The 72089-nt window shown below is 40.2% G+C and overlaps 1 protein-coding gene across 1 annotated transcript; it reads left to right on the forward strand.

Annotated features, from left to right (window-relative positions):
• Window positions 1-3600: 3600 nt before the first annotated feature.
• LOC136882432 (uncharacterized) lies at window positions 3601-58611 on the forward strand. Its single transcript, XM_068226660.1, has 2 exons — window positions 3601-3986; window positions 58558-58611. Exons 1-2 carry the CDS (start codon window positions 3627-3629, stop codon window positions 58609-58611), a joined length of 414 nt encoding a protein of 137 aa, XP_068082761.1. The 5' UTR covers window positions 3601-3626.
• The last annotated feature ends 13478 nt before the right edge of the window (window positions 58612-72089 follow it).

Genomic DNA, 72089 nt, shown 5'->3' on the forward strand with positions numbered 1-72089 from the left:
ATGTATTTACTAAAAGAATATTTTGATGGATCATAAAGTTAATTCCTGTTCTTCAAGTGAATGAGAGCTCATTGTTTTGAATATCATATTCACTTAGTTCTAATAGATAAGAATAGAATTCACTATCTTTAAATCAAAAAAGATTTTGAGTGTTGACAAGAATTATTGCTTGAAATTTCCTATCATTCATGGGTCATTTAATTACATTTCCTAAAGGATGATTATTTATCAGTGTTGTTACATAGCAAGTACAGTTTTCCATATAATGAAATAATTTATAAATAACCAATACAATGTAACTATCTTAAGTACTTATGTCGCTGCTGAAATTGTTCATCAGATAATAGAAGCGCCTCAGTGTATGTAACTTACATACTTTCCGATGAAGTCCCAGTGTCCCAAAATAACCAACATACAGACACACAGTACATTCTAATCCAGTTTATGCTGCTAGATAGTAAATGTAAATGAAATTGGGCAAATTCCATTGCTCTTGGATGCATAGTATCCAAACTGACATTGCATTACTTACTGTTCTTTCATGTGGTCAGTTTGATACTCCATGATGTACAGTATAGGCATGTAAACCCGACGAGTGCTACGCCCGCCTATAGACGGGCTGACGATGCCGGTCCAGCAGTGCTTCTCTGGTCTATAGACGCTGTACGAGAACTTTAATCTTTGAGTTTGCCAATTCACTCTTGAATGCTGATTCGATCTCTGGCATGTTCTGCCATCTGTTGGGCATTATGTAGAACGAATTGATCACGGCTTATAGCTTCGGGAAGTAACTTACAGAGCTTTTTGTACACATTTGCGGAATTCATCTATGATGTAAACAAACATGGCGGAACAACAAGTTACAATTGGTCTTACAGCGATGTTATTTCGGATCAAAGAATCTTTCAGTTATTAACCACAGTGGAAAGTGATGATGAAGATGATGATTTCAATGAATTGTTAAGCGATTTTGAAAGTGAGAGTGATACAGAGTGTGCTGAAAATATTTTAAGTTAGAGAGAAACAGAGCCTCCTTCTAAACGAAAGAAGAAAAACACGGTGAGTTCAAAAGCTAATTCATCACTGTTTTCGTGGGGCTGACGATGCCGGTCCAGCAGTGCTTCTCTGGTCTATAGACGCTGTACGAGAACTTTAATCTTTGAGTTTGCCAATTCACTCTTGAATGCTGATTCGATCTCTGGCATGTTCTGCCATCTGTTGGGCATTATGTAGAACGAATTGATCACGGCTTATAGCTTCGGGAAGTAACTTACAGAGCTTTTTGTACACGTTTGCGGAATTCATCTATGATGTAAACAAACATGGCGGAACAACAAGTTACAATTGGTCTTACAGCGATGTTATTTCGGATCAAAGAATCTTTCAGTTATTAACCACAGTGGAAAGTGATGATGAAGATGATGATTTCAATGAATTGTTAAGCGATTTTGAAAGTGAGAGTGATACAGAGTGTGCTGAAAATATTTTAAGTTAGAGAGAAACAGAGCCTCCTTCTAAACGAAAGAAGAAAAACACGGTGAGTTCAAAAGCTAATTCATCACTGTTTTCGTGGCAGACAGATAATTTTTCTCCACCAGATTTTCAAGTAACTGTGACAGACTCTGGGTGCCAAGTAGTGTTTGATGAGAACCCCAAAAATCATTGATTTTTCTAAAACATTTATGCCAGTGGAGTTGGTGCAGCTGGTTGAAAAAATTGGTATCACAAACAACCGGTGGAAAATATGAGCTCTCACCACATTCCAGGTTTAGAAAGTATTTTAAAATATCAACTTATGTACTTGTACGGTGTTACATGTATTAGTTGCCTACAGATTTTAGAAAACCATTTTATTTTGGGCTCTTACTATGTATAAATGTGATGTAATCATAGGCACAAAAAGTGTTTTTGTTTTCTCTCAAAATGATATTGAACATAAGGGTAGATTTTTCCATTTGCATTTAGATTTATAAAGAACCAACATATATAAACATTTTAAGCTAATCACCCCACTGATCCATAAAAAATTGAGACTTCTACAATTTTTTTTTTTTTTACATAGGAAGGAAAAAACTCAGCACTGAGGTACCAAACAGTCAACTGGTAACTCAGCACTTAAAAGGTTAAACATCTCTGGTAACACATTTGGTCTTACCCAACAAAAATTCATTAAAACTCAGCCATAGATGCCCAGGAGAGATTCGGTTTATTCTGCCATCTAGGAGGCTTCGAGTAAAATGGAACATGGAAATTGACAAGCAAGCAGCCAGATGGCATCAAATTAAAATTCTTGTTCACGGTAGCTGAGGCCATACGATTATTATTATTATTATTATTATTATTATTATTATTATTATTATTATTATTATTATTATTATTATTATTATTATTACAGAGATCTCCGTGGTAGTTAGAGGTGAAAGAAGGTGCGGGCTGGAATAGGTCTCAACTACAAAATTAAAGTTAACAAAGGTTATATTTTCTTTTCAAAATCAACAAATAACAGAGTATAACAGGTACCAAGTAGCAGATCAACAATTAACAAATTACAGCTCATTACAAAATTTGGGCTTCGAGCCCCAAGTTTACTTTCTGAGCTCTCAGCTCACGATCACAATTGCTAAAGGGCAGAAAACCCCTAAGTACAAGGAGTACTTGCTCCTAATTACAATGTTAAGGAAAAGAGCAGACCCGCTCTCAATTTGATAAGCCTCTCAAAAGCTGCAACAACGAGGACGAGTTCGACAGCCGTAGTGGAAGGACGTGTTCCTCTCGCTCGCTCTCTCTCTCCTCGCCAGGCGCTCTGTACTTTCCCAGTACTAGTCAGGCAGCTGTACTTGTTAGTACATCTCCGAAAGAGCATTATCTACTGTCTGTACTTTTAAGTACACAGTACGAGCACTGTCAGGAAGCACTTTTTAGTGCTATTCTCTTTCAGGATTTTATTTCAGGAAGCGACAGGGATGATGGAACTTCGAGAAGACCTACCAGAGAACTTCAAGGACGCAGTAGGGGAGATTGTTCTCTGGGTCGACCACAGGACCGTCCCGCTGAACCACGCCGCCCCTGCGCTGCTGGTGCAGTGCCGACCTGGGGAGGACACCTACAGGGAGGCCTACCTCATCATTGAGCTCCTCACGAGGCTCGAGGGGGCCACAGGGAAGGAGCTCTCCCCCGACGCCGTCGAGAACATCGAGAACTGGGCGATAATTATTCGCCCCACGGACCCAGGCCAGATCAGCCGCTACGAGAGGAGCTTCTCTGCTTACTTTCAGGTCACCCGAATACCAGGCAAGAGGAACTACACTACCAGCAACGGTAGCCAGGAGACTGCCACACAGACGGAGCCGAGGAACGAGGACGACGGCGGCGCTCCCTAGCGCCGCGACGACGCGACCCCAGTTGGAAAGCTGTACCTTACGAAGTACACGCAGACCAACAAGGCCGCCAACCAGGATCGTCGCCAACCTACCAAGGCGAAGTGGTCGCAGACGCAGGCCTACTAGGAGGGGCCTGTAACCCGGGCGCAAACCAGGAGAGCGCCCGCGATGGTGGATGGCAGCACGGCAGTGGAGAAGGACGCCCCTTGGTGTTCTGATGCTACTGCCCAGGCACAGCCTGCCTGCATGTCTGTCGAGCTGCAGACCTCGATGTGCGCCCCACAGGACAGGGAACGCAGTCGAGTGCTAGCACCGACTGACGCCGCCGCCGCCAGCCTGGAGAAGGAAGAAGACGGCGACGCAGCGGAACCACCAGCTACCCCGGGGTCACCAGGCCGGGAGGAGGGCCACCAGGACGCGGCCTCTTCCCCTGCCGAGAAGACACGCCCGGGAAGAAGAAGAAGAAGACGACGCCGGACCAGGAAGCAGAAGGCGACGCCGGCCCATCAGGAGATGGCCGCCCAGCCGCAACCCAAGACTGCTCCCAGGACAGCAGTCAGCCGAGGAGCCAACCAGGAGAGGACCTCAGCAGGTAGCGGCAGTCAGGTGAGAACAGAACGTCCCCCTCAACAGCTCTTGCAGTGTTTCCGCTGTCTGAGGTGGGGCCACCGTCAGGTCAGCTGTGGGCTCGAGGTGAGGTGCAACCGCTGTGGTGGTGATCACCACTACAAAGCCTGCGCAGCACTTAGGGAGGCGCCGGTGTGCGCCAACTGCTCGGGGGGCCACCCGGCCTCCCATCGCAGTTGCCCTGTCTACCGGGCCATGGCGCGGGCAGAGAGGAAGGAGGCCCGGTGCCATGTCCCACAACCATCCAGCCGGTCCCCGCCTCGGCGGGCTTGGCCTCATTCTCCGAGATTGGAGACTGGGTACGAGGGACCTCAAGGGGGTCGGGCGGTGCGGCAGGCACTAGTGGCTATTGCCGCATGGCTCGGCAACCGGCACGGCCCGCGCTAGTCACAGCAGTGCCCAGAAGGACTGATCCCCTGAATAACTGGAATGGCGAGGAATAGGCTTATGACTGTGCATGATACCTATTCCCAACTAACACAATTACCTGGACCTCTCCAGAACCACATCCTTGCATGTGCTATCTACAAAATGTCAGGTTTTACATGTAGGCACCTTTCTATTTCCGCCTATGTGGTTTTGTCCTGACCCTCACTACCTGATTACACCACTATTTATACCCACCACCACATCTGGCCTGGTAGCATGCTGAGCATGGGGACAGGCAGATACTCCTGTAGTATCACACTTCCACTCCTCCCTGCTATCTTTTTCTTCTTAGAACTAATAGCATGTCGGAGGCCATGTAGATTGAGTCGATGGTCACGCGGGGGGAGCGGGCTTCGGGGGCCACCCCGAAAAAAAAAAAAAGAAAAAAAAAAAAGCTGCAACAACTTTCACTTCAGACTGCCCTCAAGGCACACCAGGAAACAGGGGTATCAGATACCCAACCTACAGGGCCTTTACATGAGGAAAATAAATATCAGGTTAAGTTACTGGCCCATAATGCAAAATAGAATGGAGGCGATAACTTGCACTCCTACACAACGTTTTTGTCTAAAAACCTATGTGGTGCTAGGCTGATAATACAGGGGCTAATCCCAATCTATGGAGGCGACTAGTCGGCAAAATAAGTTTAAGACTTTAAGAAGGAAGAGAAAAACAGTTACGAAAACATAGTCACCTCAAATTCACAATGAAGGGGAGTTCGAGAGGGTGAAGCACTCTCTATCCCTACTTTATAGTAAAAGAAATTTGAAGTTTTTACATACACAGAAAGGAAATTTACATTTTAAAGGAATAGGTTATATATTAAAGGCTTCGAACCCTCCCTGAGAGTTAAACTGCTGAGCTAGCGAGAAATAAAGATGTTAACAGGCCATTACCTTGTTGAAGAACTTCTGCTTGAAGAAAGAGGCACTTCCCGCCCCCTGCTACATACAACACACGCATTCGTACAACACACACAGCAGTAAGCCAGTTACCATCAAACCTCAATAAACAACCAAGGGACCAGTTCACACACGGGGTACATCAGATTTAATTTCACATACTAGATCAGTAATTCTCCGTTAGAAGAACAATCAACACATTACTGCACAAAATAATGGCTGAAATTACAGCACAAGGAATCCCATAAGGGCTAATTTACGCCAATCTACACGACGTTTTGTTACTAGTGGACTTCGTTTTTCAACCATTATGTGTGATTTTTGGCGTTTCTCATCATGTTTATTTTTTTAAAAACAGCAACATAGTTTATAATAAGAGCTCACCCAGATATAAAAAACTGGTTTTATCATAAACAGTTTAGTGCAATCGAACGTAGATATATTGGACAATGATTTTTAAGAACATCTAATTACTATAAACTATTTTTAACATTTAAGCCACCCATTCCGTTTTACATTTTAAACAATTTGAATGATTAATTTTTGTTTTAATAGACATAAATAATCTTATTGATTATTTTTAAAGTGTTAAATTCATACATTTTACCAATGTATTTTAGACATTCTTTTGTGATATACACCAGGATCAGGGCCCTGACCTACCAATGTTTTAGGTTTTCTATTGCTGATGATGCTCACTAAGATTGAGCGAAACATGTCCAATTTGTGATTTAATGGTTTCATCCTAAACATAAGGATTTTGTGTATTGGAAAGGTGGTTCTTCAAATATATTATAAATATAATAATTTATTACCCTGCTACATATTCACACACTAAGAGAGATGTTACTGAAGTGGCACCGAGGCAAGAAAATCAGCAGTTTTTATACCCTCGTGGAGAATTCGAGGCCTTTCAGGAATAAGTAGACACACCCACACGATTTTATTGGGTAGCTAATAGCAGCATATCCATATCGACGAAGACATACATGATTGGCTGAAAATTAATTAAAGAATTTCGGGATTGGCTGAGTTCAAAACTGGCGGACAGAAGGATTAATATTGCCAACCCAAACAATAAAAGAAAGAAATTTAACAAAGAACAACTTATGAATACAAAGTTTCTTCAAGAACAGTCCCTTCACTTCGCACCAGAGTGCACAATCGTACTCTTTTCTCTGTAGAGACATCTAGAAGAGAATGTCCACACTTCTTGATACGGAATAAACAAACACAAATCAAAATAGACGCAGTTCAGAACACTTCAAAATTACCAAATTTACAATAGTGACATCTTCCGAGAAACCGTTGAGTTAATACAGTTTGTTAAAGTTTAGGCTTTCTCCTATAGAGGAGTTTTTCAACTGGCGCAATATTTAAATTTGCGGGGTCGGGGTGTACCAACCGTTACAGACCTCCCCCCCCCCCCCCAAAAGTCCTTCCAAAGGGTGACACCGAAGAAAACAAAAATTTTTGTTTTAAAACAAAGTCCACGTTTTTTTGTTTTTTGCAGATTGGATGAAGAAAAATTTAGCTGAGAAAATACCAATTTTTCAGTAATCAGAGATCTCTTAACAGGTTTGATATTGGCGGGTGCGACTAGATTAAGTCCAGTTTAAACTTTAGTAGTAGATTTTGATGAAAGGTCTCTATGTTTGTAGTAGTTGAATTCAAAAAACACTTTAGTTCTTGAAATAATTTTTTTTTGGTCCACCAAAGGTTGATTTGAAGCAAAAAATTATTAATCGTAGAAATAAAGTCTCCATGTAGCTGAAGAAGAACCTCAGCTGTTGATTAAGTTTGACGGCCAGACCAGCCGCTGCTAGTGTCCAGAGGAGGCTGCTCGGACCCCTCAAGTACTCTGAGATACACCTCTCCCGCTACTATGAGAGGGGTAGTGGTGGTGAAGCACGCCGCACACGCGACGATTGTTTACAGTCCGCGGGTAGTTTGCAGGAGGTGCTCTGCACATCAGCCTTGGCCGGAAGGAGGACTCCGTACACTGGTTGACCTCACTGGAGTGGAGTGGGCCCGTACCCCACCTCAGTCAACAAATTAATCTAAAATGCCACCTAATCGATACTTTATTTCTTTTGCCTTTGGCAAACTTAAAAATACATTAACAAACACAGTACTTAGTGGTCATCTTCAGCTGTATATAAAAATCTTAGATGATAACATTTAAAAGCAAGCACATTGGATCTTAAAACTATATCCCATGGGAATCCAAAAACTATTGTTCTAGATGCTTTAAATGAAATGGAAGATGGGGGGGGGGGGGGGTAAGGAGATTTATGTGAATGATACTTAAATTACAGTATCGTTTACAATTGTGTTTAAAAACTTAAATATGAAAAACATATTTAAAATATTTAAAAGCGTCTATGATTAAAATTCTTTTTGATAACATTAGGTGGCGTGAATAAAAAGTTCGTGTTTGTAATAATCTTCAGGCATTTGGGAGAAAATAATAACTTAATTAAAATTCGCGTCTGTGGTGATGTTAAACACTTTGTTTTTAATAAACATACTTTAAAATATTCTAAAGTGTCTATGGTAAGGCACTTATTCAAAAACACCTGTGCTTGAATGAGAGTTTGTCATATGCACCAGTCTTCAGGTATTTATTGTTTATGCTTAATAACTTCCTTGAGTGATATTCTTGTGGTTAAAAGGCCGTGTTGACTGTTTAACTTCCGAGAATTTCTCCTCGGAATGTGATAAAAGAAATTGTGTTAGTCCTTTAACTTGCTAAAACCCTGTGGTGGCTTCTGTTATATAAAATGGCGATCTGATTCGGGCAGCTTGCCTCACGATCTTATCTGGTAAATGTTTAATCCGCGTTGCCTTGGAGAACTGCCTTCGTGCACGACCTAGTGTGACCTGTAGAGGAGTTTTTCAACTGGCGCAATATTTAAATTTGCGGGGTCGGGGTGTACCAACCGGTACAATTATTATTATTAATAATAATAATAATAATAATAATGTTATTTGCTTTACGTCCCACTAACTACTTTTTAAGGTGCCGGAATTTAGTCCCGCAGGAGTTCTTTTACGTGCCAGTAAATCTACCGACACGGGGCTGTCGTATTTGAGCACATTATTATTATTATTATTATTTTGTTTGTACATGCATGCACAAAAGTGGTGTCCTGACATAAACAGTCAACACTGGCCTACTTCAGTACTGAAAAGGAGGGGAGGGAGTGAAGGGGCAGTGTTGAAGGTCACTCCAGTACCGAAAAGGAGGAGAACGGAGTGAACGGGTAATGCTGAAGGCACAGTGTGTGTATTGCTATACATCCACAACTGTGCCCATTTCAATCTAACAGTCTTGTAGCGGGCTGTCCACCTGCAGCAGTGCATTAAGCAAGGAGGTGAGAGGTGCCATGCTTTGTTTATATTGGGGCACCGTTTCTGTGCATACACGTACTTCATTAAACATGTAACAGCTAATGTGATACATACGTACACACATACATAGATTCCAGTTAGAAGTACAGTGCTAAAGTGTCGTCATCTAATTTAACTGAAATTATAAATACAAATAATGTTAATAATAACAATGTTACTTGCTTTACGTCCCACTAACTACTTTTACGGTTTTGGAAGACGTGGAGATGCCAAAATTTTGTCCTGCAGGAGTTCTTTTACATGCCAGTAAATCTACCAACACGAGGCTGACGTATTTGAGCACCTTCATATACCACCAGACTGAGCCAGGGTCGAACCTGCCAAGTTGGAGTCAGAAGGCCAGCACCTCAACCGTCTGGAGCCACTCAGCCCGGCATACAAATAATGTTAATGGGGCCTATGGATAGAGGAAAAATCATACTGTTCCGACCCATTACCTAGCAACTTAGTCAACGTATGGGGTAGCTAACACCAAGTCTTTCATTGTACCTATAATTTGATAGGCACAAAAAGAACAGCACATAGTTGTGTTGTCCATTGTTCTAATCATTCACAGAACGCTGTGTCATTTTGAAAGTGCCACTTCTATAAGTTTACCATGGAACTGCTTACTTTTGTCTTTAGTCTGTGTCAAATCGTCCTGTTCTCCACATGGCCAGGAGCTAGGGATTCCCTCGGTCCATCCAGCTTGTCCTTTATTCCCATCTGGTAATTGTGGATTTCTCTGCTGGTCCTTCACTTTTGAAGTTGTCAGAAAGCATTTCCTGGATTATAGCCTTGTTTGTGCCGATTGGTACTCACAAAAGGGTGTGAAGAAAATGTTGGGGATTTACGTCTTTCACTGTTCTCTTCTAATATCACAACAGCACTCTCTACTAGATATACCCCCTGTGGGTGGGGACAGTAGAATAACACCAGCAGTATACCCTGCCTGTCGTAAGAGGCAATTAAAAAGGGCCCCAGGGGCTCTCAACTTGGGAGCTTGGGTTTGCGCCCATGGAGCCCTTACCTGAGTCCTGACATTTTTTCCACTTGTGCCAAGGTCCTTCATCTATCCTTTCCGACTTCCCTTTGTCAATTATTGCTCTCTTCTGACCCCGATGGTATTAGGTTTCCAAGGCCTAGGGAGTCTTTCATTTTCACGCCCTTCTGGGCCCTTTTTTTCCTTTGACCGATGCCTTCATTTTTCAAAGTGTTGGGTCCCTTCCGGTTTTTCTCTCGGGTTAGTGTTACATAGAGGATGGTTGCCTAGTTATACTTCATCTGAAAACAATAATCACCACCACCAACACTACTCTCTACTAGATAGTTAATTTTATCAACAAGGGTAGCTATTGCAACGAAGTAAGTTCTTTCACTTGCTAATTGGTAAAGATGTTGAGGTATTGCGATTAATTGCTGAACATTCTTGACAGGATCAATTCAACCAAAACTCAGAATATTGTAATGTTTAATGGAGATTCCTCCTAACATTCCCCAGAGCTTCTATATGGTATATTATTAGTAGGGACCTGAAAAAACTGCATTTGCAATAAATGCAAATTTTTGAATCTTGTACTGAATCCAAGCCTACGGTAATTCTAATGTGGAATAAAATAATTTGTATGCATAAATAGAAGTGCAATAAATGCGAATTGTCACCCAAAATGCAAAATTAGTATGAATATGCAATTTTGGTGTGAATTCTGCAAAAATGTGCTGTTTTACTGGCAAAAACAACATATTTCGGCAAAATTGTCAGAAATACTCGAAATATGATGCATATATCTTTCGACCATTCCAATCGATGAAGAAAAGTAGCCGATCGATTGCTGCTTGCTGACTTTAATCGATATTTACAATGGGACTAGCAAGAGGCAAGACCGATTGGAGTCGGTCTTGGAAATAATAAGGTAGACGCAGCGTTGTTTTCCTGTTGTTCAAAATTTGAAACTAGTGAAGAGTAGAAAGTCGAGCGATTGTTTAGGTTATGGGGTGAATGACAAAAACTGCGCATGAAAGGGCTCAGCAATATGCAAAGGATGGTTTATATGCCACAGGTTCAGCGACAGTGTTTTGCAAGTATTGTAATTGCCGAGTTGGGTGGGAAAAAAAGGATAGCATTATGAAACATGTTAAATCTGAGAAACACGTGGGTAAGTGACGCGATAACGAAAGTTCAATCAATGCTGCTAGTACGTCTCAAAGAAAGCAATCTTCTGTGCTTACACAGTTAGATAGTTTTAAAAGGCAAAAAATTTCCAGAGATAACTTCTTGAAACGCACAGCTGAAGTATTTGCCAAAGCAAATATACCACTGGAAAAGCTGGAAAGCAAAGAGCTAAGAGCCTGGATTACCGAGTTTTCAAATGAAGAGTTGCCATGTGTGAGAAATCTACGTGAAGTATATTTACCGGATAAGTGTCGATTTCATTGATCGGGTACGGTTTAGGTATTATGACATCGAAACCACGCGCAAAATTGAAGGATACCGAATTTGAGTGCAATTTCCATATCGAACTATCTTACCCGTACCCAACTGATCAAGTAATTTTAAATTATTTTGTTATAATTTGAGGTCTTTCTTCCTCTCTAGAAGTTGCATCTGACCACCAGAAAAGAACAGCAGAGTCTCTAGTGGGGAAGAACATCAACATACTCTGTGATGGAACTACAGATGGAATGGGCCGTTATGTTTTTATCATCATATTCCAAGTCCCAGCCGGATCAAAAAGAGAGCTGCACGTTGTTTCTGTGAACTATCTTGATGCAGGAAATGCTACAAACTGCTCTCGTGCTGTTTTTAGAAGCTCTGCGCAGTTATAGTGTACCATAGGATGCAGTGTTAGTGACAGTGCCCCGCATATGACCCGGTGCTATGAAACATTAAGTGTGGTCATAGGGGATCACTTAATGCAAGTACAGTGCTGGGCACATAAGATGAGCTTGGTTGGCAATAGTTGGGTCGCAGTGATGACAGATTTAAATCATGTGGTTGCGATGGTAAAGTATGCATTTTTGAACACAAGAAAGTGAAAATATTATTTACAATTCTTAACATCGAAGTATGGTGTATCAAAGGAAGCAAAGCTTTTTCCTGCACCTGTCATAACCCGATGGAATAGCTGGTTTCAGGCTGTCTTGTATTTGAGTGCTTACTTTACTGATGTTGTTACATTTTTCAAGATGTCTGACATGAAAGACATCAACAACTGTGGTATTAAATACCTGATTGATCTGAGTGACCGAGAAATGAATAGGCTTCACTCCCACATGGTTTTTGTCACAGATCATGCAGCTGGATTTGTTGACCTCCTTACTGAATTTGAAGGGTCTCTGTATCCTACCTCTCATCTCCTTTACCCCAAACTGCATAACCTTGATGCCAGTTTTACCTTCATTTGTGAAGGGAACTTTTTTTGGCAACTAATGATGCTTTGATCAAGCTCACTTCCCTACAGCAGGCTGCATGTAGAGACACATTTGTCAAAGCTGCTCATTCTTCACAGTGCAAGATAGCCACATAAGCATTTTGTGTCAATTTCTCAAGCTTTATATCCAAAAAATATAATTTTGAATAACACTGTTAAATTAGATGAGCTTGAGAAATTGTTTGGAGTAACAGATCTCTCACGAAATGATATCTGGTCTGGTTACTGTTCTCTGAAACATCCAATTCAAACCCAGAAGAAAGACAGTGAAAAATGTGATGTCATGCTTGCATTAACTGCAGTTCAGACAGAGTTCAGCATATTCACTAAATACTGTCTTGAGTTGTTGTGGACCCCAATGAACAATGTAGATAGTGAGCGCAAGTTGTCTCATTACAACACAGTGGTTACAGACAGACGGTGCAATTTGAAAAAAAAAGCAATGCCGAAGTACTGACAATGCTTTCATTTGAACAATGAATTTGTATTGTGTGTGAACCAAGGACATTAATTGCACTTCATAAACTTGGAATCATTAAAATTAATAATACCATGCGATTATTTTAACTTTGTAAATAGATGCTAATTTTGAAACAAATAGATGCTAATTTTTCAGGTCCCTAATTATTAGTTATTTAGAGGCACTTACAACAAATCCTTCACTACTCTTCTGAGTGAAATGGATATCAAACAATGGGGGAACCTCCACTCTCACATCACTCAGTGGTAGACCTTCAATATGAACCACTTGCAATGACATAAAATGCAGTTATAACCAGTAAGACCTGATGAAACTCTTAGATATCTTGTTTTAAATTATCACAACGCTACTGTTTTTTATCCCAAGTCGTCAATGGGGAAGCTGAACAAGAAACTAAGCGTACTAGCATCCTCTCCCCTGCTACAGCCATATAAAATATTCACTGTATTGACCAGCTCTCATTTATCCTCTTCAGACAGCGCCATTGCACAGACTGCCATAAAAATTTCTCTCGGATGCTGATGTACTAATAAGGACCATGCTGAAAGAAATGTAACAACTACCAACAGATACCCCAGTCAGCATGTTGTATTTTCCTAAGAAATATAAAGGTTGTGGGCTCTTCAGAGCTACCAGGGAAGCACACCTCCAACACATTAATCTATGCTATGACCTTGTCAGCTCTAATAATATTCATGTAGTCCACACACACAGCTTCAATCCTGAAATAGATGAATGTTTGCATAAAGTAGATCTTTGCAGCAAACAGTCAGATTCAGAACTTGTATGTGCCTGTCAACGGAGACAAGACCTACGCCTGAAAAAATATGAAAAGTGGTGTTCCATACCTCATAAGGCCAAAGGAATTATTCTGTTCAAGGAACATATGGCAACCAACAGATTGGTGACAAATCCTGAGGGATTACCAAGCAATAAATGGAGAGATTTACTCAAAATCATAGCTAACATTTATCCAGTCCGGACATTACCAGGCAGGTCCCCAGATGGTAAACACTGTTGCCATTGCCACAGTGAAATGGAAACTCTTGCGGACGTCTTGGGTGCCTGCAAATATGGTGAAGTCCTTAGAAATGTCCTCTGTTACCATATTCAGACATTGGTTGCTGATGCCTTAGGGGATCATCAATATAAAGTACACGAGGAAGTACATGGACTTGCGCTCGACGCATCCTGCAAGTGGATAGATTTAATAGCCATTCCAGCTGACTCGACTCATGGTTTCATAATTGACCCTACAGTTACAACTGAGGCCTCCGAAACTCAACCAGCAGATGTTGATAAAGAGAAATACAATGCCTACAAGCCCACAATTCCATACTACAAACACTCGTTGATTTAAAAAATACAGCTCATTGAAATGATAATTTTTATGTAATTGGTTGCAAATTCCATAGTTCATTTATTGGCAGTTTTGTTTATGATGGAGAAGGATTTGTAATTGGATTAACATGTAATTTTGTTCTGTTGTTATACCAATATAAATGGTCCATTATTGGACATCATAAATTTTCCAGCTAACTCATTCCTTGTTGCCAGCGTTTTGCTCCCATGTGCTAAGTTGGGCTCATCAGTTGGTACTTAGCACACCCACCAAGACGCATGGCTAGTGCATACCATGGAGGCCACTGTGTAGGCTACTTGGACCCACCGGGAGTGCCAATGCACTATGGGAGGCTTTGTCTCATTACCAAAAATTGATGCCTGCCTGGCCATCAGATGATATAGATGTTGATTCCCATAGGGAACCTGAAATATTTGTCCCAAATGAGTAAATTTATAATAATTTATAATTTAATAATTTATAAATTTATAATACCATGGACCATTTATATTGGTATTATAAATTTACTCATTCGGGACAAATATTTCAAGTTCCCTATGGGAATCAACATCTATATCTGTTGTTATCTAGGTACTTGCTCCAGATGCAGCTAGTTATTTTAGCTGCTAATTGTCCATGCTGACAAATGATCAAATTTTGGTGACTTATGTACTTGAAAAATCACTTGGTATCAAGAAAGACATCTGACCTTAAACCCCCAGCCAGAATCTGAGCTAGGACAGCTCAAGAAATTATGAGCAGTGTGAAAACAGTTAGGCCTATGTAACCTTTAAAGGTGGTAAGGAATGGGAATGTCCTGCTATATTATGACAAAGAAATAAGGTGAATAAGAATGAAGTTCAGGTTAGGAAAGAGAGCTATGAATGGTTGTGGAAGTAAGGAAAGATTGAGGGAACTTACTAGTACATAGAATTTATAAATTTTAGGGAAAAATGGAAGGGTGTGTGTAGGTACTTTAAGGCAGAAACAGGTTCCTAGAAGGACATTCTATGAATCTTTAATGAACAGGAGAGTGTATATGTGAGAACTAGGCAGAAGTATCCAGTCAACAATATGTAAATATAGTTCGATACAAGGAAAACGTCTAGGTAGAGAAGTTTACCAATACTGGTGAACAACTGAAATTTACAGATGATAATAAAGATGCTTACAAAATCATACAAAAATTGAAAGCTAGAAAAGCTTGACATGTGTTGCAGAGTAGCTACCGCTACATGCAGTTACAAAATTACTAACTGGATTGATAGAAGCAATTTCGATATTCAAAAAATGTTAATCCAGTGGGGGTTCAGTTGAATATAGCAGATATTTTAGATTTTGTTCAAATAGACTGTATCGCTATTGACCTATCGCAAGCTTTTGAAAGGGTAGATCATGGGAGACTGCTGATGAAATTGAGGGCTATTGGACTAACAGAAGAGTGGTTGAAGTCAAGCATTATCTGATTCTGTAATGATTAAGTGTGAGGTCCTGCAGGACAGTATTATATGTTTTCTTATATATATAAATGATATGAGTAAAGAACTGAAATCACAGATAAGGCTTTTTGCTGATGATGTTATACTGTACAGAGTAATAAATAAGTTAGAGAAGTGCGAGTAATTACAAAAGACCTCAACAATGTTGTGAAATGGACAGCAGACAATGGCATAATTGTGTACGGGATGAAAAGTCAGGTTGTAAGTTTCACCAAGAGGAAAAGTTGATGGGGTGAAAATACCTCACGGGGATCACTGTAATACTCAGATGTTCATATAAGGAAAGTTCTTCATTGGGGTTACCACATAAACGGAACTGTAAATGAAGGTTACAGGTCTCTTCAGAAGGTTAAGAGAGCATTTGGGGGTTGTAATAAGGATGTAAAGGATCGGGCATTATACTGTTACGTGCTCAAGCGACCATCGGCCTTGTTGCAGCCCCTTCGGTATTACCTGAAAGGGGATGACTAAGCCAGCTCAGGGAACTTCCCAATACTGTTGAGCTGCTCACTTATTCCCTTCATCTAGTTTCTCCATGTGACTTCTGGAAGATACGACAAGGATGTTCGATCTCCAGCTGAACCCTGAATGTTCTAGTGGCCCAACATCAGGTATAAATACAAGGCCCGTGCGAGCGAGCTGCTGTTGTGGTGTCGGAGATACTGGTGACTAGATGGGATGGAGACGACAGAACGGAAGACATGTACTACTTTAGTACTGTGTGCTTGTGTATTTCTGTGGAATGAGGATTGCCGTGAGGCAGCGAGGAAACCCGCTATCATAATGGACCTGTGTTAATGTTCGCTGTTGTGAGTATCGTCCTGCTGTTGAATACTGTTGAGCTGTTCAGTTGTTCGCTGCATGTGACTGTGTGAATTACTCGACTGTCTGTGGAGTCGAACCAACGAACAGTCGTCGTGTGTCGAGTGGCTCGTAGCCCTGTGTTCAGATCCAGCGGTCGTCACACAGCTGCTCTATGAGGTGACTGGACTTGGGGAAGCGAAAGCAAGGATAAAGCGTCCACAGGTATAGCAACAGGCTGAACCTCCTCCTGTGCTGTAAGGAAGAGGGACTAGTGAATATACTTGTAATTAGTAAGTGTGGCCATTCATAACGGGTTAGAGTTGTGTGTATTTAAATATGTGAGTGTGCATTATTAGGTCATACTAAAATAAATTAGAGTAATGGAACTGATGCAGTTTTATTTTTAACAATACTGTAAGTAGGGCCCAGATTTTTAGGTTTAACATATTTTCTTGGCAAATGAATTTTAAAATTTCAAGATACATATCCATTTCACACTTCCCAAAGCAGAGTATATGTACAGTATTTTGTAGTACGTAAAAATACCTAAATGAGGGGTTGACACTTAAAATAACCTAAGTTACCAAAAAATGATTTCCATCACTCCTACAAGCAGCAGGATGGATCATTAAATGGAGCACATCCCATGCCTCCCATTGCACATGTGATATCTGGTGACACCTTGATGCAGGTGATATAAGGTTACGAGGAGCATAATAGGTTGGCTTCCAGTCATCTGCAAAGAATGCAGCTGGCAGAAAGTGTGGTGAATGGTTGTTGCATTACTTTATTAACTTTATTGTTGTATAGCAAAACAATGCCTAAATCTCAGTTATTGAAACAAATGGATTACCACAGATCAAAAGTTTATTACAGACTAGCGAATGTACCCGTGCTTCGCTACGGTATTCTACATTGTATTCGAATATCGAAGTAAATAGTGTGCATGCAGTAAATAAGATTGTTTTAAAATTGCATGTCTCTTAGCGTTATCCGAGAAAGAGCATGGGGAGGTCCCCGTACGTTGTTTCCAATGTAAAGTGTTTGTTATGGATTTGTGATATAAAGGCAGGCTCACTTGCCTACTGCCATTCACAATCGAGTTGGGAAGTTTACATTATAATTGCAGGCCCCATTGCCTACTATGCGGACAGAATCGATTTGGGGAGTTTTCGTTAAAATGGCAGCCCCCCTTTCCTACTTCCAGACAGATTACAGTTGAGGAGTTTCTATTATAATGGCAGGCAATTACCCTACTATCACTCGAAATTGAGTTGTGCAGTTATCATTATAATGCCAGGCCCATTTTCCTACTTCCAGCCAGCTTACTGCCAGTCACACCAAGTTGGTGAGTTTCCATCAAAATAGCAGGCCACTATGCCAAATGCCAGTCACATTTTAGATGAGGACATTTCTTTATAATCGGGTAGGGGAGTTTTAAACAAAACTGCATGCCCACTTGCCTTCTGCAAGTCAAATCGAGAAGGGAACTATTCATTACAATTGTAGACCTTCCTTACTAATGACAGTTACACAGGAGTTGGAGAAGGAACCCTTTCATACTGCCAGTCAAAGTCGGTGTGGGGAGTACTGATTACAATAGCAGACCCACCCTTTCTCGATCGCTAAAAATCGACATCAGTGAATATATATAGATCGACATACGAAAGTATATGCGTGTTTACAATATTGAAGACCTTCATTTACAGATTAACTGCTACTAAACGTACGTCATATCGACAAAGGATTATACCATAAGACACGCCGGATTTAGTGGCCTAAATGGCTGGTCCTATGATATGTCATCTATTCTTGGGTCAGATTGAGTTAGAAACGTGGAACAGGGTAACGTTCTTGTAAGATTATCTCACATTACATTACTTTTCGGATAATTATGTGAGAGCTACATACATAGCATTTGGCTCATATATGGCTACTGGGTGGGCCAATTTTCGTGAAGAGTTTGATGATTCTGTATTTCATATAAGTAATCGAAGGTATGAATTATGCATGTGAAAGTTCCAAATTGACTTAACATCCATTAATAGAGAAAAATCAAACGTAAAAGGGATACAGATACGGCAAAAAGTCATAAGACCAAGGTTGTAGATTATTCCAAATTGAACGGAGATTGTGCAATCTGTTATGTGATAGGAATTTCCGATGGTCTGCACCATCATTAAAATTGCTTGCATATTTCGATATTCTTCGGGGATAAAAAGTGAAAAATTTAATGATCTTGGATGTTTTCCGTTCGTTACAGGCTAAAACAAATAATTTTGTCAAATTTCAATTATCTTCTTTTTCTTCTGGCAGATTATGCCGCAATCTGGATTTTGGGCGAGGCGGGTAAAAATTAGGACTTTCAGGAAACTAAACCAAAAATTATGCAGATGGTCATTATTACCCCTTAAACGGAAAGCTGTACGAAAATTTCGCCAAAATAGTCAGTGTAGAGGCACACAGTCGTTACGATTTGATTTATATAGATAAGGAATCTGCTCCATGTAAAACACCTTTTTGTCTATGTCCGCTGGACTTAACCTGCAAAAGTGACCATTCATGATATCTCCCTTATTAATCCTCCTGACGAAAAAATGCACATGAAAAAAAAAAAGGTCTAGAGGTGGAATTCCATCACGTTTGGTCGATTTCCAGTCAGGTTGGTCTTGTTCTGTATATATTGTGGAAGAATAAAATCACCATTTCGGTTCCCTATAAACCGCCAGTCCATTCCGGAACATGAAATGTCATTTACGTTTAAAACCTACCTTTGGACAGGTGGATGCTAAATATGAATTTTGGTTCGAATGTCTTCAGTAGTTTTCAAGTTGTAAGGAATACGCTTTACACGCACCCGCTCGTGAGTTAAGTCCGATGGGACTTGTACAAAAAAACGGTCCATTAATGATATCTCCCTTATTAATCCTCGTATCGAAATGATGCACATGAGAAAAAAGGTTTAGAAATTAATTTCTACCAAGGCAGGTAGATTTAAATTAACGTTGGTTGTGTATATTTTGTGGAAGTGCAAAATCACTGTTTCGGTTTCGTATAAACCCCCAGTCAGTTCAGGGATTTAGATACAATATTTGCCCTAAAACCTATCAAGGACAGGTGTATTCTAAATATGAGTATTGGTGGAAATACATCCAGTAGTTTGTAGCACTCGCGTACATACGGCGTAATTAAGGAAGACAATAATACAGTTAAGAAAGTTGAAAGTAATAGAAAATGGATTATAACTGAGGACAGCCGGATAACGACAAATATGTAAATACCAAGTTAATGTATTGGAAAATCAAATGCCCCTCAATAAATTATGCTAGTGTGAGTTATGGATATAATAAAACGGTAACAGAGGAGAAATTTAGGTCCATTGATTCCTAGGTAAACAAATAATAAGAAGATGACTAATGGTGTTATTACTTAATCTATTCGAAGGCGGTTATAACATCCAACGATATTCCGCCAATATCCCGCAGATAGGCCGATTGATGCCTCTCTTGCCTTCTACCCAAGGAACAACCACGAATTTAAAAGCATAATGAGGAAAATGGCAATACGTTACTTACCTGCTGGCATGCAGTCAGAGACGTTGCCATGGTAACCTGTAGGTTCGTTGTCGGTCTGTCGGTCATTCAATGCAGAGCATGGTACCAGCAGGAAATTGTAAATTTCTCCGTCATGAAAAGAGTAAGGTAAATTATGAACATAACAAAAGTTGTTTATAATGAAGAGACGTTTCACGTACGGTAAACGAAGTTTAGAGAAAATCAATAGTATAAGAGAAAATGGAGGAAAACCATTCTGGTTTTCCTATAAACCCCCGTCTATTCAAAGATTTTAAAATGATATGCATATTGAAACCTTCCCCGGGATGAGTATACTCTAAATATGAAGTTTAGTTGAGATCTATCCAGCCGTTTCGACGTGATGGTGGTAAAACCATTCTGGTTTTCCTATAAACCCCCCGTGTATTCAAGGATTTTAAAATGATATGCATATCAAAACCTTCCCCGGGATGAGTATACTCTAAATATGAAATTTGGTTGAGATCTATCCAGCCGTTTCTACGAGATGGTGGAAAAACCATTCTGGTTTTCCTATAAACCCCCCGTGTATTCAAAGATTTTAAAATGATATGCATATCGAAACCTTCCCCGGGAGGAGTATACTCTAAATATGAAGTTTGGTTGAGATCTATCCAGCCGTTTCGACGTGATGGTGGAAAAACCATTCTGGTTTTCCTATAAACCCACCGTGTATTCAAAGATTTTAAAATGATATGCATATCGAAACCTTCCCCGGGATGAGTATACTCTAAATATGAAATTTGGTTGAGATCTATCCAGCCGTTTCGACGAGATGGTGGAAAAACCATTCTGGTTTTCCTATAAACCCCCGTGTATTCAAAGATTTTAAAATGATATGCATATCGAAACCTTCCCCGGGAGGAGTATACTCTAAATATGGAGTTTGGTTGAGATCTATCCAGCCGTTTCGACGTGATGGTGGAAAAACCATTCTGGTTTTCCTATAAACCCCCCGTATATTCAAAGATTTTAAAATGATATGCATATCGAAACCGTCCCCGGGATGAGTATACTCCTAATATGAAATTTGGTTGAGATCTATCCAGCCGTTTCAACGTGATGGTGGAAAAACCATTCTGGTTTTCCTATAAACCCCCGTGTATTCAAAGATTTTAAAATGATATGCATATCGAAACCTTCCCCGGGATGAGTATACTCTAAATATGAAATTTGGTTAGATCTATCCAGCCGTTTCGACGTGATGGTGGAAAAACCATTCTGGTTTTCCTATAAACCCCCGTGTACTCAAAGATTTTAAAATGATATGCATATCGAAACCTTCCCCGGGATGAGTTTACTCTAAATATGAAATTTGGTTGAGTTCTATCCAGCCGTTTCGACGTGATGGTGGAAAAACCATTCTGGTTTTCCTATAAACCCCCCGTGTATTCAAAGATTTTAGGAAGCTAATGGAAATGGGAAGCGTTTGCTGGACTTCTGTGCTAGTATGTGTTTAGCTGTTACAAATACATTCTTTAAGCATAAGGCTAATCACCTCTACACGTGGGAGGCTAGGGGTACCAGATCCATAATAGACTATATCTTAACAGACTTCGAATTCAGGAAATCTGTTAGGAATGTACGAGTTTTCCGGGGATTTTTCGGTGATACAGTCCACTATCTGATCTGTAGTGAACTAAGTATCTCTAGGCCTAAGGTAGAGAAAGTGAAATCTGTCTGCAAACGAATAAGGGTAGAAAATCTCCAGGACGAGGAAATTAGACGGAAGTACATGGATATGATTAGTGAGAAGTTTCGAACAGTAGACATTAAGCAGGTTCAGGATATAGAAAGTGAATGGGTGGCATATAGGGATGCTGTAGTAGAAACAGCCAGGGAATGCCTTGGAACAACTGTGTGTAAAGACGGGAAAAGGCGAACATCTTGGTGGAATGATGAAGTGACAGCAGCTTGTAAACGTAAAAGGAAGGCTTATAAGAAATGGCTCCAAACAAGGGCCGAGGCAGATCGGGAGTTGTATGTAGATGAAAGAAACAGAGCGAAACAAATAATTGTTGAATCCAAAAAGAAGTCATGGGAAGATTTTGGTAACGACCTGGAAAGGCTAGGTCAAGCAGCAGGGAAACCTTTCTGGACAGTAATAAAGAATCTTAGGAAGGGAGGGAAAAAGGAAATGAACAGTGTTTTGAGTAATTCAGGTGAACTCATAATAGATCCCAGGGAATCACTGGAGAGGTGGAGGGAATATTTTGAACATCTTCTCAATGTAAAAGGAAATCATCCTGGTGGTGTTGTGAACAGCGAAGCTCAAGGGGAGGAGGAAAATGATGTTGGTGAAATTATGCTTGAGGAAGTGGAAAGGATGGTAAATAAACTCCATTGTCATAAAGCAGCAGGAATAGATGAAATTAGACCTGAAATGGTGAAGTATAGTGGGAAGGCAGGGATGAAATGGCTTCATAGAGTAGTAAGATTAGCATGGAATGTTGGTAGGGTACCTTCAGATTGGACAAAAGCAGTAATTGCCCCTATCTATAAGCAAGGGAACAGGAAGGATTGCAACAACTATCGAGGTATCTCACTGATTAGTAGGCCTATACCAGGCAAAGTATTCACTGGCATCTTGGAAGGGCGGGTGCGATCAGTCGTTGAAAGGAAGTTGGATGAAAACCAGTGTGGTTTCAGACCACAGAGAGGCTGTCAGGATCAGATTTTCAGTATGTGCCAGGTAATTGAAAAATGCTACGAGAGGAATAGGCAGTTGTGTTTATGTTTCATAGATCTAGAGAAAGCATATGACAGGGTACCGAGGGAAAAGATGTTCGCCATACTGGGGGACTATGGAATTAAAGGCAGATTATTAAAAGCAATCAAAGGCATTTATGTTGACAATTGGGCTTCAGTGAGAATTGATGGCAGAATGAGTTCTTGGTTCAGGGTACTTACAGGGGTTAGACAAGGCTGTAATCTTTCACCTTTGCTGTTTGTAGTTTACATGGATCATCTGCTGAAAGGTATAAAATGGCAGGGAGGGATTCAATTAGGTGGAAATGTAGTAAGCAGTCTGGCCTATGCTGACGACTTGGTCTTAATGTCAGATTGTGCCGAAAGCCTACAGTCTAATATCGTGGAACTTGAAAATAGGTGCAATGAGTATGGTATGAAAATTAGCCTCTCGAAGACTAAATTGATGTCAGTAGGTAAGAAATTCAACAGAATTGAATGTCAGATTGGTGATACAATGCTAGAACAGGTCAATAATTTCAAGTATTTAGGTTGTGTGTTCTCCCAGGATGGTAATATAGTAAGTGAGATTGAATCAAGGTGCCGTAAAGCTAATGCAGTGAGCTCGCAGCTGCGATCGACTGTATTCTGTAAGAAGGAAGTCAGCTCCCAGACGAAACTATCTTTACATCGGTCTGTTTTCAGACCAACTTTGCTTTACGGGAGCGAAAGCTGGGTGGACTCAGGATATCTTATTCATAAGTTAGAAGTAACAGACATGAAAGTAGCAAGAATGATTGCTGGTACAAACAGGTGGGAACAATGGCAGGAGGGCACTCGGAATGAAGAAATAAAGGCTAATTTAGGAATGAACTCGATGGATGAAGCTGTACGCATAAACCGGCTTCGGTGGTGGGGTCATGTGAGGCGAATGGAGGAGGATATGTTACCTAGGAGAATAATGGACTCTGCTATGGAGGGTAAGAGAAGTAGAGGTAGACCAAGACGACGATGGTTAGACTCGGTTGCCAGCGATTTAAAGATAAGAGGTATAGAACTAAATGAGGCCACAACACTAGTTGCAAATCGAGGATTGTGGCGACGTTTAGTAAATTCACAGAGGCTTGCAGACTGAACGCTGAAAGGCATAACAGTCTATAATGATAATGTATGTATGTGTATGTATGCATATCGAAACCTTCCCCGGGATGAGTATACTCTAAATATGAAATTTGGTTGAGATCTATCCAGCCGTTTCGACGTGATGGTGCAAAAACCATTCTGGTTTTCCTATAAACCCCCCGTGTATTCAAAGATTTTAAAATGATATGCATATCGAAACCTTCCCCGGGAGGAGTATACTCTAAATATGAAGTTTGGTTGAGATCTATCCAGCCGTTTCGGCGTGATGGTGGAAAAACCATTCTGGTTTTCCTATAAACCCCCCGTGTATTCAAAGATTTTAAAATGATATGCATATCGAAACCTTCCCCGGGAGGAGTATACTCTAAATATGAAGTTTGGTTGAGATCTATCCAGCCGTTTCGACGTGATGGTGGAAAAACCATTCTGGTTTTCCTATAAACCCCCCGTGTATTCAAAGATTTTTAAATGATGTGCATATCGAAACCTTCCCCGGGATGAGTATACTCTAAATATGAAGTTTGGTTGAGATCTATCCAGCCGTTTCGACGTGATGGTGGAAGAGACAAACAGACAGACAAACAGACACGAACAATTTTATTTATATAGATGATCGAGTAGTCTTCTGTCAGGCATGCTCCAAGCAAGTACGCTTCCCGTAATTAACATAAAAACTGCACTGCAATACCCTAGCATGCTTACTTTACTGTACTAAGATTTGTATTTTTTCAGGTTAAATTTGAGCAGAAATTCCATATTGAGCTGCATAAATCTGCAGCTGTGGGCATTGCTAGTGTAGCTAGATGAAATATTTGTACATCCAGCAGCAACAGTAAGCAAGCTCTTATTTCTTCCACACCTGGCAATCCTGAAGATTACTTTAACTTTCGCCGATATTGGTGTCTGCAAACATCCCATGGAACATGGACACATGAAGGTCTTATGATGATATAATAGGAAAGGGCTAGGAGTGGGAAGGAAGTGGCCTGGTGTGAAGGTGGGAAACCATGGAAACCATCTTCAGGGTTGCTGACAGTGGGGTTTGAACCAACTATCTCCCAAATGTAAGCTCACAGCTGCGTGCCACTGGTCTCATGGTACGTACTAAACAATCCAACCTTGAAAACATTCTTAGAAGACATCAGTAGCTGCATCCACGAAGCAAAACCTTTAAAAACCTTTTTAGGCACACAAAAAAACTAAAATGAAAGTTTGTCTGTTAGGTCATCAGCCCAGAGGCTGGTTGGATCCTCAAATCGCACCACCAAAGGTTGTGTGGTTATAAGGAAACCAAAAACCAATGGCAGCACCAAAATGAGGCGTACTAGGCAAGATGAGGAGTGAGGTAGTTTGCCATTGCTTTCCTCACTGGGTCAGAAAGTACTATTGCAGCACGACTGACCCTATGAGCAGCACCTTTCATAACACCCAGATGCACTAGTCGTGCTCCGAATGTCATTACTCAGCACTACCCATAACCCAGCAGCTTCCATATTGTCACAGCCATGGATGTTGACTGGGACTTGGGTGGAAGCTACACTTTACTCTGGCCTGTGCCAAGAGATGGATGCAAAAGTACTGTATCCATCAAGAAATGACAGCAGGCAAAATGAAAGTTTATACCACCTAAAATCTCTGGGCCTCAGTTATAAGTCTCTTGTAAGACCCCTCACTGGGATTACTTGAAACAAGAACAGGAAAAGATCCAAAGAAACATGGTACATTTTTAAATGGATGATTTCCAAGAAATCCGAATGTCATTACTCAGCACTACCCATAACCCAGCAGCTTCCATATTGTCACAGCCATGGATGTTGACTGTTACAAAATTGTTGCAAACTTTGGGTTGGACCGAGCTTGATAGCTGCAGTCGCTTATGTGCGGCAGAGTATCCAGTATTCGGGAGATAATGGGTTCGAACCCCACTGCCGGCAGCCCTGAAGAAGGTTTTCCGTGGTTTTCCATTTTCACACCAGGCAAATTCTGGGGCTGTACCTAAATTAAGGCCACGGCCGCTTCCTTCCCAGTCCTAGTCCAATTCCTGTCCCATCATCGCCATAAGACCTATGTGTGTCAGTGCGACGTAAAGCAACTAGCAAAAAAAAAACTTTGGGTTGGAAGAACTTGGGAATAAGGGGACGAGCTGTTTGACTAAGCGGTATTGATGATATAGATATTGATTTCCATAGGGAATCCGAAATATCTGTCCGAACGCGTAAATTTATAATACCAATATAAATGGTCTGTTATTGGATATTATAAATTTTCCAGCTAACTCATTCCTGGTTGCCAGCATTTCGCCCCCGTGTGCTAGGTTGGGCTCATCAGTTGGTACCTAGCACACCTACCAAGACGCATGGCTAGTGCATACCGTGGAGGCCACTGCGTAGGCTACTTGAAGCCACCGGCAGTGCCAATGCACTATGAGAGACTTTGTCTCACTACCAAAAATTGACGCCTGCTTGGCCATCAGATGATATACATGTTGATTCCCATAGGGAATCTGAAATATTTGTCCCAAATGAGTAAATTTATAAGACCAATATAAATGGTCCGTTATTGGACATTGTAAATTCCTAGGAATGAGTTACCTGGAAAATTTATAATGTTCAATAACGGACCATTTATATTGGTATTATTAAGCGGTATTGTTCCGAGTTTCCAGTGGAGAGATGGCGTAGAATGACATTAGTTGACGAATGAGCTTGAGTGAGGTTTTAAGATCATGATATTAAGATGAAATCGGAATTGACAAATTGAGGTAAATATTAATTTATAGGAAGAGAGTTATGGTTTGGAATAATTTATCAAGAGAAATATTTGAAAATTTTTTAAGTTCTTTGAAATAATTTAAGAAAAGACCAGGTAAACAATTGGATAAGGAATCTGTCACCTGGACAACAGCCCTAAATGCAGATCAGTGATTGATTGATTAATCAAAGCAACTCAGTTAATCTTATGATCCTTCTAATCTAAATGTACCTTGGGACAGACTTCATGTTACTAATTTTCTCTACTGTACTTTTTTTCTGTTTACAGAATTCTGTAACCTTAAGATACGAATCCAGTACTTTGTATGAAGTAAACATCACTTCTCTTCGGACATGCTGTTAAGGAGAACTGCTTGGAAGGAAACTTAATGACCAAGAGTATGTATTTGAAGTAAGTCTCTAATGTCTTCAAAACACAATTATGATTATGGCATAGCTCCAAAATATTCTTGTGGCCATTGTGGGTGTGATATTTTACACAGATTTTTGCTTTACTGTTCTCGTTGAAGATGCTAGGATTATTTTATATCATTGAAAATATTGTGTGTTCGTATTTGTACATGTTAGGTACACAGAGCCTACGGATATGTCATCTGTAATCTAAGAAAGTAAACTACACAAACCTATTAAAATTAAAATAATAGGGTGTTAATTTTTGTGGGATTCTGTTTGTAATTAGTTGTAGTTTTATTTTTGAAATATAGTGGTAATGGTAGAGTGAGTTCAGATCCACTCGAATATCATCAATCATTTTAGTGGATTTGAAACCACTGTCTCCTGGGCTTGTAACCACACTGTTTTCCCCTTAACAACATTCACCACCCCCATACAGTACATTATTGTCAATTGATCAGTTTGTGCCAGATAGATGAGATTGAAACTCATTCAAAAGTAAAAATATTTGGACTCATTGAAGTGTATTTTTTTAGTTCTTAATATCTATCGTGTAGTGACAATTAGAATTAACAATGGACTACATGTATTAGAACTTCATTACTGAATTTGATGGTAGTCAAATTAACTTGTTGGAGACATTAAACACTAGAAAGAAACAAAATTCCAAAAGAACACAATACAAAATAACAATATTTTAAAAGCCATCACTAAACAGAATTAGGTTTGGAAAGGAACAAAGAAATGTAAAATCAAGAGCAATTGCTAAATAATAGAGCAATTCCATATGTGACTGACTGACATTTACAATACACTTCAGCAAGAAAATGTCTATATAAATGTTGTGGTGGGTGTAAATTGAGGATAAAAGAACACTGGGCAATTGCAATGAAATATAAAACATGGCTTAAAAATAAAAATTACGGTATATTAAATACTTGGTTCCAAAATTTCTGTAACTGACTGACATAAATGTCAACTCTATTTGCATGAACATGTTTCTTTGCATGAAAGTTTATTTTGAATACTGTTTTCTAAAATATTATTTGGAGAGGAAGGTTTAAGTTTCTCCTTCATAAAAAGAACATATCTGAAACTTAATTTATAACGAGATTACAGATGAAAATATGTGTGACTGACATCTCTGAAATTATACATTATTTCATACTGAATTATTTTACTGATTATAATCATCATCATAGGTTGTTCTGCCATCTGGCAGGTCCAGTCATGGCTTTGACCTCCATATCTCTCGATCTTCTGCTCTTTTCTTCATTTTATTATCATGTACAAATACGAACACACAATATTTTCAATGATATAAAATAATCCTAGCATCTTCAACGAGAACAGCAAAACAAAATAATATAATAATTCACATTATTTTACTATCATGCAATTTTACAGGTATCAAAACAAAATCAAAACACTGCCAATAATGTAAATTCATTTTTCTTACTTTAAATAACAAAAACAAAAATATCACAAATGAATAACATAGAATAATATCAACACATATTGTAGCAGACTAGTGGTAAGCTACACTGACAGTCAGACAAGCACAATGCTGTGTTTTATTTGTAGTTTGTAATTTACGTCATAACCTTCTTCACTATATGTGCATGTTGAAGGAACACATAACGCAGCATCCGGGCATATGCCTCTCACACTGCTGCGAGGAATGCTGCCTAGTGCAATCTTTCAACGTATCACTTTATTGTCCGACAGTTTTTGTTTTAATTGTGAAACTTGTGAATCTTTCCCACTGATTGTTCACGCGAAAGATGTACTGCACCCACTCCCTACCCATTGGTTCTCCGGCGATAAATCTACAGGGTCATTAACTGCATTATAAAATCAAGTGGGCATAATAAATATATAAGAATAACTTAGCGGCATAAAGGGTAGGAGAAAACAGGTGTCATATAACTAAAAACGAATGAGAACAATATTTAAAATTTTAATATCAAAGGGTTTATTATCCTTCTGATGATTGTAGGATCTGATACAAAATAACCACATTGAATATACATAAATAATTCCAAATTTCAATCAATCATTCAATCAATCAATCAATCAATACTGATCTGCAGTTAGGGCAGTCGCCCAGGTGGCAGATTCCCTATCTGTTGTTTTCCTAGCCTTTTCTTAAATGATCGCAAAGAAATTGGAAAATTATTGAACATTTCCCTTGGTAAGTTATTCCAATCCCTAACTCCCCTTCCTATAAATGAATATTTGCCCCAATTTGTCCTCTTGAATTCCAACTTTATCTTCATAGTGTGATCTTTCCTACTTTTAAAGACACCACTCAAACTTATTCGTCTACTAATGTCCTCCCACGCCATCTCTCCTCTGACAGCTCGGAACATACCATTTAATCGAGCAGCTCGTCTCTTTTCTCCCAAATCTTCCCAGCCCAAACTTTGCAACATTTTTGTAATGCTACTCTTTTGTCAGAAATCACCCACAACAAATCGAGCTGCTTTTCTTTGGATTTTTTCCAGTTCTTGAATCAAGTAATCCTGGTGAGAGTCCCATACACTGGAACCATACTCTAGTTGGGGTCTTATCAGAGACTTATATGCCCTCTCCTTTACATCCTTACTACAACCCCTAAATACCCTCATAACCATGTGCAGAGATCTGTACCCTTTATTAACAATCATATTTATGTGATTAGCGCAATGAAGATCTTTTCTTATATTAACACCTACAGCCTCCTTTGTGAACCATGTGACCTTGCCGCAGTGGGGAGGCTTGCCTGTCCCAATGATGCAGATAGCCAAGCCGCAGGTGCAACCATATCGGATGGGTATCTGTTGAGAGACCAGACTAACAAATGGTTCATCGAAAGTGGGGTAGCAGCCTTTCAGTAGTTGCAAGGGCGGCAGTGTAGATGAGTGACTGATACGGCCTTGTAATATTACTCAACATAGCTTAGCTGTGTTGATACTGCTACACGGCTGAAAGCAATGGGAAACTACAGCCGTAACTAACTCCCGAGGACATGCAGCTCTCTCTGTATGAATGATGTACTGATGATGGCTTCCTCCCGGGTAAAATATTCCGGAGGTAAACTAGTCCCCATTCGGATCTCCGGGTGGGGACTACACGAGAGGGGGCGATCATCAAGAAGATGGATACTGACATTCTGCTAGTCGGAGCGTGGAATGTTAGAAGTTTGAATCGTTGTGGTAGGTTAGAGAATCTGAAAAGGGAGATGGATAGGCTAAAGTTAGATGTAGTTGGTATAAGTGAAGTACGTTGGCAGGAAGAACAAGATTTTTAGTCAGGCGACTACCAAATTATCAGCACAAAATCAAACAGGGGAAATGCAGGAGTTGGTTTAATAATGAATAAGAAAATAGGGCAGCAGGTAAGCTACTACGACCAGCATAGTAAAAGAATTATTGTCGTCAAGATAGACACCAAACCAATGCCCACCACAATAGTGCAGGTCTATATGCCTACTAGTTCAGTGGATGATGAAGAAATCGAAAGAATATATGAGGAGATAGAAGATTTAATACAATATGTAAAAGGTGACAAGAATCTAATTGTGATGGGAGACTGGAATGCAGTGGTAGGCCAAGGAAGAGAAGGTAGTACAGTAGGAGAATTTGGATTGGGACAAAGGAATGAAAGAGGAAGTCGGCTGGTTGAATTCTGCACTGATCATAATTTAGTCCTTGCCAATACTTGGTTCACACACCACAAATGACGGCTGTATACGAGGACGAGACCTGGAGACACTGGAAGGTATCAAATGGACTTCATTATGATTAGGCAGAGATTCAGAAACCAGGTGCTGGATTGCAAAACTTTCTCAGGAGCAGACGTGGAATCTGACCACAACTTGTTGGTCATGAAATGCCATCTGAAGTTGAAGAAATTGAAGAAAGGGAAGAATGCAAAAAGATGGTATCTAGACAAGTGGAAAGAAAAGAGTGTGAGGGATTGTTTCAAGGAACATGTTGCACAGGGACTAAATGAAAAGGCTGAAGGAAACACTATAGAGGAAGAGTGGAAAGTCGTGAAAAATGAAGTCAGTAGGGCTGCTGAAGAAATATTAGGAAGGAAGAAAAGATCAACTAAGAATCAGTGGATAACTCAGGAGATACTAGACCTGATTGATGAATCAAGTGGATAGAAAGTGCAAGGTAGCTAAGGAAGAATGGCTGAAGGAGAAGTGCAAGGATGTCGAAGGTTGTATGGTTGTAGGAAAGGTAGATGCTGCATACAGGAAAATCAAGGAAACCTTTGGAGAAAGGAACTCTAGGTGTATGAATATTAAGAGCTCAGATGGAAAGCCACTTCTAGGGAAAGAAGACCAAGCAGAAAGATGGCAGGAGCATATCCAACAGTTGTATCGTTAAAGATGTAGATAATTTGGCTCTGGAACATGAAGAGCCTGTTGATGCTGATGAAATGGGAGACCCAATTTTGAGGTCAGAGTTTGACAGAGCTGTGAGTGACCTCAATAGGAACAAGGCACCTGGAATTGATGACATTCCCTCTGAGTTACTGACTGCCTTAGGAGAAACCAGCATGGCAAGGTTATTTCATTTAGTGTGCAAGATGTATGAGACAGGAGAAGTCCCATCCGATTTTCGGAAGAATGTTGTTATACCTATTCCCAAGAAAGCCGATGCTGACAGGTGTGAAAACTACCGCACCATTAGTTTAGTATCTCATGCCTGAAAAATTTTAACAGGTATTATTTACAGAAGAATGGAAAAACAAGTTGAAGCTGAGTTGGGAGAAGATCAATTTGACTTCAGAAGAAATGTAGGAACACGTGAAGCAATCTTCACTGTACGTCTGATCTTAGAGGATCGAATCAAGAAGGACAAGCCCACGTACATGGCATTCGTAGATCTAGAAAAGGCATTCGATAATGTTGATTGGACCAAGCTATTTGTGATTCTGAAGATGATAGGGATCAGATACCGAGAACGGAGAATTATCTACAATCTGTATAAAAATCAGTCTGCAGTGATAAGAATCGAGGGCTTTGAAAAAGAAGCAGCAATCCAGAAAGGAGTGAGGCAAGGCTGCAGTTTGTCCCCTCTCCTTTTCAATGTTTACATAGAACAGGCAGTAAAGGAAATCAAAGAGAAATTTGGAAATGGAATCACAGTCCAAGGAGAGGAAATCAAAACCTTGAGATTTGCCGATGATATTTTTATTTTATCTGAGACTGCAGAAGATCTTGAGAAGTTGCTGAATGGTATGAATGAAGTCTTGGGTAAGGAGTACAAGATGAAAATAAATAAGTCGAAAACAAAAGTAATGGAGTTCAGTCGAACGAAGGCAGGTGATGTAGGAAATATTAGATTAGGAAATGAAGTCTTAAAGGAAGTAGATGAATATTGTTACTTGGGTAGTAAAATACCTAACGATGGCAGAAGTAAGGAGGACATAAAATGCAGACTAGCACAAGCAAGGAAGAGCGTTATTAAGAAAAGAACACTTCAAACATTGATATAGGAATTACAAAGATGTTTTTGAAGACTTTTGTGTGTAGCGTGGCATTGTATGCAAGTGAAACATGGATGATAACTAGCTCAGAAAGAAAGAGAATAGAAGCTTTTGAAATGTGGTGTTACAGAAGAATGCTGAAGGTGAGATGGATAGATCGAATCACGGATGAAGAAATACTGCATCGAATTGGTGAGAGGAGATCGATTTGGCTAAATTTGACAAGAAGAAGAGATAGAATGATAGGACACATCTTAAGACACCCAGGACTTGTTCAGTTGGTTTTCGAAGGAAGTGTAGGTGGTAAGAACGGTAGGTGTAGACCAAGGTATGAATATGACAAGCAGATCAGAGCAGATGTAGGATGCAATAGTTACGTAGAAATGAAAAGGTTAGCACAGGATAGGGTGGCATGGAGAGCTGCATCAAACCAGTCTATGGACTGATGACTCAAACAACAACAACAACACCTACAGTAGGTACTTACAATGATTCCCAAAAGGAACTTTCACCCCATCACGCAGTAACTAAAACTGAGAGGACTTTTCCTATTTGTGAAACTCACAACCCATAACTTATGCACAAGTTTGAGTGAATCCTAACCTAAATCTAACCTGATAAACAAAATAATAAACCCATTTAAAATAACACGTACTAAACACACAGGATATTTCAACATGAAATGCTCTGGTTTGGAATCAAACCGAGCATGCACACACAATCATCCCCAGGATTTGAACCTGCATTACCAAATCAACATAAAATGCACTCAGCACATTGAAACAAACATAATACAATAGATACAAATGAACACGGAGGTTTGAACAAGTGATCACAGGATTCCGCAAATGGGCACTGAAAACCCTAAGTATCATATTCAGCCAAAAATGGCTGCATTACACTGGCTCATTGAGTCTATCTCTGATCAAAGTACTTTAAAGAAAAGATAACCTTCTTATTGAAATCACATAAACACATAAATTGCATGTCTTAGAAACAGGCCTCACAAAAAATTATCGCTCACTGTCCATTCTGCAGGGGACCCCTTGTGGGCGTGTCCCTGTCACACAAATATATAGCTCCTAAATTCAGGCAGCTGACACACATCTTCAAATCTCTCCATTAGCAACTTGGGCTCATATACTTCATTCTCAAATATATCTTTAATCAGACTTCATGGCTTTCATATTATCATTGCTTATAAACTCATACTTAGCCCGTTAAAACACTAAATCACTGAGGCATTCCATCTCGTATTCCATTTCATAGTGGGTGTTCAATCATTCCAATCAGAATCCCAGCTTCTCCTCTTTGCTGTATCCATATGTTACATTTCTCCCTATGCATTGACACAAAAATTCACTACCAAATAATTGGCTGTTAAAAATACTTCCGTCAAAGATTCTACTAAATTCTTAGGATAACATTACTACCTTCTCAACTCACAGCAATCTATTTAATTCATCCTGCTTCATGAATTTACCGAGCTCAGAACATTTTAAACAAGCCTCGGACCTATGGGAGTATAAGAGTCCCACTTCCATTTGACAGGTGAAGGTCTCCTTGGAAACAACTTGGCGAAAAATGGAATTTGATGCGGAGCTATCAATATTAATGGGGCTTATGGAAGAAAGAAAGTAGAACTGGCTGAGTCAGCAAAGAGGATGCATCTGGATGTGCTAGGAGTAAGTGATATTCGTGTAAGGGGAGATAACGAGGAAGAGATAGGAGATTATAAGGTGTACTTGACGGGTGTTAGAAAGGGAAGGGCAGAGTCTGGGGTGCTTTTTATCAGGAATACCACTGCATGCAACATAGTTTCTGTTAGGCACGTAAATGAGCGAATGATGTGGGTAGATTTGTCAGTTGGAGGAATTAGGACAGGAGTTGTGTCCGTGTATTCACCATGTGAGGGTGCAGATGAGGATGAAGTTGACAAGTTTTATAAAGCATTGAGTGACATCGTGGTCAGAGTCAACAGCAAGGATAGAACAGTGCTAATGGGCGATTTCAATGCGAGAGTTGGGAATAGAACTGAAGGATATGAAAGGGTGATTGGTAAATGTGGGGAAGATATGGAAGCTAATGGGAATGGGAAGCATTTGCTGGACTTCTGTGCTAGTATGGGTTTAGCAGTTATGAATACATTCTTCAAGCATAAGGCTATTCACCGCTACACATGGGAGCCTAGGGGCACCAGATCCATAATAGATCTTAACCGACTTCGAATTCAGGAAATCTGTTAGGAATGTACAAGTTTTCCGGGAATTTTTTGATGATACAGACCACTATCTGATCTGTAGTGAACTAAGTATCTCTAGACCTAGGGTAGAGAAAGTGAAATCTGTCTGCAAACGAATAAGGGTAGAAAATCCCCAGGACGAGGAAATTAGAGAAATACATGGATATGATTAGTGAGAAGTTTCGAACAGTAGACAGTAAGCAGGTTCAGGATATAGAAAGTGAATGGGTGGCATACAGGGATGTTGTAGTAGAAACAGCAAGGGAATGCCTAGGAACAACTATGTGTAAAGATGGGAAAAGGCGAACATCATGGTGGAATGATGAAGTGAAAGCAGCCTGTAAATGCAAAAAGAAGGCTTATCAGAAATGGCTCCAAACAAGGGCCGAGGCAGACAGGACTTTGTACGTAGATGAAAGAAACGGAGCGAAACAAATAGTTGTTGAATCCAAAAAGAAGTAGTGGGAAGATTTTGGTAATAACCTGGAAAGGCTTGGTCATGCAGCAGGGAAACCTTTCTGGACAGTAAGAAAGAATCTTAGGAAGGGAGGGAAAAAGGAAATGAACAGTGTTTTGAATAATTCAGGTGAACTCATAATAGATCCCAGGGAATCACTGGAGAGGTGGAGGGAATATTTTGAACATCTTCTCAATGTAAAAGGAAATCATCCTGGAGGTGTTGTGAACAGCCAAGCTCATGGGGAGGAGGAAAATGATGTTAGTGAAATTACACTTGACGAAGTGGAAAGGATGGTAAATAAACTCCATTGTCATAAAGCAGCAGGAATAGATGAAATTAGACCTGAAATGGTGAAGTATAGTGGAAAGGCAGGGATGAAATGGCTTCATAGAGTAGTAAGATTAGCATGGAGTGTTGGTAAGGTACCTTCAGATTGGACAAAAGCTGTAATTGCGCCCATCTATAAGCAAGAGAACAGGAAGGATTGCAACAACTATCGAGGTATCTCATTGGTTAGTTTACCAAGCAAAGTATTCACTGGCATCTTGGAAGGGAGGGTGCAATCAGTCATTGAGAGGAAGTTGGATGAAAACCAGCGTGGTTTCAGACCACAGAGAGGCTGTCAGGATCAGATTTTCAGTATGCGCCAGGTAATTGAAAAATGCTACGAGAGGTATAGGCAGTTGTGTTTATGTTTCGTAGATTTAGAGAAAGCATATGACAGGGTACTGAGGGAAAAGTTGTTCGCTATACTGGGGGACTATGGAATTAAAGGTAGGTTGTTAAAATCAATCAAAAGCATTTATGTTGACAATTGGGCTTCAGTGAGAATTGATGGTAGAATGAGTTCTTGGTTCAGGGTACTTGCAGATGTTAGACAAGGCTGTAATCTTTCACCTTTGGTGTTCGTAGTTTACATGGATCATCTGCTGTAAGGTATAAAATGGCAGGGAGGAATTCAGTTAGGTGGAAATGTAATAAGCAGTCTGGCCTATGCTGACGACTTGGTCTTAATGGCAGATTGTGTCGAAAGCCTGCAGTCCAATATCTTGGAACTTGAAAATAGATGCAATGAGTATGGTATGAAAATTAGCCTCTCAGAAACTAAATTGATGTCAGTAGGTAAGAAATTCAACAGAATTGAATGTCAGATTGGTGATACAAAGCTAGAACAGGTCGATAACTTCAAGTATTTTGGTTGTGTGGTCTCCCAGGATGGTAACATAGTAAGTAAGATTGAATCAAGATGTCGTAAAGCTAATGCAGTGAGCTCGCAGTTGCAATTAACAGTGTTCTGTAAGAAGGAAGTCAGCTCCCAGACGAAACTATCTTTACATCGGTCTGTTTTCAGACCAACTTTGCTTTACGAAAGTGAAAGCTGGGTGGACTCAGGATATCTTATTCAAAAGTTAGAAATAACAGACATGAAAGTAGCAATAATGATTGCTGGGACAAACAGGTGGGAACAATGGCAGGAGGGTACCCAGAATGAGGAGGTAAAGGCTAAGTTAGGAATGAACTTGATGGATGAAGCTGTACGCATAAACCGGCTTCGGTGGTGGGGTCATATGAGGCGAATGGAGGAGGATAGATTACCTAGGAGAATAATGGACTGTTATGGAGGGTCAGAGAAGTAGAGGTAGACCAAGACAACGATGGTTAGACTCAGTTTCTAACGATTTGAAGATGAGAGGTATAGAACTAAATGAGGCCACAACACTAGTTGCAAATCGAGGATTGTGGCAACGTTTTGTAAATTCACAGAAGCTTGCAGACTGAACGCTGAAGGGCATAACAGTCTATAATGATTATGTATGTATAAACAAATTAAAAATCTCCATCTCTCACCTAGCTACATGGGAGGATAAGGTTCGAACTCACGACGGCTCACTCCGGCATTCCTTCCATCCAATGACTAAACTACATTAAAATACTACTCACATGCATTATGATACAACTGGTTGAGTACCAATCAACTTAAAAGAACCATTCCAATGGACACTACTAGCACTAACCAATCTATACAAAGTCAAACTATGTAAAAACAAATCCGAGAATATTCCCAAATGAAAAATGAAGAATAAAAATAAAAATAAATTCTACCATATTTACAAAATCTAATTCACTCAGACTTGTTACTAATTGAACACTGTGCCCTTAATTAGCACATTTACATACAAAAGGAAAGTAACCCTATCAATTATTATTTACAACTTAATGAAATTTAAATGGATATTCCGTTGTGATACGAGTCACGCTAGTGAAATGGATGTAATCAGCCTCATCTCCAGGACATCTCAGATAACTACGGGACATCCATAGGTTGATGTACTCCTTCATAGCTTCCATGTAGACTGCTTTGATGACCAGGTCTGAACTGGAATGCCTAGGCTAAAATGGAACTCCATAGTCCTTGGTACTGGAATCTTAGTCACTATGGCACAAAACTCACACAGTTAGACCCGTTACGTACGTCTGCTTCAAATGCGCACTTTATGGCCCAATTTTTGATCCAAGGTCGCAGGATCAGAAATACTAATACAGGGTTATTAACACGTTCAGTACCTGCTTCTGAGCGGGACACTTGAATGCCTGTTCCAGCCATTTCCATGCCCGGCCCTCTTGACGTGCATCACTTAATACAATTTACGATTACTCCTAAACTATAAATGTTAGAAAAATGATACTTTGTGCTTACCTCTAGTAAACATTTAAGGTGTGAATCTGGTATCACAGGTTTCAAAATACGTCTAATTTTATACAGCCTATCTGTATTTTCGGCATAATGATTACTGTCACCGAATTGAAGAAATGAAAGAATACGAAGGAAGCGTATTCAGAACATTGTATTAGAATATATCGGAGTATGAAAAACAGCGTCCTCGGTCCAGTACATTTTTATATCAGGATTTTGGACTAATTGGTTTCCACGATTGCATGATTGAATTCTTTGTGAAAGGCCGGGGCACCGCACTTGACTCACGTATAGATTGGTCTGCTCACACACATACTGATAAAATTCGTCATTCATGAAAATACTCACATAACTCAAAATATCCTGCTTATTTTCTATTTGAATTTTTATACCTGAATTCTCTGTAAATGGTGGAACGGGTGGACAATAACTAGGATGATATGTACCAGGCACTTCACTTTTCTTTATAGGCCTAACGGAATTTCCTCGTCACTCTCACTTTCACTATCTGAGTCTATTTCAGGAATAAGTTCATCACCAGAATAATCATTGTGAACAATATCTAATAATGAATCCTCCGTAAGAAACTTTGTTTTATAAGCCATAATGCTACACTCGGTAAGAACAACACGCACTGCACTGGAATCTCAGGTACCGTCTTGACGCGCGAGGAAGTGCTGAGATATTCCCGCTAAAACAGCTAAGATAAACATGAGCCCACTCAACGCGAGAGATGTAGAATACACCCGCAGTATCCCCTGCCTGTTGTGAGAGAAGACTAAAAGGGGTGACCTGGGTGCGGACATGGATTGCGGTTTGGTTTAATGTGTTGGACTCCCTGTGGATGGGAGGGGCTGAATACATTCACAGGTAATCCCTGCCTGTCGTAGAAGGTGTCTTAAAGGGTCATGTGCACTTGGTCCCTTCTTTATTTTCTATTGTTTTTTTAGGGTTAGTTGTAGAACGTTTCAAAATTCTTGATGTGCGTGCTGCTCAGAGATAGGCCTCATATGTGTGCGATTACACCCAAAAGCCCGCTTGTGACGGCGGATGGAAGCGTCATGAACCCTTGCAGTAGTATCCACCTGACAACACAGGTCCCCGCACAGCCGAATACCAGAAGGACATATTATTATTCATTTAAAAAAATTATTTTTCTCTATATTTAGTGGTCTGTACATGCTGTGGGCTACATGGTATTGTGGGTGACTGGAGGAAGGGAGTCCTAATGCTCATTGCCTCAGTCATCCCGTACTGAGCATCATCCAGCATCGGACCCCAGGCAATACCGGCTACGACCAGGTGGGTATTGCCTTGGCTGCTTGGTTTAGATACAGAGACCCCTGATGGGAGTGGGTGGCATTCTGGGAGGATGATTTCGGGCATGGCTTTGAAACGTCTTTGACCTGTCCAAGGTGGTCCCCCACTGAAGTCTTTAACTTCTGATTCCTTGAGGGGTTCAACCCCCTGGAAACAAGTGCAGTGTGAAGGAATGGGATCCGGCTTCCCTAGGTTTCTGGTTGCTATCAGAATGATGGGAGTGTCTTCAAGCTGCTAAAGTCTATTTTGTTTAGCAGGCACATTGAAGGTGTCTACAGCGAACTGGAAGACCTGAAGAAAATGCGCAGCAGTAGTTTGTTGTTAAAGAAGCGCACTGCCACGCAAGCTGATCAGTTGCTCAAGTACGATCACTTTGGTGATATTCCGTCAAAGTCAAAGAGCGCAAGACCTTGAATCTGGTTTGTGGAGTTATCTTCCACCGTGATCTCATCTTGAACACTGACAATGAATTGATGGAACACATGAAGCACCATGGCGTGACACACATCCGGCGCATTACGAACAAAGTCAACGGCGAGGACGTTGCCATGGGTGCGTTCATTGTCTCCTTCACATTGTCAGTGTTAGCAGATAAAGTCAAGGTAACAACCTATTGCTGCGATGTAAGGCTGTACATCTCACCTCCCATGTGCTGCTATCAATGCCAGAGGTATGGGCACATGGTATCTCATTGCTCAAATCAGTCTGTCTGTGGTACATGTGGCAGAGGAGCTCTGGACACGGAGGAGTGCTCAACTCCTTACAGGTGCACTAACTGCCCTGGTCTTCACTCGCCCCAAGAGCGGAACTGTCTGGTATATCTCGGTGAGAAGAAGATCCAGGAGATCAACACCCTGGATGGTCTTTCCTACCAGGAAGAGTGTCGTAAGTTCAATGCTATGAATGCACCCGCCAAGACGTTAGACTATACGAAGATAGCACAGAGTCTTCCAGGTTCATTGTTTATATCGGCTAAACCTGTTGCGATCGCTGCGCCCAAGCACAGCCACAAAGACTAACAGCTCGAAGGGGGGACTACCCCACCTTCGACCACAAAGAAGTCCCTGCCGGCTGGGACTCCTACGCTGGCGCAGCAGCGGGGGATGGCCAAGTCTCTCCCCCCCACCATCAGAGGACGGCAAAAGCCGTGCCCAAGCCAGCAGAGGTGGCGTCATCAACCAGGGCCCGTCTAAACATGAAAAGAAGGCGGAGAAGAGGAACGCCCTTACCAGGCGCTCCCGCACTTCTCCTGCAAAGGGAAAATCATGCCCTCCAACTGGAGGGTATGAGTCTGCGCCAGCAGGTACACCTGCTCCAAAACCTGTGCGCTCCCCTCGTAGGGGGGCGTCCCGCTCCTGGAAAGCATCGAAGTTCTGGGCATCAGTCCCACCATCTCTCGATGACAGGATGGACGTATGGCTTTTCGGGCATTTGCTCTATTAACCACCATTTCGTCTTAGGTCTGGCACTAGACTCTTCAGAGTGGGATGTGTCAGACCCTACCCACCGATGCTGGGGTGTATGCAGGTGAAATTATCAGAAGCCTTTTATTAGGCACAGTCTGATAACTGCATACGGGAGATAAGACTCCACAATGGAATTAATGCCCGCCTAGCAATTCCAAATGCTCTATTGGTGGAAAAAAAAAAAAAAATCTAATTCCCTCCATGGGAACTTAGAATTTCCATTTCCGACAGGATGGACATTGATATATTGATAGTGTTTAGGTTTAAGAGCATCTTTTCGCTCATAATCTAACACTCTCTCTTTTAGTCCACACTATGGCACTGTTACAGTGGAGCTGTAAATGTTATGACAAGCATCTTGCTGAGGTACGCCAGTTCATTAGTGAGTTCACAGCAAGTATAGTCTGTATTCAGGAGACAAACTTCAGACAAGGTCATCATACAGTCTTGAGAAGTTTCAGACTATACTCGACAGAACAATATTATGCTCACAGGGCATCCGGTGGCGTGGGTATTTTTGTTCATTCTGATACTTATAGCAAAGAGGTTCCTCTAAGAATCCCACCGGAAGCAGTTGTGGTGTGGGTACTGCTGCCTGTCATAGCAACAGTGTGTAATGTTCCCCATATGGGGCTCTGAATCGTCTTGCCCCAGGGGAAGGGAGTTGGAAACATTAGCAACAGAGCTGGATTTATGTATTTTGAACACAGGTGAACCGACTCATTTCAGTGTACATTACGGCACATACTCTCGCATAGACATAAGTCTATGCAGCCAAACATTGGTTCCGCTGTTTTGGTGGAATATACATGATGATCTCTGTTGCAATGATCATTTTCCAATTATTCTTACTTTGTTGAAACAAAAATCCGTCAGGTCTCCTCCTCAATGGATTCTTAAACATGCTGATTAGCCAAAGTTCACATCACTAGCTTGTCTTTAACAACGAGACCAGGCGGACCGTAGATGGCCAAATAATTTACATAACACAAGTTATTCTTGCTGCTGCTGAGGAGTCTATTCCCTCCTTTTCAGGGACTCCTCGCTCCTTGGTGGAACGAAGAAATTGAAGCAGCTATCAAAGGATGCTGTCGCGTGCATAAATGTTATCGTAGGCAGCCTACTGTGGCCAACTTGGTAACATTTAAAAAACTCCACACCAAGACGCGAGTTCTCATTTGCCAAAGTAAGAAAGCTTTGTGGGAGAGAGAGATGACACATACTCCATCATTTCAAGTGTGGACTAAACTTTGACATATTTCGGGTATCCAAGGATCATCTTCTGTACCAGGAATTTCCATTGCAGGCAGTATCATCACTGAACCACTCTCGATTGCTAACCATCTAGCCAGTCATTTCGCGGATGGGTCTGGCTGTGGGAATTATCATCGTGATTTCCTTGCTCTGAAGTGGGAGGCAGAACGTCATCACCTTAGTTTTGCCACTCAAGCTTCAGAGGACTATAACATGCCCTTTACAGAGTGGAAAATTTGCTGTGCCTTGGCACTTTGCAAGGGCATGTCTCCTGGGCTAGATAATGTCCATAACCAGATATCTCCTTCGTGTGTTCAACCAAATCTGGATAGAGGGTGAGTTTCCATCTGAGTGGTGAGAGGGCATAGTAATTCCTGTCCTCAAGCCTGACAAAAATCCTAAGTATGCAGGAAGTTACAAACCTATTTGTCTTACTTACTGTTTGTGTAAGCTATTTGAGAGGATGGTAAATCACTGACTTGCGTGGTGTCTGAAGAAACAAGGACTTTTGTCCAAGTACCAATGTGGTTTTCGAGCCACTCACTCGACCATTAACCACTTGGTATGCCTGCACATTTCTATCCTGGATGCATTTCTCTGCAAACAGCATTTGGTGACTGTTTTCTTTGACTTAGAAAAGGTTTATGACACCACATGGCGATATGGTATCCTTTCAGTCCTGCATCAATGAATATTCTGAGGTAACTTGCCAGTATTTATTACGACCTTTTTGTCCCTCCATCTATTCTGTGTCCAAGGAGGGACGGCACATTTGCAATACCATCTTCAAGAAAATGGAGTCCCACAGGGATCGGTTCTTAGTGTCACTCTGTTCACGATTGTCATAAACGGTATTGTCACTGCTGCTGGTTCAGCAGTAATACCGTCGCTATATGTGGACGACTTTGCTCTGCATTATAGCTTGCATTATATGGCAGTCGCACAGCGACAATTACAGCAAGCTATTAGGAGAGTGGATCAGTCGACTCTAGAGCATGGTTTTCGGTTTTCAACCGCAAAGACCTCTGTTGTCCACTTTTTCCAGCAGTGCACTCTTCACTCGTATCCTGAGCTTTCTTTACGAAATGTCACTCTTCCCATAGTTGACACTTACTGATTTCTTGGCCTCCTTTTCAATGGCAAATTATCATGGGAGCCACATGTGTGGCAGTTAAAAGTGCAATGCACCAAGAGTTAAATATCTTGAAATTTCTTAACAGCACTAATTGGAGGGCTGACTGCACGGTGCTCCTACAATTTTATAGGGCACATATTTTATCCGGGTTAGACTATGGAAGTGCAGCATATGGATCAGCAAGGCAAAGCGTCCTTGTGAAACTGAATAGCATCCACCACAGCGGGGTTAGGCTGGCGACGGGAGCTTTTCATAGAAGTCCCATTGCTAGCCTGCTCGCTGAATCTGGTGTGTTGCCTTTACACCTGAGGCGCCAGCAAATGCTTCTGTCCTATGCTGCAAATTTGCGACAGATGCCACTTCACCCACGCTATCCTTGCGTATTCCACAATGAAAACCGTCGGCTGTATGCTGCTTATTCTTGAGCAACGCGGCCAGCTGGAATACGCTTGGATAGCAGTCACAGATTGTTTGATTTACCTTCAGTTCCCTGCCTTGTCAGACAACTAAGTGGGGTACCTCCGTGGATAATGCGATGACCTGAAATAATCCTGGCTCTGCACACTGGCCTGAAGAAAAACGTGGACCCTTCGATTTATCAGAGGCTCTTCCTGTCGTTGTTGGCTGGTATCCAAGTTCAGTCATCGTTTACATGGATGGTTCGAGGACAGAAAAGAAGGTGGGCTGTGCGTTCATTGTCAACAATGATAGGTTTCTTTTTGCTCTCCCAGAAATCTGTAGTGTGTACACAGCAGAGCTCTATGCTATCTGTGAAGCACTGCGGTACACACTGTCCGATGAGCGTTGACACTTTCTTCTGTGTACTGACTCCTTGAGCTCGCTACAGTCTATTGATACCTGTTTCCCTTGGCACCCTCTGGTGCAGCGGATCCGGGACCTGCATACTGGGTGTTTGGATGCCGGCACGAGAATCATGTTTATGTGGCTCCCAAGCCACATGGGTGTAGAAGGAAATGAGTTAGCAGATAAGGCTGTCAATTAGGCAGTTACATTGCCCCCGTTGCTTTACAAGGTTCCAGCAAGTGGTATTCACTCTCAGCTGAGACATTTGGTTATGTTCCATTGGGAGATGGAGTGGCAGGCCAGTCCACTTCCAAATAAGCTGAGAGCAATAAAAGGTACCTACAAGTAGGTTATGGAGGACTTCCTTTCGGGCTTCTCGGAGGGAAGCAGTGCTATTATATCGTCTTCGGATTGGCCACAGTATAATAATGCACTCCTGTTTACTGAAAGGAGAACCCCCTCCGGTGTGTACTTGCGGTGATCATCGTAGTCTTCCCGAGTACCATCTCCCTCATCCTGTGAGATGACGAGCAGTCAGCAGACCTCGTCATCCATTTTGTGAGGGATAGTGGCCTTTATTTGTTTGTGTAATATTGTCCTTTGTCTTGGTGTATTTCTGTTAACTGCGCTTTTATCCCATTGATTCTATTTTAGTTTGTGTTTGTGTATTTTAATGTGTTATTTTAACTTCTGACTTGAATAATAGATATATCTGTACTTCCAGGCAGTGCCTTATTCCATTGTCACCTGTATTTTCTATAATTTTATTAGATAATTAGGCATTGGGAATTAGATCCAATGATCATTTATTTTAAACTCTAGTCAGTGGATACATTTAAAAATATTAATTATCATATCATGTCGTCCATCTCGTACCATTAGGGGCCGATGACTTAGCTGTTATGCCCCTTTTAACTACAAACAACATCATCATCATCTTCTTTGTTTTAAGTGATGATGGTAATGATAATAATCTCAGTTCAAGTTCGGGCCCTGAATTAAGACCAAATAACCCGAGCACGCACTCTCATATATCACCGATATCACTTCTTCTCATACACCAATTGTTTAAGACATTACCATTATTCTTTAAAATAAAAGTTCACATGTCTTAGAGATGCAATATTGTGATAATCAGGTGACCAGTGATCATATAATATGGTTAAGACTCACCCGGACGAAATCTGATCGCAGAATCCCCAGTAATGAATAAATAACTGTCTTCATTTTTCAGCTCTTTCATTCCAGCTCCATGGCTAAGTGATTAGCGTGCTGGCCTTTGGTCACAGGGGTCCCGGGTTCGATTCCTGGCAGGACCGAGAATTTTAACCATCATTGGTTAATTTCTTGGCACAGGGGCTGGGTGTATGTGTTGTCTTCATCATCATTTCATCCTAATCACGGGCATCAAATAGAAAGACCTGCACCTGGTGAGCCGAACATGTCCTTGGTCACTCCCGGCACTAAAAGCCATACGCCATTATTTTTTCAGCTCACTCACGGGATTGCCCCTGTCATGTGGGTGTCAAGACATTTAACACATGGCCTCTGTAAGTTTCCACTGTTATACAATCATATATTCCTTCTTTTAACAGGAGATTATCACCATAAAGGACTCGCACTCTAAATAAATTCACAGATGACGAACACTTCTTTTGAATCCTTGTACAGTGCAGTATTATTAAAATCGTTAATTCCTTTGATATAGAAAACAGAGTTGGCCAAGCTGTTTTAAAGATAGTTCCAAGATTACGATGCTAAAAAGTTTCCCTCTCCCACTTACAAACAACTTGTGGGCGGGGTAACCGCTCCCTTCTTTTCATCTAGGGATTCCCTAGTTCTGCTTGGGGAAAATACTCCCTAGCCTCGCCCTTGGCTTTCCACGCTTCGAGTTCCCACGGACTTGCTCCCAGACAAAGAAATGCACGTTCACATGATCCCTAGTCCTTGGTTCATGTCCCTGTCGGGTACAGTACATACAGTAGAACCCCTATTTAATGTATTTACAGGGACCTGATTTTTTTAACCTTAAATGAGGGTTTACCTTAAATTGAGGTTTCAGTGGAAAGCACACCTTTTCCAGAAATCTTTGCCTGTATTAATATAAATTGTACGGTCACACATTATTTTCACAGTGACAGCAATAAAACAAGGAGATATCTACCCTACACCCTGTACTGTAGTTACTGTTTTCGCTTTATTTTTACAGATTTTTGTCAGTGAATGCAAGATCACTTCGGTTTAAGATTGTTCTTATAACGTTATACCAAAACACGTTAAAATCAGTATGACACAGCAGTTGGTTTGTTTAAACATTTTCGCGGATGTTTTCCAAGCAGTAGCTTACTCGTTAGCAAGTATTTTCTAATTCCAATAGTCTGAACACGTATATTCAGTTTCATTCTTAAAAATTGTAATAACATCACTCCAGAGGCTTGTGGCAAACATTTCCATTTTTTTTTTTTCAAACGGCGTCACCTAACCTAGGTTTACCATGCACATATTATGAAAACATCATTTCAAGCTCCCTGTAGAATAATAATATTTTCACTATAAATTTACATAAATTGCAAAAGACGCGAAAGTACATAACCTCTGAAATTAGTTATGCACACCGCTGTATCTTGAGGAGAAGTATCACATTCTTTATGTCAGTACCGTACCTAGTATTAAAATTAAGCAATCGTTTATTTCAACCTTTATTTCTAAGGAGTTAACAACTGTTGGCATTGCACTTATTGCAAAAACATATCCCGATGTTTGTTTACACAAGTCGGAGACTCACTCACGTGCAGTGAGGAATCGATACGGAAGATAATCAATCACATTCAGTATAAACAAATACAGTAGAGACAATATGCGACACTCAGCAAGATGGAAAATTCTAAATTCCCATGGAGGGAATCAGATATTTTTCAACAATAGAGCATGTCAAAAACCATCAGATGTAAGGCTTTTCAGGCGTTTGCTCTATTAACTAGCGTTTCATCTTAGGTCTGACACTAGACTCATCAGAGTGGGATGTGTCAGGCTCTACCCACTGACGCTGGGGTGTATGCAGGTGAACTTATCAGAAACCCTTTAAGAGGCACAGTCTGATAACTGCATGAAAAGCCTTACATCTGATATGTTTTTGACATTTTTGACATGCTCTATTGGTGAAAAATATCTGATTCCCTCCATGGGAGTTTAGAATTTTCCATTCGGAATTGCAAGGTGGGCAATAATTCCATTGTGGAGATTTATCCCATATGCAGTTATCAGACTGTGCCTCTTAAAGGGCTTCTGATAAGTTCACCTGCATACACCCCAGTGTGAGTGGGTAGGGTCTGACACATCCCACTCTGATGAGTCTAGTGTCAGACCTAAGACGAAACGCTGGTTAATTGAGCAAACGCCTGAAAAGCCTTACATCTGATATGTTTTTGACATTTGTGACACTCAGCGAGATATTGAGGGACAGCTATTAGAGCTCTCTCTAGCGGGTAGACCTGAAAACTACTGATTCTGTCATAAGAGTACGTGTATTTGTGTGTGAAGTTTTTGGTGTTATATGTTTTCAGTGAGTTGACATAATTAAATAGTAGCGTGTGCCATTCCTTGATATCTCCTCTCAGCATGAGGGGAAAGGTATGTGCTGTGTTTGGCTGCAGTAACTATGAAGTAGAGAAGAATGCGCCGTCCTTCTTTCACTTCTCTCGTGACGAGAAAATGAATGGGTGAAGACCATAACGGTATAAGTAACATTTTGGTCATTCAGAGAAAAAGACATTTAAACATCTTCAACACTCATATAAAGCATGGTATTTGTAGTTACACCACCCATCACTAGAGCGCAGAATATTGCCACTATCACTTGTATCTCCTGATTGGTGAAAGGATACATCCTCCTGGAGTTACATCCTGCACTTAACTCATTTTTTAAAGAAATGTCACTTATACCGTTATGGTTTTCACCCATTCAAATGTAAGTAATATTGTGTTTGCATATGTATTCTTCCAGTGACAAAGAGATTTTTTATAGTACTTCATAATCTTCTGACCTGCTTGACCCATACTTTAACTGGCTTAAAATATAATACGCATATTTTATTGTATAGTGTAGCAGTTAACCTTCAATACCGATGTGTTGTTGTAGGTGTGATTTGTGGGTTTTGAAATGTCACAGAAGTGATTTGGATAAGGTGTACAAGAAAGAAGGGATGTTACGCTTATATAAGAATTATAAGATCTGTTCAGATCATTTCCAGGCCAGTGACTTTAAAAATCCTCGACTATACAGCCAAGGGTATGTTACATTTTTACTCTAATTGTACGTAAATATTCCTCAAAGCATCACTATCGACAACATTTTCATACTTTTCTTTCCTTTATTCCTCTTCTCAGATTAAAGCCGGGATTTTATAGATTTTCTTTCTGTTAGCAGGCTTCACGATAAGAGGAAAATTGTCCAGCTTTTAAATGTTAATTCATTGCATCTTGTGTGTAAGGAATGTTCGATATTTTTATTGACAAGTGTCTTAATGTGATGATACAATGATTTTTAAATCAGAAAAAAGACAAATCTAACCGTAAAAGTTCAGGCAGGAATGCTAAAGCAAAGAAAGTATTGCATAAATGAAAGATCAACCCATTTCACAGCAGTCCATTTCACATCTTGTTTATATGTCTAATTTCAGTCTTTAAGTAATAACCTTTTAAATAATTCTTCATTCATTTATCCAGTATTGTTTAGCAATTTCAAAGTTAATATCTCAATAATACTTTCTTTCTAGACGTAATTTATTTATCCATTTTCGTGTATGTATTTCCATTGATATTTGAATTTAGCGTGCCTTTTCAGGTCAAGTCACTAGGAGCGCCACCGTTGAATTGTCTTCCATTTTAACAAGGCTAAATCCGTAAGTGTCACGTATTGTCTCTACTGTATTTGATATAAATGCTGGTGTTGAGTCATATACTGTTCTTGCTAGAATGTATGAATATTGATAATAGGTTCAAACTAACATGCCCAAATTTGCCCGTAATAACGGATGAATCAGTAAAAGGGTTCTCATTGTAACCAAAGGATATTGCACAGATTAATATAGCAATTTTCGAAGGGTATAATAATATTGTCGTTAAAACAGGTTTCTCTTCTGCTACAGCGGCTGTGGTCAGATGTGCATCTGAGTCAAACATCTCACTTTAGCCCTAAGTGCCTGAGCTCTAATTTCCTCTTTTGCCTTGAATCATCCTTAGCAAGTTTATGATGTCTTTTTCATAGGTTCTTAATGTCCCATAACCAAAAGAAATAGAAATAAATATTTGAAAATATTAACATCTCCGTAATGCTAAATGTGGGTTTTCCCCTATTGTGAATTACATTAAATTGAATATGTAATAGCATTGCTTTTATGGAATAATTTTTGGGACTGGAAATTTCTTCCGTTAAATATGGGTTTATGTTGAATCGAGGTCACTCAAATTCGGGGTTATACTGTATTCTATAACATACTGTATTCACCCAATACTCCTACATAATAAACTTTACCGAGCTCGATAGCTGCAGTCGCTTAAGTGCGGCCAGTATCCAGTATTCGGGAGATGGTGGGTTCGAACCCCACTGTCGGCAGCCCTGAAGATGGTTTTTCATGGTTCCCCATTTTCACACCAGGCAAATGCTGGGGCTGTACCTTAATTAAGGCCACGGCCACTTCCTTCCCACTCCTAGCCCCTTCCTATCACGTCGTCGCCATAAGACCTATCTTTGTCAGTGCGACGTAAAGCATTTTGTTGTAATAAACTCTACGTATGGCCGGAATAGCTAAAATATGTTGAAATAGTTTTTTCAAGATAGCTCTCTACCTCCTTCAAACTGTGATACCTTCTTCGTCTTATTGCTCAAAACGTTAACAAAATCTTCATTACTCTGCACCTTCTTTCCAGATTTCACAGCCACCCACGCCATTCAGTTTACTTTGAATCCAATTGCCTCTTTTCCATGGTATGATTCGAAAAAGTTCCATTGAATTTTAAATCCTTGCATCAATCTTTTGGCACAGGCCAGAGCAAAGTGTAGCTTCCAACGAAGTCCCACTCTCATCCATGACTGTGATAATATGAAAGCTGTTGGGGTATGGGTGGTGCTGAGTAATGACATTCGGAGGACGATCAGTGCGTCCGAGTGTTATGAAAGGTGTTGCTCATAGGACCAGTTGTGCTGCAGTAGCACTGTCTGACCCCGTGAGGAAAGCAATTGCAAACTACCTCACTCCTCATCTCGCCTAGTACGCCTCATTTTATTTATTGATGTCTTTATTTGTGGCGAAGTTAAGGCTCTTGGCCCTCTCTTACACTTAACCACATTTGCGGCTTAATACTGAATCCAAACTTAATATTCAGTGCATTGGCACTGCCGGTGGCTCCAGTTAGCCTACGCAGTGGCCTCCACGGTATGCACTAGCCAGCGTATTGGTAGGTGTGCTAGGTACCAACTGATGAGCCCACCCTAGCACACGAGGGCGAAACGCTGGCAACCAAGAATGAGCTAGCTGGAAAATTTATAATGTCCAATAACGGACCATTTATATTGGTATTATAAATTTGCTCATTCAGGACAAATATTTCAGATTCCCTATGGGAATCAACATCTATATCATCTGATGGCCAAGCAGGCATCAATTTTTAGTGATGAGACAGAGTCTCTTAGTGCATTGGCACTGCCGGTGGCTCCAGTTAGCCTACGCAGTGGCCTCCACGGTATGCACTAGCCAGCGTATTGATAGGTGTGCTAGGTACCAACTGATGAGCCCACCCTAGCACACGAGGGCGAAATGCTGGCAACCAAGAATGAGCTAGCTGGAAAATTTATAATGTCCAATAACGGACCATTTATATTGGTATTATAAATTTGCTCATTCAGGACAAATATTTCAGATTCCCTATGGGAATCAACATCTATATCATCTGATGGCCAAGCAGACATCAATTTTTAGTGATGAGACAAAGTCTCTTAGTGCATTGGCACTGCCGGTGGCTCCAGTTAGCCTACGCAGTGGCCTCCACGGTATGCACTAGCCAGCGTATTGGTAGGTGTGCTAGGTACCAACTGATGAACCCACCCTAGCACACGAGGGCGAAACGCTGGCAACCAAGAATGAGCTAGCTGGAAAATTTATAATGTCCAATAACGGACCATTTATATTGGTATTATAAATTTTCTAATTCAGGACAAATATTTCAGATTCCCTATGGGAATCAACATCTATATCATCTGATGGCCAAGCAGGCATCAATTTTTAGTGATGAGACAAAGTCTCTTAGTGCATTGGCACTGCCGGTGGCTCCAGTTAGCCTACGCAGTGGCCTCCATGGTATGCACTAGCCAGCGTATTGGTAGGTGTGCTAGGTACCAACTGATGAGCCCACCCTAGCACACGAGGGCGAAACGCTGGCAACCAAGAATGAGCTAGCTGGAAAATTTATAATGTCCAATAACGGACCATTTATATTGGTATTATAAATTTGCTCATTCAGGACAAATATTTCAGATTCCCTATGGGAATCAACATCTATATCATATGGAGGTAGGAAGCGAACAATTTGAGAGCAGCGTGGTTAAGATGGAAGGAATGCAATTTCGCTATTAATATGTCCGTACTGATAGTGTCAAAAGCACTGCTGAAGTCTAGGAGAATGAGCACGGTCACTTTACGTTCATCCATTGCTTTTCTTACGTCATTCGTAACTTTTAGAAGAGCAGTAGATGTACTATGTCCTTTTTTAAATCCAGATTGCAGGTGATCAAGTAACGAACGATGCATCAAATATTGGAGCAGTTGTTCATGCATGAGTTTTTCTAAGACTTTTGAAAGTGAAGAAAGCATACAGACAGGTCGATAGTCAGATGGAGAATTTGCTAGAGATTTTTTGGTACTGGGAAAATTAAGGCATCCTTCCAAACAGTTGGGAAGTAGCCTTCCGAAAGACATGAGTTACATATGTGGGTTGAAATTGGCAGTACTACATCAATCAAGGTAACCACGAAGGATATTGGGATGTCGTCCACTCCGATTGCTTGTGATTTGATTGATGTTAGTTTTCTTCTTACATCGTTTTCATTTACTTTACGAAATTTGAACAAAGGCCGTTCTGGTAATGGAGTAGATTGAAGAGAATTTATCGTTGTTTGTATAATATGAGGGTGGGTATTAACTATTTCTCTAGTAAAGTGGGCATTTAATTCATCTGGATTTATGTCATGCGTATTGGAGTTTGTAGTTTGCCTCCCAATACCTACGGATCTGAGTTGTTTCCAGGTACTTTTTGTGTTCACGTTACTGGCTAATTGTTGGAAGTACGCATATTTTTTGTTTCTGATTATTTGTTTAACTTTATTTCTAAGCACACGGTACTTTTCAAAATCTTCAGTTGATAATGTCTGCTTGTAACATCTGTGTAGTGCATCTCGTTCAGCCGTTGCGGACTTAATGTCATTTGATAACCATGGAGCAGCTTTGCGAGTCACCCTAGCAGTACGTTTAGGTACGTGTTTGTTATACAATCCCAACAATAATGGGTTAAACCTCTTTACTTTTTCGTCATTGTCAGTCAAGTGCAGTATTTCGTCCCACGGGCAGAGATTAGCATCTTGTATCAATTGTTGAGGATTTAAATTTTTCATGTCTCTATAGGTTATCACTTTGGCTTTGTTCTTTGTTGCAATTGGTTTTCCTGTAACTGCATAGCCTTTGCTGGTGCTATTTGAGGATCCAACCAACCTCTGGGTGGTAACCTAACAGACACATGACAGAAAGTAGTGTCTAATTATTCAAGGTATATTTTTGCTTAAAATGGTTCGCTGCTCCATCAGAAAACAAATTTATTACTTCAAGGTTCAGGATAAACTCCAACACTTCTGAAAACAATGCTCTTGGGAAAACATTGACTGCATATTTGTCATGTGCCGTATAATCTGAGACGAGAGCAAATTACTTCTTCTGAACTTCATTTTTACCCTTTCTTCTAAGCAAATGACTGGACTGAGAGGAAGTGTGCATAGTATTGCAAACGCGATGTCAGTCAGTCATGGTGCTGTACAGGAAACTCTAGAAGAAAATGTTCAAATATGATTTTGTTGATGTCGTTGAGGTGACGTAGAATCCTGAAGGAAATTTTATTCCATCGATTATTGTGCTGTGTAGATGAGTTTTCCTACGTTTTTCTTCGCTGATTGACCACAATCTGCCCTAAACAAAAAAAGTGTCCTTTCAGACTACTAAGAGAATTAGGAAAATTATTCTTTAAAACAACATACATACAGGAAATATCACATTTTGATATATTAAAAAAGTGAGCTTGAAAGAAAACAAAATTTCTTGTAAATATCTATGTATGGAAAATGTACGTTATTTGGTGTATTTTGCAGTGTGCTAAATGTCACAAGATTTGAAGTAAGACATGGGCTATTGCAAAATGTTTTTCCGATGCTTCCTTCTGTAATAAGAGATTTTAAACTATATACAAGGGCAGATCAAATATAAACGGGAATCATTGTTAAAATAATTTATTGCATCAACCAAAAAAAATACACAAATAGAGATCACTTTTCTACATAGTGTCCTGCCTTCAATACACATTTTCTCCATTGTATTGGTAAGTTTTTGATGCTGTCCTGATAGAAAGAATAGGGTGTTTGCGGAGCAAGTTGCTCTTGAACTCCTCTACACTTGCATCATCATTGAACAGCTGTCCTCCTAGATCTTGTTTGAATAGTCCAAACAAATGGTAGTCCAAAACCAAACCCCATGGCACTACAGCCCTTGGAGGGCCTTGGCCTACCAAGCGACCGCTGCTCAGCCCGAAGGCCTGCAGGGCAATAAATCTGGACTATACGGAGAGTGTTCCAGAGATGTCCAGTGAATTTCCTCCAGTTTTTCCCGTGTTAAAGTGGCAATATGCAGCCTTGCATTGTCATGGAGAAGAATGACATTTTGGATTGGTTGCCGGCATTGCTTGTTGCGAAATGCAGCTTTCGCTTCATCCAGAAGGTGACAGTAATAGGTTGCATTAATTGTCCTTTGTTTGTGAAGAAAATCCACCAGCAAAACGCCCGGGGGGTCCCAGAAAACGGTTGCAAGCACCTTTCCAGCAGATGAGCGTGTTTTGTCCTTGACCAGGCCTGCTTCATCTCTTCGCCGCCACTCCATGCTTGCTTACTTTGACTCTGGGGTGTAATGATGTACCCGAGTTTCATCACAAGTCAAAATACAATGTGAGAAATGCTCTCCTTCCTCCTCGTAGCAATGCAGGAGTCTCTGACAAACTTACTTTTTGTTCCTAGTTGACGAGACGAGGAACTCACCTGACAGACAATTTTCTGAATTGGAGTTTATCTCGGATGATGGTTTGAATATTTCTGTAACTCATTCCTGTGTTTAAAACAATTTGCAAAATTTTTATTCACCAATAATGTCACAAATGGCAACAATGTTGTCTGCAGTGATGCTTTTTTATGAAGTTCATTTTTCACAGCTTCTCTTCCTGCCACAAATTTCTTAGCCCACTCATACACTCGAATCTGCGAAAGTGTTTATTCTGCAAACTGTGCGCGGAGCCATCTGAAAATTTTGGAAGGTTTGGTGCTCTCTTTTCCAAGAAATTTGATAATGTTGAGTTGAGTCGTGCAACACTCATGTGCATCTCTTGCGTACTCATGGCATACTGAAGCAGCCCAGCTCTCCACCATCGTTCGTGCGCGCAAACCCCTTCTCCAGATACCCCCACCAAAATCCTGGCAAATCCCTGCTTCAGAATAAAACCAAGTTGTTAAGTACACTGTTTAAATTGAAATATGGGTCATACACCCTGCTCCAACAAGAAAATTATCCTTGAAGTGTAAGGAGAGTAGATAATGATTGAAAATTTCACTACTTGGCTGTGCATCTGTGCACATGTATACTGTGATAGAAGAGAAGAACCCACATGTTTAAGAATGGTGACACACAGAGATAAACATGGGAATGTATTAAATGATAGAATTCAGGGAATTACTTTTATGCTGGTTCATATCCATTAAGGATTTTTGAAATCAATATTAACACATAATGATAATCAGATTAATTTTAAACCCCTTTATAAGTACAAAAGAATTTGAGAGAGTGTTTAGGAAAAAGGACTTACCGGTACCCTTCTAACAGGGTCTGGTAAAGCTTACCCCATGATTTGCTTTCTTATCTTGAAGGACCATAATTTTTTAAATTCTTACTTTTCAAGTAATGACCACTTTAGGATAAGTTAACCTTGAAATTAAATCTAGGATTCTTATTGTATCTTCATAGTCTTCAACATTTTCAGTGTTCTATTCATTAACAAGCACCATTTCATTATAATACCAATATTAATGGTCCGTTATTGGACATTATTAAAAAATTATAATGTCCAATAACGGACAAACATTCAGGACAAACATTTTAGATTCCATATGGGAATCTACCCGTACATCTATATCACCATTTCATTAGTTCAATGAAAGTTGTCGTCATCATCTTCATTTTCTTTTCCCCTCGTCCAGCTCTTGCTAGGTCGGGGTGTTGATGGCACTTCTCTACCATTGCCTCTCCTTCCACCACTCCCCTTCAGTAATTGTATCAATCTATCTATCTATCTATCTATCTATCTATCTATCTATCTGCATTTAGGGCAATCGCCCAGGTGGCAGATTCCCTATTCATTGTTTCTCTAGCCTTTTCATGAATCATTTCAAAGAAATTGGAAATTTATTGAACATCTCCCTTGGTAAGTTATTCCAATCCCTAACTCCCCTTCCTATATGAGGAATTTTTGCCACAATTTGTCCTCTTGAATTCCAACTTTATCTTCATTTTGTGAGTTTTCCTACTTTTGAAGAAACCACTGAAACTTATTCGTCTATTAATGTCATTCCACGCCATCTCTCCACTGACAGCTCGGAACATACCACTTAATCGAGCCAGTGTTGTCTTTCTCCAAAGCCTTCCCAGCCCAAACTTTGCAACATTTTTGTAACGCTACCCTTTTGTCGGAAATCACCCAGAACAAATCGAGCTGCTTTTCTTTGGATTTTTTGCAGTTCTTGAATCAAGTAATCCTGGTGAGGGTTCCATATACTGGAACCATACTCTATTTGGGGTCTTACCAGAGATATGTATGCCTTCTCCTTTACATCCTTACTACAACCCCTAAATACCCTCATAACCATGTGCAGAGATCTGTCCCATTTATTTTCAATCTCATTTAAGTGATTACTGCAATGAAGATCTTTCCTTGTATTAACACCTGGGTACTTACAGCGGTCCCCATAAGGAACTTTCACCCCATCAAGGCAGTAATTAAAACTGAGAGGACTTTTCCTATTTGCAAAACTCACAACCTGACTTTTAACCCCGTTTATCACTATACCATTGCCTACTCTCCATTTCACAACATTATCAAGGTCATTTTGCAGTTCCTCACAGTCTCCAGTCTTCTTTTTCTTATACTGTTCTTGACAGAGTCCATCCATCTTGGCCAGGGCCTCCCTCTTTCCCGTCTTCCTTCTATCTTAGCCTCCAACACTTGTTTTAATATTCTTCCCTCTTTCATCCTCATAACATGTCCAAACCATCTCAATTTATTCTTCTCCATTCTATCACTCAGTTTTTCTACCCCTGTCTCTTTTCTGACCTCAACATTTCTTACTCTGTCTCTCCTTGTTTTTGCTACTTCTCAGGAGCTTTTATCTCACTGGTCTGAATTTTACTTTCATTTCTTGCTGCTGTTAATGGTAGTACATCTTGTAAATTATCTCTTTACATTTCATAGGATCTTCTCAGTTCCACACTGGGTTCCTTACATTCTGGTAGAACGTATTTCCTGCTTGTACCCTTCTGCTGATCTCCTTACTGAACCTTTCATCTTGCATTATTTCACTTCCCAAATACTTGAAGTATTCAACAATCTCAAGGTTTTTTTGTACCCTGATACTAACGATTCCTTTTCCTTCCCTTTCTCCTCATGTCATCACCACTGTTTTCCTCTTCTCCACACTGGTTGCTATTTGCTTTACGTTGCACCGACACAGATAGGTCTGGCTAGTTGCTTTACGTTGCACTGACACAGATAGGTCTTATGGCGACGATGGGACAGGAAAGGGCTAGGAGTGGGAAGGAAGCGGCCGTGGCCTTAATTAAGGTACAGCCCCAGCATTTGCCTGGTGTGAAAATGGGAAACCACGGAAAACCATTTCAGGGCTGTCGACAGTAGGATTCGAACCTACTATCTCCCGAATACTGGATACTGGCCGCACTTATGCGACTGCAGCTATTGAGCTCGGTACAGATAGGTCTTTTGGCGACAATGGGATAGGAAAGACCTAGGAATTGGAAGGAAGCGGCCGTGGCCTTAATTAAGGTACAGCCCCGGCATTTGCCTGTTGTGAAGATGGGAAACCACAGAAAACCATCTTCAAGGCTGCCGACAGTGGGGCTCGAACCCACTATCTCCCGATTACTGGATACTGGCACTCCACACTGGTTTTAATACCATATTTCTCAATATAGTCATGTAAAGCCTCTACTGTAGTTGGATTTGCACTTCTATATTGTTGACTCCCCAGATCACTATGTCATCTGCAGACAACAATATTTTCATATCCCCTCCATATCTTGCCTTATCGAGCTCGATAGCTGCAGTCTCTTAAGTGCGGCCAGTATCCAGTAATCGGGAGATAGTGGGTTCGAGACCCACTGTCGGCAGCCCTGAAGATGGTTTTCCATGGTTTCCCATTTTCACACCAGGCAAATGCCGGGGCTGTACTTTAATTAAGGCCATGGCCGCTTCCTTCCACTTCCTAGGCCTTTCATATCCCATCGTCGCCATAAGACGTATCTGTGTCGGTGCGATATAAAGCAAATAGCAAAAAAAAAAAAAAAAAAAAAAAAAATCTTGCCTTTGTTTCTTTTAGAATTTCATCCATAACCATTATAAACATAAGTGGAGACAATTCACTTCCCTGTCTTAGTCCAGTTTGGTTTCTAAACCAATCTGTTTTCTCCACTGGAGTCTGGACACAACTGAAGCAATTCTTATTCATTTCTTTCACTAGTTCTCTTGATTGCCTTCCCTGTCTTTTTCTTCCTAGGGTTTCCCACAGCTTTTGCTCTGTTAACACTTCTCTAGATCAAGGAATATCATCACCAGATCTTTTCCACATTCCCACCGTTTTGCCATCAGTAATCTCATGGTAAATATAGGGTCTATCGTTGACCTGCCCTGTCAAACTCCATACTGCTCTTCTTCTAAAGTTCTTTCCACCCTTCCTCCCATCCTTCTTTCTGTTATTCTCTCCAATATTTTGGCTACTTGTGATAAGAGTGTAATTCCTCAATAGTTTTCACATACCCTCCTGTCACCTTTCTTAAATACTGGTATTATTACACCTTTACACCAGTCATCAGGTACTTGCTTTTTACTTCATATGCACCCAGCCTATATAACCAATGTAGACAAGTAGGTCCTGCTGCCTTTATCATTTCATCCATCTCTGCTGCTTTTCTTGTTTTCATTTGTTTATCAGCCACTTCCACCTCTGCCATTGCAAAATCACTCTCCATTCCTGGATCATCCTCATTTACATCACACTCTCTTCTCCATTATTTCTCACATTCAGGAGTTTATCAAAATAGTCTTTCCATCAATTCTTTATCTCCTCTGGGTCTCTTAATTATTACATTTCCACTTTCTTCCTTCACTTGTTTTATGTAGATTTTTTTCTTTTCTCTTGACTGAAAGAATGATGATGAATTTTTTCCTTCTCTTTCAGGAACCTTATTTCTGCACATTTCACTGTTACATCAAGAAGCTGATCAGAATTTGAAGTCACATTAAGGGCACTTTCAAAACTCATTATGAATCTACCATTTTGTAAAAAATTCAGGATATTATGCTGTAAAGTTTTGGGTCCATGACTAATAAATATTGTTTTTAAAATTTAAATCAGTCACTACTGATCTGCATTTAGGGCAGTCGCCCAGGTGGCAGATTCCCTATCTATTGTTTTCCTAGCCTTTTCTTAAATGATTGCAAAGAAATCGGAAATTTATTGAACATCTCCCTTGGTAAGATGTTCAACATTGTACTTCATTTACAAACAAGCTACTACTGATACTTCAGTCTTTGCTACTGTAATGGTAAAAATTACCTGTCTCAATATAAAATAACTGAAAAGTTGAAATAATTTAACAAATTATAGGAAAAAGTATTTGCTGTATCTGGTGCTTTAACTGAATGATCAGTGTACTGGCCTTTGGTTCGGAGGCCCCGGGTTCTGTTCCCGATCGAGCTGGGGATTTTAATTATATCTGGTTAATTCATGTAGCTTGGTGGCTGGGTGTTTATGATCTTAATCCACATCTTCAAATTCATACAGCACAACACAAACACATAATAATGAATACTTCCCTCAAAACAATCAATACTGATCTGCATTTAGGGCAGTCGCCCAGGTGGCAGATTCCCTGTTCCCTATCAAGGGTTATGAATTTCATGTTGTTGGTCCGTATTGAACTGAGAATAACATATGAATTATAACACAGTAAAGTTTTCCACCTATTCAATACTAAGATGTATTTACAATATTTAAATTACATGGGACTAGTTTCAACCCTCCTCGGGGTCATCATCAGCCATATTAAAGCATACACAATTTTTGGCGAAATCCTAAAACATGTTATTTAATGGTAAGAATCTTATGGATATATAATTTACAATGTGAAGTGTGGTTGAAATGTTGTAAATGAAAATGAGAGATATTACGTGTGATACAGGTGAGTAATAGTTAATACAAGTAAATAATACATTACTAAGAAGTTTGGAGCCCTAAAGCCCTCAACATAAGGTAAGATCTCAACGGTCAAAGGGAATTTCATCACACACTTGGCTACCCACTGATCGACAACAACGTTCCCTTTCGACTGGTACGTTCATCTCAACAGGTTCAACAACAAAGAGCCACACCTATCACAAATTCTTCCTACAAATACTACATCAAAGAAGATGGCCTAATGATGTCTACACAAACTTCAATATAGCCTACGGCACCAGCATTCCAACTAATATTATCTTAAAAAGAACCAGGCCATATGAAAATTCTTCAAAAAATTTATAAATGAAAATCAAACCTATTAACTTCAAGAATCAATGACCATTACCAATGCTCAACTTTCCTCAGGTTTTTAACAACACGCCATTTGGCAATTAAATGGAATGTGCTTCCTGATTTTTATCTTTATTGTGATATCTTTTAATATTAAGAATCAACCACCTATGTTGTAATCTTCAAATAATTGACATGTTTTTAGACTCAAATATTAACACAATATTGTTAAGTAATAGTATACCACATTTTATTTTGTAATAGTTGTTTAACGATCTCCAATACATTCCACAAGACGTAGTTTTTAACCGTATTCATAAGTCATTCCCAATCAGGTACCTGATCCATTCCTAAGGTAAAAAATGGCTGATGATGCCTACTATTGACAGGCGAAACATGTACCATCAAATGTATTAATTTTATGTTTACATTTTGATAAGGACAAAGTCCTAACTTTTAAGATTGCATTGTATTGAATAGGTGGGAGAACAATAAAAACATACTAGTGTTATTTAATACAAATACTTTCAATACGGTCCCAAAAATGAATTTTATCACATGTAACATACCACTTAGTCGAGCAGCTCGTCTTCTTTCTTCAAAGTCTTCTCAGCCCAAACTTTGCAACATTTTTGTAATGCTGCTCTTTTGTCGGAAATCACCCAGAACAAATCGAGCTGCTTTTCTTTGGATTCTTTCCAGTTTATGAATTAAGTAATCCTGGTGAGGATCCCATACACTGGAACCATATAGTTGGGGTCTTACCAGAGACTTATATGCCCTCTCCTTTACATCCTTACTACAACCCATAAACACCCTCATAACCATGTGCAGAGATCTGTACCCTTTATTTACAATCCCATTTATGTGATTACCCCAATGAAGATATTTTTTTATATTAACACCTAGATACATATAATGATCCCCAAAATGAATTTTCACCCCATCAACGCACTAATTAAAACTGAGAGGACTTTTCCTATTTGTGAAACTCACAACCTGACTTTTAACCCTGTTTTTCATCATACCATTGCCTGATGTCCATCTTACAACATTATCGAGGTCATTTTGCAGTTGCTCACAATATTGTAACTTATTTATTACTCTATACAGAATAACATCATCTGCAAAAAGCCTTATTTCTGATTCCACTTCTTTACTCATTTCATTTATGTATATAAGAAAACATAAAGGTCCAATAATACTGCCTTGAGGAATTCCCCTCTTAATTATTACAGGGTCAGATAAAGCCTCACCTACTCTAATTCTCTGAGATCTATTTTCTAGAAATATAGCAACCCATTCAGTCACTCTTTTGTCTAGTCCAACTGCACTCATTTTTGCCAGTAGTCTCCCATGATCCACTGTTGTGGTCAACTTGGGCATTTTGCAAGAGTGTTCAAAAGCAAGAGAAGCCAAGTCAACAGAAAAATTGTGATTTGTTACACTTGTGGCAAGGAGGGACATCCTTCATTTAAGTGTAGAAACTCTGAAGCTAGTACAAGTGACAATAGGGGCTCAGATGGGAATGCCCATGACAACAATAAGCCACAGAGAGAATTCAAGAATAAAGTTGCCACTTATGAAGGGAAGAAAGAACCAGAGACAGAAGAAAAGAAGATTGGAAATAGCACTGTGAAAGTGAAATATGCTGTGCATTTGATGAGAGGACCTGAGGACAAAAAATGTAAACAGGACGAAAGGTCAAGTGATTCAAACACTTGGATTGTGGACAATGGTTGTAACCATCACATTACACCTCACTGTGAGTTGTTGAACAACTTTACAAGAAATGTGTCAGTTCAGTGCAGGTGGGAAAGAAAAATATCGTATGTGATGTAAAAGGCAGTGGGTCCATAGTGCTGAAAATAAGTGATCAGTGTGGTGGGTGGAGTTTGAAACTAACCAAAGTGCTGTGGGTTCCAGATGCATCTGATAATATTTTGCCGGTGAGGCAACTTGAGAAAACTAATGTCCGTTTTGAGATGGACAATGGAAAGCTGACTGCTTATGACAAAGGGAATGGAGATGAAGAATTGTTCAGTGCCTATGCAAGAGAAGAAGATGACATGTATATCATCAAATGTGATTGGTATGAACTAGAGAAATCTGACTGTCAAGATAGTGATGGTGAACAGGAACCTGTGTGCACAGTTGCTTGCAAGATGGTAACCAGAGAAATATTGCATGGCCGTTTTGGGCATGCTGAAAATTTGCCTGACAGTGATTTAATTAGCAAGCAAAAAGGTAGTGAGATGTGTGAAGTGTGCATGAAAGGCAAAGCAAAGCTAAAAGGGCTCCTTTTCCAGATAGACTAGTGAAATCACCAGCTCCCTTAGAACTTGTTTACTCTGATGTTTGTTATGTAAAGCCTGAAACCTTGGGAGGGGGGAAATATTTCCTAACCTTGACAGATGACTATTCTAGATACAGTGAAGTGAGTGTGTTAAAGCACAAAAATGAGGCTTGTGAAAAAATAATTACATTCAAGAAAAGAGCTGAGTATATTCAAGATAAAAAACTGAAAAGTGTTCAAACAGATGGGGGAGGAGAATATTGTAATAATGACTTGAAACAGTTCTTTGTTGACAATGGTATTGTTCACAGGCTGTCTTTACCAGGGGAACACCAGAAAATGGGAGTGGCAGAGAGGCTGAATCAACAGTTTCTGACTTCAGTTCGATGCATGTTATTGAATGCAGGTATGCCTTTGAATTTTTGGGGTGAGGTGATCTATACTGCCTGTTACATTAAGAATAGGTGTAAAGCATCTGCTATTGAAAACAGAGTACCCTATGAGTTGTGGTTTAACAAAAAATTGTCTGATGGGGAAATTTGTAGAATGAGAGTACAGTATTTGGATGTCATGCCTGGGCATATGAGGAACATAAAAAAGCTGAGAAATTAGAGTCTAGAGCAAAGGAATGTCTTTTTGGGCTATCCTGACAATAGTAGAGGTTATAGGCTGTGGGACTTGGAAAACAAGTATGTTGTTTTGTCCAGAAATGTAGTATTTGAGGAGAGAGCGTTTCCCATGAAGACTAAGGAAGAACCTGCTACTGTGTTACCTGTTAAGTCATCTGAGAAACCATTGGTCATAGATTTAAGTTTGTTTGACTCTGATAGTGAATCTGACTTGGTGCGCAGAACTGATGAGCAAGTAATAGATAAGCCAGAGATAGGTCCTGAAATCAGTGTGAATAACATCAATGCTGAAGTGCGGGAAGAACCCATGATTCCTGAACTATGTAGGTCACAGAGAATCACATACAGACGAGAGTGTGTGGGTTGCATTGGAAGTAATTTGCATGTTGTGTCTGCTGTAACTGACAGTTTACCAAAGAGTGCCAAGGAAGCTTTGACTGGTCCTGAATGTGAAAAATGGAAATCAGCAATGGAGAAGGAGCTAAGTAATTTTGAGAAAAATGAGTGTTGGGAATTGGTAGAGAGACCAAAGGGAAAGAATATTATTGGGACAACATGGGTGTTCAGAATCTAAGAAGGACTTGATTGTAATGAGAACATTTACAGGGCTAGGCTTATAGCTTTAGGTTATAAGCAAGTAGAAGGTGTTGATTATAATGATACTTATAATCCTGTTTTGAGGCATCAGACTGTCAGAATCCTGATTGCTCTTGCGGTTGTCAAAGGTTGGAATATTCAACATTATGATGTAGATGCAGCATTTCTAAAGAGTAACATTAAGGAGGAAGTGTTTGTGGAGCAACCAAGTGGTTTTGAAAGAAAACCCAACAGAGTCTACAAGTTAAAGAAAAGCATGTATGGTTTACACCAAAGTTCAAAGGACTGGAACATTTGTTTTGATGGTGTCTTGAAGACAGTCGGTCTTAAAAGATATGTTTGTGAACCATGTGTGTACTTCAGTAAAAATATGCTAGTTGGAGTGTATGTTGAGGATATGATAGCTATTGGTATTGTTGAAGTTTTGGAGTGGGTTAAGTCAGAGTTGTGTCGCTATCCAGACTTCAAGGATCTTGGGCAAAATAAGAGTTTTTCATCGATGTCTATGACAGTAACCAAAGATGAGGTGTATGTTGATCAGTGCAAATACTTTGATAATCTGATACATGAGTATAACCTAGAAAATGCCAAAGGATGTGTTGCTCCGTTGGATGTAGGGGACAAGAGGATTTCAGGGGAGGCCGATAGTAGTAATCAGACTTTGTATCAAAAGGCTGTAGGCAATCTACTTTATATAGCCAACAATACAAGACTGGACATATCCTTTGCGGTCTGCAAGCAGAGCCAGTACTCTCAGAACCCTAGCGTAAAAGATTGGCAAAGAATAAAGGTGTTTAGATATCTGAAGAAAACAAGAGGTGTGAAGTTATGCTACAAAGCTAGTGATGATTCAATGAGTGTTTATTGCGATGCTGATTATGCTAACTCTGAGGACAGGAAATCTATTACTGGGTATGTGTGCAAATTTGCTGGTTGTCCCGTGATATGGTCTAGTAAGAAACAACAGATTGTTGCTACTTCAACTGTGGAGGCTGAGTTTGTATCAATGGTGGTGTACACAAAGGAAATATTGTGGTTGCATAATTTTGTCAATGAATTTGATGATTGTAATTACGTTAAAGTGCCAATTCAAATTCTTTGTGATAATCAAGGTGCTATACATGTGAGCTCAACTCACGTTGTGTCTGAGAAAACTGAACATGTGGATATTCGCTATTTGTTTGTAAAGGACATTATGGCCAAGGGATTGGTAAAGTTTGTGTATGTACCATCAGATGAAAATGTAGCAGACGTTTTCACAAAGGCATTGTCAGGGGAGGGAACTTTTAAATTTAGGAACTTGTTAGGACTTGTTGATTAGCATCCACATGTTTATCTACGTGTGTTGCTAAGTTTTTAAAATTTGTGTTTGTGGTCAAATTTTTATGACAAGGGGAGGTATTGGAATTAATAATTTTTCTTCTGTATTTAGTGAAAATGAAAACCTACAACCTGTTTTCCAGTCTTTGACCAGGTCAGGGATGTAATAAATGAACCATATATAGGCTATTAGTACGATGGGGTCGCCACTCCCAAAGTGATGTACCGTATATTAATGACTGATAGATGCTACGAAATGAGAATGGAGAGTGTTGCTGGAATGAAATATGACAGGGAAAACTGGAGTACCCGGAGGAAAACCTGTCCCGCCTCCACTTTGTCTAGCACAAATCTCACATGGAGTGACCGGGATTTGTACCACGGTATCCAGTGGTGAGAGGCCGACGCACTGCCATTTGAGCCATGGAGGCTAACTTCTGTATTTAGTGTCATTAAAAATTTGACATGATGAGAAAAATAGTTCGTAGTGTGTGTAGTATTTTTTATATGTATGGTAGTGTTTTTTTGATTATTCAATTGTTTTATCCAGAGATTGTGTCACCAACCTTCTCACACCAAAACCGCGCTAAATTTATGTTTACTCTATTACTAAAACTGTGATTCTTTTGTTTTTCTTGTGCTGAGTAATGGTGCAATGTGTTGTTGAGTGTAGAGTTGAGTTAAGACAGAAAGTTTTAATAAATTTTTCTAATCAATTAAATTATTGAGGGTTGTGCCCGAATTTATTTCTGATACTTCTTTCTCCCAAGTTTTCCTAGCCCAACCCTGCTATAAGAAATCTCTAATTTTGATCAGACATTTCTACAGGAATACTAGGTACTTCCTATTCTGCATTGTACAACCATAGTAGTGACCTTACCGGGCAAGTTGGCCAAGCTTGCATCCAGGAGATAGTGGGTTCGAACCTCACTGTTAGCAGCCCTGAGGATGGTTTTGCATGGTTTCCCATTTTCATACCAGGTTGTTCCTTAATTAAGACCATGACCGCTTCCTTCCCACTCCCATGCCTGTCCTCTCCCATCATCACCATAAGACCTATCTGGGTCAGTGCTACGTAAAGCAACTTGAAGAAAAAACAACAATGACATTAGTTATATCCCTCTAACAATCTATATATGTAGGTACTGTATATATAAAATACTAATGTATATGTTTCCCAAAATGCAAGCTCTTCAACCAGAGGGATGTGGTTTGTACCAAAATAAAGCAACTTGAAGAAAAAACAACAAGGACATTAGTTATATCCCTCTAACAATCTATATATGTAGGTACTGTATATATAAAACACTAATGTATATGTTTCCCAAAATGCAAGCTCTTCAACCAGAGGGATGTGGTTTGTACCAAAATCTTCTAAATCGTTTCAATAGTACAGACGAGTTATCTAACCTATTTATAAGGAATGCTATGGAGCAACATGGGTCCACTAGTACATATAGGAAATATACATACAGTATGTGGCAATACTGTTGGATACAATACCCAATAAAGTATCTTTGTTCATATCCGAAGGTATGAAAAACAACAGCAGTAGTTGGGTGGTTTCCATCAAGTGACATCGTTGCTCTTAAATGAATACTTGTGGATGTGTGTGGTGCTGAAAGAATTTACCGGTATCTCAAGGTTGAGTTTTTCACCTGTGTTACTAACACTTGAAACAATATCTGTTACATTTTCCTTGAGACTATATTTCATGTTTCCTTTAACGACTAAGACTTCTCATAATTGTGATTTTTCTTTTTTAATTTCAAAATGTATATTATTCATTTTTTGTGGAATTGCTTATTTAAAAAGTAAAATAAAATATATGCTTACAAACAGCTGACTCCTTAAATATTAAATACTTATTTACTTGAAAGTAGAGTAAGCTTCTCACTATTCTCTTGTGCTGATGTGTACAAATATACTGTAGTTTCACATACAAAAGTGGGCTCTGTGAAATTTTAGAATTTTTGTATGTAGGCCTACAAGAAACTGGCTCACGCGGATCGCAGTGTGCGGACGAGCATTGTCGTGGAGGAGCTTCCACTGTCCACTCCGGTACAGTTCAAGCCGAACCCGTCTGATGCGTGGCAGTAGCCGTTTCAAAACTCCCTCGTAGAATTACGCGTTGACAGGTGTACCCTGGGGTACAAATGCATGATGAATGACACCAATGCTGTCAAAAAAGGCGATCAGAATTGTCTTAATCTTGGACTTAGTGCGCCGACTTTCCTTGGGAGGCGGAGAAGACGCTGAACACCACGCGATTGGCTGTCTCTTGGTCTCCGGATCATACTGGTAGCACCACGACTCATCTCCTGTAATGTTGGTTTTCAACACCTCAGAATTTTGGTCATAAACCTTAATGAAATCTCCCGACGTTTCGATCCGAGTTTGCTTCTGCTCGTCTGTCAGGTTGTGCGGCACAAATCTTCCGCTTTTTCAAATGTTCGTGAACAATGGTCCTTACATTGTTCTTGCCTACACCCACTTCATCTGCTATCATTCGTAAGGACAGTCGCCGATCATTCGCAAGCATCTGTCGCACTCGTTCGATGTTGTCTGGAGATGTGCTTGTGGTTGGTCGACCCGAACGCGCCTCGTCCTCAACACCTTCCTTTCCATCTCGAAAGCGTTTAAACTAGTCAAAAACACACTTTTTACTCACTGTTTAAGAGTAGTAAACTTGCACTAACATTGCGTGTGTTTCCGTTGCTGTTTTGCCTAGGTGGAAACAAAGCTTCATGTTAACGCGTTGCTCCGTTTTGCACTCCATTGTACAATGACACGAGTCCTCACACTGATTCCATGCGATGTGTTGGAGCGTTCAACTCCGTTTAACTGTGTTGAGTTGACCGATAGGGGGCACTTGGTGCCATGTCTCGCAATGCGTATGCGCGAGCGCATCGTCCGAACTAGCACGGTGTAGAACCTAGACGACCATTCACCGACCTTTTCAGACAAAGGTTGTATTTAGTTTCAATGCTATTCCCTGTTATCCAAACTTGAGCCTTCTTTGATGGTGAGCAGGCCCCACTAATTTGATTTTACCAGCCGAATTACATATTCATAATTCATGAAAAAGTAAATAATCAAGTGGAGTGATCAAGTGCTACGGCTATGGAGCCAAGCTCTGCATTTAGGAGACACTAGCTGATGTACCCGTGCTTCGCTACGGAATTCTAAGTTTTATACAGAATTCTAGGTTAGGTAGTGTAAACGTTGTGAGCAAGATTGTATTAAGTTGCATAGCTCGTAAAGTTGCCCTAGAAGCACGACGGGCAAGTCACCAACGTCTTTTCTCATATGAAGACTGGGTTAGGGAATTTTCATTGTAATGGTAGGCCAGCTTGCCTACCGTCAGTCACAATCAGGTTGGGGAGTTTCCATTATAATGGCGGACACTCACTCTCTTAGTGGTTTTCCCAAATGAAATGAACATGGGTCATTACATTGACGTCAGTAGGAATGGCGCGATTAAAAACAATGCCTTCATATGAAATACTCGATCAAATGAAAAACCACACATTTTCTCCCTTTTAACGAACAGTACTATGCTGCCGAACTAACAGTCCAAAGCTACAGAGCTGGAATGACCAAGACGCAGACATCCGTGATCCGTGAACAATCTTTGTCTGTTTTCGGCGAGGGGGGGGGGGGGAATTGTTCAAATAGTGGATAGTCCCAGGGCAAAAACTATGCCCGTTTACTTATCTGTTTCCTGGGAGTACCCGATGAATCGGAAAATTTCAATTCACTACACTGGCGGGGGAAAGAACTGTCTGACGTGGAGGCAATTTTTCCTCCAAGCCAGAGAAGAAATCACATCTTCGCTGCTAATTTGGAATAAATTTAATGTAGATTTAATGAAAGTGATGGTTCATGTTTGTGGGTTACTGTAGTCACGTCCTAGTTCGTGAACCATGGGCAACGGCTGAATGGCCTAGTAAGTGGTCCTGAGAGTCGGGAGACCAGTTGCTATGGAATGGGAGTGGGCATCTCGGACATATTCTCAGTCATGGCTCTCCTTGTGCTCAGGTGGCTAGGACTATATAATTCACCGGTGGTCCATAACCCGTTAGAGGAGAGATCCTCACTTGGACTATGTGCAAGTAGGGTAGCATCCTGCTTCATGAATTTACCGAGCTCAGAACATTTTAAGCAAGCCTCGGACCTATGGGAGTAATGGAGTCCCACTCCCATTTGACAGGCGAGGGACTCCTTGGAAACAACTTGGCGAACGAAATGGAATTCGATGGGGAGCTATCAATATTAATGGGGCTTATGGAAGAATGAAGGTAGAACTGGCTGAGTCAGCAAAGAGGATGCATCTGGGTGTGCTAAGAGTAAGTGATATTCGGGTAAGGAGAGATAACGAGGAAGAGATAGGAGATCATAAAGTGTATTTGACTGGTGTTGGAAAGGGAAGGGCAGAGTCTGGGGTACGGCTCTTTATTAGGAATACCATTGCACGCAACATAGTTTCTGTTAGGCACGTAAATGAGCGAATGATGTGGGTAGATTTGTCAGTTGGAGGAATTAGGACAAGAATTGTGTCCGTGTATTCACCATGTGAGGGTGCAGATGAGGATGAAGTTGACAAGTTTTATGAAGCAATGAGTGACATCGTGGTCAGGGTCAACAGCAAGGATATAGTGCTAATGGACGATTTCAATGCGAGAGTTGGGAATAGAACTGAAGTATACGAAAGGGTGATTGGTAAATGTGGGGAAGGTATGGAAGCTAATGGGAATGGGAAGCGTTTGCTGGACTTCTGTGCTAGTATGGGTTTAGCTGTTAGGAATACATTCTTCAAGCATAAGGCTTGTAACTATTTGATGATTACTAATAAATAAAATCATGAATAAAATAAATAAAGAATATTGCTCAAAATATTCATAAAATACTTGAAATAAATTAATATTACTCATAATAATGTATCGAAATGAATTGATAAAAAATATTTCATCGAAATGTCCGTAGTATGGGCGCCAGAGTTCACCAGAATGGATCCCTCGAATTTTGACACAGCATGACAAACTTTATATCCCAGGGCGTGTACATAATGCTGCGTACTGGTACATCTGCTGCAGGCCTTACCTAACCTCCTGAAAAATACTAAATAGGTAGGAACTGCACCTAGGTTCATCAATAACTCCACTGATTCTAAAATAGCTAACTATATTCGTAACAAAATCCGTGCATGAGCACCTCATCAACACACAAAATTATACATATAATACACACACAAAACATTGCTGGAAGACTCTATATTTACAACAACAACAATAATGAAAACCGTGGGAAAACGAAAGTGAGAACTAAGCTACCATTTGTAGATAGTCCGATGAACAATGTAGGCCTACATATATGTAGATAAATACCCTTCACTGTCTCTGTATCAATATTACTTGCCGATTCTCAAAATCGGTACTTATAACATCACAGAGATACTGTACTTCAATATACTGTGTTCACAGACTAAACACTTATTGTAAAGATATATATACATTTAAGTAACACACGCTTATCGATCCTGAACATAAATTATGGAAAGTCTGAGGTAGCTTTCACCAATATATAATGCCAGGCAGCCACAAGTGCTACAATACTTAATGCGCAAGCACTCCACAATCAGCCACTTTCCACGAACATAACAAGACTACGCTCCACGAACGTTTGAAGTCCAGTCCATTGCAGCCGTGTCACTCCAGTACCGTGTAGCAGCACCACTTCCTTCCCGTACAGTGCGTCCGCACTACTTCCTTCTCTACCGAGTGTCAGTTGTGGTCCCTCTATACAGTGATGTCGAAGTTTTTATAAACATCCGCTTCTCCCTTCCTCTCAGATGATACGTCTGGATTGGTCCTTGCCAGCCAATCATGAGTGATTCTCATCTCAAGACCATGCCCTGAACTTCTTCTTGCTCCCAAGACAATACCAAACTCTGGGGTATACTACATGAGTCATCAAACTTTCCTAGTACCACAACAAGCTCATCTCCTCAGACTAGGATATATACATGACTCATAGAACTTCCCGACAACAAGTACATCTCAACAAACACTGGGATGTCCGCATGAGTCATACAAATTACCAGAGTCCAATATAGCAATGTTTTCCCACTCGTGCAAAACAAATTACTCATACCTACATATGTGGAGATCTCCCAGCTTATAAATATAAATGACAAAACATACAAATGAAATACGGATAATAATAATAATAATAATAATAATAATAATAATAATAATAATAATAATAATTCGAATACTGACAATAATATCTCCAACTTCTACATACAATTCGAGGGTGTGATATACGTACTATCACAGGCTATTCACCGCTACACATGGGAGGCTAGGGGTACCAGATCCATAATAGACTATATCTTAACAGACTTTGAATTCAGGAAATCTGTTAGGAATGTACGAGTTTTTCGCGGATTTTTCGATGATACAGACCACTATCTGATCTGTAGTGAACTAAGTATCTCTAGGCCTAGGGTAAAGAAAGTGAAATCTGTCTGGAAACGAATAAGGGTAGAAAATCTCCAGGATGAGGAGATTAGACAGAAGTACATGGATATGATTAGTGAGAAGTTTCGAAAAGTAGACAGTAAGCAGGTTCAGGATATAGAAAGTGAATGGGTGGCATACAGGGATGTTGTAGTAGAAACAGCAAGGGATTGCCTAGGAACAACTGTGTGTAAAGATGGGGAAAGGCGAACGTCTTGGTGGAATGATGAAGTGAGAGCAGCCTGTAAACATAAAAAGAAGGCTTATCAGAAATGGCTCCAAACAAGGGCCCAGGCAGACAGGGATTGGTACGTAGATGAAAGAAACAGAGCGAAACAAATAGTTGTTGAATCCAAAAAGAAGTCATGGGAAGATTTTGGTAATAACCTGGAAAGGCTAGGTCAAGCAGCAGTGAAACCTTTCTGGACAGTAATAAAGAATCTTAGGAAGGGAGGGAAAAAGGAAATGAACAGTGTTTTGATTAATTCAGGTGAACTCATAATAGATCCCAGGGAATCACTGGAGAGGTGGAGAGAATATTTTGAACATCTTCTCAATGTAAAAGGAAATCATCATGGTGGTGTTGCAAACAGCCAAGCTCATGGGAGGAGGAAAATGGTGTTGGTGAAATTAAGCTTGAGGAAGTGGAAAGGATAGTAAATAAACTCCGTTGTCATAAGGCAGCAGGAATAGATGAAATTAGACCTGAATTGGTGAAGTATAGTGGGAAGGCATGGATGAAATGGCTTCATAGAGTAGTAAAATTAGCATGGAGTGTTGGTAAGGTACCTTCAGACTGGACAAAAGCAGTAATTGCACCTATCTATAAGCAAGGGA

The sequence above is a fragment of the Anabrus simplex genome, chromosome 1, assembly GCF_040414725.1.
Source record: "Anabrus simplex isolate iqAnaSimp1 chromosome 1, ASM4041472v1, whole genome shotgun sequence".
NCBI lineage: Eukaryota > Metazoa > Arthropoda > Insecta > Orthoptera > Tettigoniidae > Anabrus > Anabrus simplex.

What these genes read in the sequence shown, in the direction of transcription:
- LOC136882432 (XM_068226660.1), top strand. Translation starts at nt 3,627, where the DNA reads ATGTCTGTCGAGCTGCAGACCTCGATGTGCGCCCCACAGGACAGGGAA. An exon ending in CAGCAGGTAGCGGCAGTCAG is followed by an intron (nt 3,987 to 58,557) that starts GTGAGAACAGAA and finishes CTTCTCTTTCAG; the next exon opens with GAACCTTATTTCTGCACATT.